Below are 72,089 nucleotides of genomic sequence, written 5' to 3'. Positions count from 1 at the left end.
TGACTTTGACTTAGATTTCTGCCTTTAAACAGGCCACACTGAGTCAAATCAACTGTAAATCATCTAATCCATACGATTGACAAGATTTAGCCATTAGATTCCGAGTTTTGAAGCTTTCATTCTTTTATTGCTTTAAAGTGCTTTTCAGTTCCTGAATAGCGTTTCCAATGCATTTACAATGTTTGACATCGTACTAGTTCACATTACATGACTTTGACTTAGATTTCATCTTAAAACAGGCCACACTGACTCAAATCAACTGTAAATCATGAAATCTATATGACTGACAAGATTTAGCCATTAGGTTCTGTTTTTGAGACTTTCATTCTTTTATTTAAAGTGCTTTTCAGCTCCTGAATAGCGTTTGCAATGCATTTACAATGTTTGGCATTGTACTAGTTAACATCACATGACTTCATGACTTCATGATTTCAGCTTAAAACAGGCCACACTGACTCAAATCAACTGTAAATCATGAAATCTATATGACTGACAAGATTTAGCCATTAGATTCCGAGTTTTGAAGCTTTCATTCTTTTATTGCTTTAAAGTGCTTTTCAGCCCCTGAATAGCGTTTCCAATGCATTTACAATGTTTGGCAATGTACCAGTTCACATTATAGACTTTGACTTAGATTTCAGCCTAAAACAGGCCACACTGACTCAATGAGCCATTAGATTCCGAGTTTCGAGACTTTCATTCTTTTATTGCTTTAAAATGCTTTTCAGCTCCTGAATAGCGTTTCCAATGCATTTACAATGTTTGGCATTGTACTAGTTCACATTATATGACTTTGACTTAGATTTCATCCTAAAACAGGCCACGCTGACTCAAGTCAACTGTAAATCATCTACTCCATACTACTGACAAGATTTAGTCATTAGGTTCTGTTTTTGAGACTTTCATTCTTTTATTGCTTTAAAGTGCTTTTCAGGTCTTGAATAGCGTTTTCAATGCATTTACAATGTTTGGCATTGTACCAGTTCACATTACATGACTTTGACTCAGATTTCAGCTTAAAACAGGCCACACTGACACAAATCAACTGTAAATCATGAAATCTATATGACTGACAAGATTTAGCCATTAGATTCCGAGTTTTGAGACTTTCAATCTTTTATTGCTTTAAAGTGCTTTTCAGCTCCTGAATAGCGTTTGCAATGCATTTACAATGTTTGGCATTGTACTAGTTAACATCACATGACTTTGACTTAGATTTCAGCTTAAAACAGGCCACACTGACTCAAATCAACTGTAAATCATGAAATCTATATGACTGACAAGATTTAGCCATTAGATTCCGAGTTTTGAGACTTTCATTCTTTTATTCCTTTAAAGTGCTTTTCAGCTCCTGAATAGCGTTTCCAATGCATTTACAATGTTTGGCATTGTACTCGTTCACATTACATGACTTTGACTTAAATTTCAGCCTAAAACAGGCCACGCTGACTCAAAACAACTGTAAATCATCTACTCCATACTACTGACAAGATTTAGTCATTAGGTTCTGTTTTTGAGACTTTCATTCTTTTATTGCTTTAAAGTGCTTTTCAGGTCTTGAATAGCGTTTTCAATGCATTTACAATGTTTGGCATTGTACCAGTTCACATTACATGACTTTGACTCAAATTTCATCCTAAAACAGGCCACATTGACTCAATGAGCCATTAGATTCAGAATTTTGAGACTTTCATACTTTTATTGCTTTAAAGTGCTTTTCAGGTCCTGAATAGTGTTTGCAATGCATTTACAATGTTTGGCATTGTACCAGTTCACATTACATGACTTTGACTTAGATTTCTGCCTAAAACAGGCCACACTGACTCAAATCAACTGTAAATCATGAAATCTATATGACTGACAAGATTTAGCCTTTATATTCCGAGTTTTGAGACTTTCAATCTTTTATTGCTTTAAAGTGCTTTTCAGCTCCTGAATAGCGTTTGCAATGCATTTACAATGTTTGGCATTGTACTAGTTAACATCATATGACTTTCACTTAGATTTCATTCTAAAACAGGCCACACTGACTCAAATCAACTGTAAATCATCGAGTCCATACGACTGACAATGCATTTACAATGTTTGGCATTGTACCAGTTCACATTATAGACTTTGACTTAGATTTCAGCCTAAAACAGGCCACACTGACTCAATGAGCCATTAGATTCCGAGTTTCGAGACTCTCATTCTTTTATTGCTTTAAAATGCTTTTCAGCTCCTGAATAGCGTTTGCAATGCATTTACCATGTTTGGCATTGTACTCGTTCACATTACATGACTTTGACTTAAATTTCAGCCTAAAACAGGCCACGCTGACTCAAATCAACTGTAAATCATCTACTCCATACTACTGACAAGATTTAGTCATTAGGTTCTGTTTTTGAGACTTTCATTCTTTTATTTAAAGTGCTTTTCAGATCTTGAATAGCGTTTTCAATGCTTTACAATGTTTGGCATTGTACCAGTTCACATTACATGACTTTGACTCAGATTTCATCCTAAAACAGGCCACATTGATTCAATGAGCCATTAGATTCCGAGTTTTGAGACTTTCATTCTGTTATTGCTTTAAAGTGCTTTTCAGCTCCTGAATAGCGTTTGCAATGCATTTACAATGTTTGGCATTGTACCAGTTCACATTACATGACTTTGACTTAGATTTCTGCCTTTAAACAGGCCACACTGACTCAAATCAACTGTAAATCATCTAATCCATACGATTGACAAGATTTAGCCATTAGATTCCGAGTTTTGAAGCTTTCATTCTTTTATTGCTTTAAAGTGCTTTTCAGCTCCTGAATAGCGTTTCCAATGCATTTACAATGTTTGGCATCGTACTAGTTCACATTACATGACTTTGACTTAGATTTCAGCTTAAAACAGGCCACGCTGACTCAAATCAACTGTAAATCATGAAATCTATATGACTGACAAGATTTAGCCATTATATTCCGAGTTTTGAGACTTTCAATCTTTTATTGCTTTAAAGTGATTTTCAGCTCCTGAATAGCGTTTGCAATGCATTTACAATGTTTGGCATTGTACTAGTTAACATCACATGACTTTCACTTAGATTTCATTCTAAAACAGGCCATGCTGACTCAAGTCAACTGTAAATCATCTACTCCATACTACTGACAGGATTTAGTCATTAGGTTCTGTTTTTGAGACTTTCATTCTTTTATTGCTTTAAAGTGCTTTTCAGGTCTTGAATAGCGTTTTCAATGCATTTACAATGTTTGGCATTGTCCAGTTCACATTACATGACTTTGACTTATATTTCAGCCTAAAACAGGCCACACTGACTCAATGAGTCATTAGATTCCGAGTTTCGAGACTTTCATTCTTTTATTGCTTTAAAATGCTTTTCAGCTCCTGAATAGCGTTTTCAATGCATTTACAATGTTTGGCATTGTACTAGTTCACATTATATGACTTTGACTTAGGTTTCTGCCTAAAACAGGCCACGCTGACTCAAGTCAACTGTAAATCATCTACTCCATACTACTGACAAGATTTAGTCATTAGGTTCTGTTTTTGAGACTTTCAATCTTTTATTGCTTTAAAGTGCTTTTCAGGTCTTGGATAGCGTTTGCAATGCATTTACAATGTTTGGCATTGTACCAGTTCACATTACATGACTTTGACTTAGATTTCTGCCTTTAAACAGGCCACACTGACTCAAATCAACTGTAAATCATCTAATCCATACGATTGACAAGATTTAGCCATTAGATTCCGAGTTTTGAAGCTTTCAATCTTTTATTGCTTTAAAGTGCTTTTCAGCTCCTGAATAGCGTTTGCAATGCATTTACAATGTTTGGCATTGTACTAGTTAACATCACATGACTTTGACTTAGATTTCAGCTTAAAACAGGCCACACTGACTCAAATCAACTGTAAATCATGAAATCTATATGACTGACAAGATTTAGCCATTAGATTCCGAGTTTTGAGACTTTCATTCTTTTATTGCTTTAAAGTGCTTTTCAGCTCCTGAATAGCGTTTCCAATGCATTTACAATGTTTGGCATCGTACTAGTTCACATTACATGACTTTGACTTAGATTTCATCTTAAAACAGGCCACACTGACTCAAATCAACTCTAAATCATGAAATATATATGACTGACAAGATTTAGCCATTAGGTTCCGAGTTTTGAGACTTTCATTCTTTTATTGCTTTAAAGTCCTTTTCAGCTCCTGAATAGCGTTTGCAATGCATTTACAATGTTTGGCATTGTACTCGTTCACATTACATGACTTTGACTTAAATTTCAGCCTAAAACAGGCCACGCTGACTCAAAACAACTGTAAATCATCTACTCCATACTACTGACAAGATTTAGTCATTAGGTTCTGTTTTTGAGACTTTCATTCTTTTATTGCTTTAAAGTGCTTTTCAGCTCCTGAATAGCGTTTGCAATGCATTTACAATGTTTGGCATTGTACTAGTTAACATCACATGACTTTGACTTAGATTTCAGCTTAAAACAGGCCACACTGACTCAAATCAACTGTAAATCATGAAATCTATATGACTGACAAGATTTAGCCATTAGATTCCGAGTTTTGAGACTTTCATTCTTTTATTGCTTTAAAGTGCTTTTCAGCTCCTGAATAGCGTTTCCAATGCATTTACAATGTTTGGCATCGTACTAGTTCACATTACATGACTTTGACTTAGATTTCATCTTAAAACAGGCCACACTGACTCAAATCAACTCTAAATCATGAAATATATATGACTGACAAGATTTAGCCATTAGGTTCCGAGTTTTGAGACTTTCATTCTTTTATTGCTTTAAAGTCCTTTTCAGCTCCTGAATAGCGTTTGCAATGCATTTACAATGTTTGGCATTGTACTCGTTCACATTACATGACTTTGACTTAAATTTCAGCCTAAAACAGGCCACGCTGACTCAAAACAACTGTAAATCATCTACTCCATACTACTGACAAGATTTAGTCATTAGGTTCTGTTTTTGAGACTTTCATTCTTTTATTGCTTTAAAGTGCTTTTCAGGTCTTGAATAGCGTTTTCAATGCATTTACAATGTTTGGCATTGTACCAGTTCACATTACATGACTTTGACTCAAATTTCATCCTAAAACAGGCCACATTGACTCAATGAGCCATTAGATTCAGAATTTTGAGACTTTCATTCTTTTATTGCTTTAAAGTGCTTTTCAGCTCCTGAATAGTGTTTGCAATGCATTTACAATGTTTGGCATTGTACCAGTTCATATTACATGACTTTGACTTAGATTTCTGCCTAAAACAGGCCACACTGACTCAAATCAACTGTAAATCATGAAATCTATATGACTGACAAGATTTAGCCTTCATATTCCGAGTTTTGAGACTTTCAATCTTTTATTGCTTTAAAGTGGTTTCAGCTCCTGAATAGCGTTTGCAATGCATTTACAATGTTTGGCATTGTACTAGTTAACATCATATGACTTTCACTTAGATTTCATTCTAAAACAGGCCACACTGACTCAAATCAACTGTAAATCATCGAGTCCATACGACTGACAAAGCATTTACAATGTTTGGCATTGTACCAGTTCACATTATAGACTTTGACTTAGATTTCAGCCTAAAACAGGCCACACTGACTCAATGAGCCATTAGATTCCGAGTTTCGAGACTCTCATTCTTTTATTGCTTTAAAATGCTTTTCAGCTCCTGAATAGCGTTTGCAATGCATTTACCATGTTTGGCATTGTACTCGTTCACATTACATGACTTTGACTTAAATTTCAGCCTAAAACAGGCCACGCTGACTCAAATCAACTGTAAATCATCTACTCCATACTACTGACAAGATTTAGTCATTAGGTTCTGTTTTTGAGACTTTCATTCTTTTATTTAAAGTGTTTTTCAGATCTTGAATAGCGTTTTCAATGCTTTACAATGTTTGGCATTGTACCAGTTCACATTACATGACTTTGACTCAGATTTCATCCTAAAACAGGCCACATTGATTCAATGAGCCATTAGATTCCGAGTTTTGAGACTTTCATTCTGTTATTGCTTTAAAGTGCTTTTCAGCTCCTGAATAGCGTTTGCAATGCATTTACAATGTTTGGCATTGTACCAGTTCACATTACATGACTTTGACTTAGATTTCTGCCTTTAAACAGGCCACACTGAGTCAAATCAACTGTAAATCATCTAATCCATACGATTGACAAGATTTAGCCATTAGATTCCGAGTTTTGAAGCTTTCATTCTTTTATTGCTTTAAAGTGCTTTTCAGTTCCTGAATAGCGTTTCCAATGCATTTACAATGTTTGACATCGTACTAGTTCACATTACATGACTTTGACTTAGATTTCATCTTAAAACAGGCCACACTGACTCAAATCAACTGTAAATCATGACATCTATATGACTGACAAGATTTAGCCATTAGGTTCTGTTTTTGAGACTTTCATTCTTTTATTTAAAGTGCTTTTCAGCTCCTGAATAGCGTTTGCAATGCATTTACAATGTTTGGCATTGTACTAGTTAACATCACATGACTTCATGACTTCATGATTTCAGCTTAAAACAGGCCACACTGACTCAAATCAACTGTAAATCATGAAATCTATATGACTGACAAGATTTAGCCATTAGATTCCGAGTTTTGAAGCTTTCATTCTTTTATTGCTTTAAAGTGCTTTTCAGCCCCTGAATAGCGTTTCCAATGCATTTACAATGTTTGGCAATGTACCAGTTCACATTATAGACTTTGACTTAGATTTCAGCCTAAAACAGGCCACACTGACTCAATGAGCCATTAGATTCCGAGTTTCGAGACTTTCATTCTTTTATTGCTTTAAAATGCTTTTCAGCTCCTGAATAGCGTTTCCAATGCATTTACAATGTTTGGCATTGTACTAGTTCACATTATATGACTTTGACTTAGATTTCATCCTAAAACAGGCCACGCTGACTCAAGTCAACTGTAAATCATCTACTCCATACTACTGACAAGATTTAGTCATTAGGTTCTGTTTTTGAGACTTTCATTCTTTTATTGCTTTAAAGTGCTTTTCAGGTCTTGAATAGCGTTTTCAATGCATTTACAATGTTTGGCATTGTACCAGTTCACATTACATGACTTTGACTCAGATTTCAGCTTAAAACAGGCCACACTGACTCAAATCAACTGTAAATCATGAAATCTATATGACTGACAAGATTTAGCCATTAGATTCCGAGTTTTGAGACTTTCAATCTTTTATTGCTTTAAAGTGCTTTTCAGCTCCTGAATAGCGTTTGCAATGCATTTACAATGTTTGGCATCGTACTAGTTCACATTACATGACTTTGACTTAGATTTCATCTTAAAACAGGCCACACTGACTCAAATCAACTGTAAATCATGACATCTATATGACTGACAAGATTTAGCCATTAGGTTCTGTTTTTGAGACTTTCATTCTTTTATTTAAAGTGCTTTTCAGCTCCTGAATAGCGTTTGCAATGCATTTACAATGTTTGGCATTGTACTAGTTAACATCACATGACTTCATGACTTCATGATTTCAGCTTAAAACAGGCCACACTGACTCAAATCAACTGTAAATCATGAAATCTATATGACTGACAAGATTTAGCCATTAGATTCCGAGTTTTGAAGCTTTCATTCTTTTATTGCTTTAAAGTGCTTTTCAGCCCCTGAATAGCGTTTCCAATGCATTTACAATGTTTGGCAATGTACCAGTTCACATTATAGACTTTGACTTAGATTTCAGCCTAAAACAGGCCACACTGACTCAATGAGCCATTAGATTCCGAGTTTCGAGACTTTCATTCTTTTATTGCTTTAAAATGCTTTTCAGCTCCTGAATAGCGTTTCCAATGCATTTACAATGTTTGGCATTGTACTAGTTCACATTATATGACTTTGACTTAGATTTCATCCTAAAACAGGCCACGCTGACTCAAGTCAACTGTAAATCATCTACTCCATACTACTGACAAGATTTAGTCATTAGGTTCTGTTTTTGAGACTTTCATTCTTTTATTGCTTTAAAGTGCTTTTCAGGTCTTGAATAGCGTTTTCAATGCATTTACAATGTTTGGCATTGTACCAGTTCACATTACATGACTTTGACTCAGATTTCAGCTTAAAACAGGCCACACTGACTCAAATCAACTGTAAATCATGAAATCTATATGACTGACAAGATTTAGCCATTAGATTCCGAGTTTTGAGACTTTCAATCTTTTATTGCTTTAAAGTGCTTTTCAGCTCCTGAATAGCGTTTGCAATGCATTTACAATGTTTGGCATTGTACTAGTTAACATCACATGACTTTGACTTAGATTTCAGCTTAAAACAGGCCACACTGACTCAAATCAACTGTAAATCATGAAATCTATATGACTGACAAGATTTAGCCATTAGATTCCGAGTTTTGAGACTTTCATTCTTTTATTCCTTTAAAGTGCTTTTCAGCTCCTGAATAGCGTTTCCAATGCATTTACAATGTTTGGCATTGTACTCGTTCACATTACATGACTTTGACTTAAATTTCAGCCTAAAACAGGCCACGCTGACTCAAAACAACTGTAAATCATCTACTCCATACTACTGACAAGATTTAGTCATTAGGTTCTGTTTTTGAGACTTTCATTCTTTTATTGCTTTAAAGTGCTTTTCAGGTCTTGAATAGCGTTTTCAATGCATTTACAATGTTTGGCATTGTACCAGTTCACATTACATGACTTTGACTCAAATTTCATCCTAAAACAGGCCACATTGACTCAATGAGCCATTAGATTCAGAATTTTGAGACTTTCATACTTTTATTGCTTTAAAGTGCTTTTCAGGTCCTGAATAGTGTTTGCAATGCATTTACAATGTTTGGCATTGTACCAGTTCACATTACATGACTTTGACTTAGATTTCTGCCTAAAACAGGCCACACTGACTCAAATCAACTGTAAATCATGAAATCTATATGACTGACAAGATTTAGCCTTTATATTCCGAGTTTTGAGACTTTCAATCTTTTATTGCTTTAAAGTGCTTTTCAGCTCCTGAATAGCGTTTGCAATGCATTTACAATGTTTGGCATTGTACTAGTTAACATCATATGACTTTCACTTAGATTTCATTCTAAAACAGGCCACACTGACTCAAATCAACTGTAAATCATCGAGTCCATACGACTGACAATGCATTTACAATGTTTGGCATTGTACCAGTTCACATTATAGACTTTGACTTAGATTTCAGCCTAAAACAGGCCACACTGACTCAATGAGCCATTAGATTCCGAGTTTCGAGACTCTCATTCTTTTATTGCTTTAAAATGCTTTTCAGCTCCTGAATAGCGTTTGCAATGCATTTACCATGTTTGGCATTGTACTCGTTCACATTACATGACTTTGACTTAAATTTCAGCCTAAAACAGGCCACGCTGACTCAAATCAACTGTAAATCATCTACTCCATACTACTGACAAGATTTAGTCATTAGGTTCTGTTTTTGAGACTTTCATTCTTTTATTTAAAGTGCTTTTCAGATCTTGAATAGCGTTTTCAATGCTTTACAATGTTTGGCATTGTACCAGTTCACATTACATGACTTTGACTCAGATTTCATCCTAAAACAGGCCACATTGATTCAATGAGCCATTAGATTCCGAGTTTTGAGACTTTCATTCTGTTATTGCTTTAAAGTGCTTTTCAGCTCCTGAATAGCGTTTGCAATGCATTTACAATGTTTGGCATTGTACCAGTTCACATTACATGACTTTGACTTAGATTTCTGCCTTTAAACAGGCCACACTGACTCAAATCAACTGTAAATCATCTAATCCATACGATTGACAAGATTTAGCCATTAGATTCCGAGTTTTGAAGCTTTCATTCTTTTATTGCTTTAAAGTGCTTTTCAGCTCCTGAATAGTGTTTGCAATGCATTTACAATGTTTGGCATTGTACCAGTTCACATTACATGACTTTGACTTAGATTTCTGCCTAAAACAGGCCACACTGACTCAAATCAACTGTAAATAATCTAATCCATACGACTGACAAGATTTAGCCATTAGATTCAGAGTTTTGAGACTTTCATTCTTTTATTGCTTTAAAGTGCTTTTCAGCTCCTGAATAGCGTTTCCAATGCATTTACAATGTTTGGCATCGTACTAGTTCACATTACATGACTTTGACTTAGATTTCAGCTTAAAACAGGCCACGCTGACTCAAATCAACTGTAAATCATGAAATCTATATGACTGACAAGATTTAGCCATTATATTCCGAGTTTTGAGACTTTCAATCTTTTATTGCTTTAAAGTGATTTTCAGCTCCTGAATAGCGTTTGCAATGCATTTACAATGTTTGGCATTGTACTAGTTAACATCACATGACTTTCACTTAGATTTCATTCTAAAACAGGCCATGCTGACTCAAGTCAACTGTAAATCATCTACTCCATACTACTGACAGGATTTAGTCATTAGGTTCTGTTTTTGAGACTTTCATTCTTTTATTGCTTTAAAGTGCTTTTCAGGTCTTGAATAGCGTTTTCAATGCATTTACAATGTTTGGCATTGTACCAGTTCACATTACATGACTTTGACTTATATTTCAGCCTAAAACAGGCCACACTGACTCAATGAGTCATTAGATTCCGAGTTTCGAGACTTTCATTCTTTTATTGCTTTAAAATGCTTTTCAGCTCCTGAATAGCGTTTTCAATGCATTTACAATGTTTGGCATTGTACTAGTTCACATTATATGACTTTGACTTAGGTTTCTGCCTAAAACAGGCCACGCTGACTCAAGTCAACTGTAAATCATCTACTCCATACTACTGACAAGATTTAGTCATTAGGTTCTGTTTTTGAGACTTTCAATCTTTTATTGCTTTAAAGTGCTTTTCAGGTCTTGGATAGCGTTTGCAATGCATTTACAATGTTTGGCATTGTACCAGTTCACATTACATGACTTTGACTTAGATTTCTGCCTTTAAACAGGCCACACTGACTCAAATCAACTGTAAATCATCTAATCCATACGATTGACAAGATTTAGCCATTAGATTCCGAGTTTTGAAGCTTTCATTCTTTTATTGCTTTAAAGTGCTTTTCAGCTCCTGAATAGTGTTTGCAATGCATTTACAATGTTTGGCATTGTACCAGTTCACATTACATGACTTTGACTTAGATTTCTGCCTAAAACAGGCCACACTGACTCAAATCAACTGTAAATCATCTAATCCATACGACTGACAAGATTTAGCCATTAGATTCAGAGTTTTGAGACTTTCATTCTTTTATTGCTTTAAAGTGCTTTTCAGCTCCTGAATAGCGTTTCCAATGCATTTACAATGTTTGGCATCGTACTAGTTCACATTACATGACTTTGACTTAGATTTCAGCTTAAAACAGGCCACGCTGACTCAAATCAACTGTAAATCATGAAATCTATATGACTGACAAGATTTAGCCATTATATTCCGAGTTTTGAGACTTTCAATCTTTTATTGCTTTAAAGTGATTTTCAGCTCCTGAATAGCGTTTGCAATGCATTTACAATGTTTGGCATTGTACTAGTTAACATCACATGACTTTCACTTAGATTTCATTCTAAAACAGGCCATGCTGACTCAAGTCAACTGTAAATCATCTACTCCATACTACTGACAGGATTTAGTCATTAGGTTCTGTTTTTGAGACTTTCATTCTTTTATTGCTTTAAAGTGCTTTTCAGGTCTTGAATAGCGTTTTCAATGCATTTACAATGTTTGGCATTGTACCAGTTCACATTACATGACTTTGACTTATATTTCAGCCTAAAACAGGCCACACTGACTCAATGAGTCATTAGATTCCGAGTTTCGAGACTTTCATTCTTTTATTGCTTTAAAATGCTTTTCAGCTCCTGAATAGCGTTTTCAATGCATTTACAATGTTTGGCATTGTACTAGTTCACATTATATGACTTTGACTTAGGTTTCTGCCTAAAACAGGCCACGCTGACTCAAGTCAACTGTAAATCATCTACTCCATACTACTGACAAGATTTAGTCATTAGGTTCTGTTTTTGAGACTTTCATTCTTTTATTGCTTTAAAGTGCTTTTCAGGTCTTGGATAGCGTTTGCAATGCATTTACAATGTTTGGCATTGTACCAGTTCACATTACATGACTTTGACTTAGATTTCTGCCTTTAAACAGGCCACACTGACTCAAATCAACTGTAAATCATCTAATCCATACGATTGACAAGATTTAGCCATTAGATTCCGAGTTTTGAAGCTTTCATTCTTTTATTGCTTTAAAGTGCTTTTCAGCTCCTGAATAGTGTTTGCAATGCATTTACAATGTTTGGCATTGTACCAGTTCACATTACATGACTTTGACTTAGATTTCTGCCTAAAACAGGCCACACTGACTCAAATCAACTGTAAATAATCTAATCCATACGACTGACAAGATTTAGCCATTAGATTCAGAGTTTTGAGACTTTCATTCTTTTATTGCTTTAAAGTGCTTTTCAGCTCCTGAATAGCGTTTCCAATGCATTTACAATGTTTGGCATCGTACTAGTTCACATTACATGACTTTGACTTAGATTTCAGCTTAAAACAGGCCACGCTGACTCAAATCAACTGTAAATCATGAAATCTATATGACTGACAAGATTTAGCCATTATATTCCGAGTTTTGAGACTTTCAATCTTTTATTGCTTTAAAGTGATTTTCAGCTCCTGAATAGCGTTTGCAATGCATTTACAATGTTTGGCATTGTACTAGTTAACATCACATGACTTTCACTTAGATTTCATTCTAAAACAGGCCATGCTGACTCAAGTCAACTGTAAATCATCTACTCCATACTACTGACAGGATTTAGTCATTAGGTTCTGTTTTTGAGACTTTCATTCTTTTATTGCTTTAAAGTGCTTTTCAGGTCTTGAATAGCGTTTTCAATGCATTTACAATGTTTGGCATTGTACCAGTTCACATTACATGACTTTGACTTATATTTCAGCCTAAAACAGGCCACACTGACTCAATGAGTCATTAGATTCCGAGTTTCGAGACTTTCATTCTTTTATTGCTTTAAAATGCTTTTCAGCTCCTGAATAGCGTTTTCAATGCATTTACAATGTTTGGCATTGTACTAGTTCACATTATATGACTTTGACTTAGGTTTCTGCCTAAAACAGGCCACGCTGACTCAAGTCAACTGTAAATCATCTACTCCATACTACTGACAAGATTTAGTCATTAGGTTCTGTTTTTGAGACTTTCATTCTTTTATTGCTTTTAAGTGCTTTTCAGGTCTTGAATAGCGTTTTCAATGCATTTACAATGTTTGGCATTGTACTAGTTAACATCACATGACTTTCACTTAGATTTCATTCTAAAACAGGTCACACTGACTCAAATCAAATGTAAATGATCGAGTCCATACGACTGACAAGATTTAGCCATTAGGTTCCGAGTTTTGAGACTTTCATTCTTTTATTGCTTTAAAGTGCTTTTCAGCTCCTGAATAGCGTTTGCAATGCATTTACAATGTTTGGCATTGTACTAGTTAACATCACATGACTTCATGACTTCAGCTTAAAACAGGCCACACTGACTCAAATCAACTGTAAATCATGAAATCTATATGACTGACAAGATTTAGCCATTAGATTCCGAGTTTTGAAGCTTTCATTCTTTTATTGCTTTAAAGTGCTTTTCAGCTCCTGAATAGCGTTTCCAATGCATTTACAATGTTTGGCAATGTACCAGTTCACATTATAGACTTTGACTTAGATTTCAGCCTAAAACAGGCCACACTGACTCAATGAGCCATTAGATTCCGAGTTTCGAGACTTTCATTCTTTTATTGCTTTAAAATGCTTTTCAGCTCCTGAATAGCGTTTCCAATGCATTTACAATGTTTGGCATTGTACTAGTTCACATTATATGACTTTGACTTAGATTTCATCCTAAAACAGGCCACGCTGACTCAAGTCAACTGTAAATCATCTACTCCATACTACTGACAAGATTTAGTCATTAGGTTCTGTTTTTGAGACTTTCATTCTTTTATTGCTTTAAAGTGCTTTTCAGGTCTTGAATAGCGTTTTCAATGCATTTACAATGTTTGGCATTGTACCAGTTCACATTACATGACTTTGACTTAGATTTCTGCCTAAAACAGGCCACACTGACTCAAATCAACTGTAAATAATCTAATCCATACGACTGACAAGATTTAGCCATTAGATTCAGAGTTTTGAGACTTTCATTCTTTTATTGCTTTAAAGTGCTTTTCAGCTCCTGAATAGCGTTTCCAATGCATTTACAATGTTTGGCATCGTACTAGTTCACATTACATGACTTTGACTTAGATTTCAGCTTAAAACAGGCCACGCTGACTCAAATCAACTGTAAATCATGAAATCTATATGACTGACAAGATTTAGCCATTATATTCCGAGTTTTGAGACTTTCAATCTTTTATTGCTTTAAAGTGATTTTCAGCTCCTGAATAGCGTTTGCAATGCATTTACAATGTTTGGCATTGTACTAGTTAACATCACATGACTTTCACTTAGATTTCATTCTAAAACAGGCCATGCTGACTCAAGTCAACTGTAAATCATCTACTCCATACTACTGACAGGATTTAGTCATTAGGTTCTGTTTTTGAGACTTTCATTCTTTTATTGCTTTAAAGTGCTTTTCAGGTCTTGAATAGCGTTTTCAATGCATTTACAATGTTTGGCATTGTACCAGTTCACATTACATGACTTTGACTTATATTTCAGCCTAAAACAGGCCACACTGACTCAATGAGTCATTAGATTCCGAGTTTCGAGACTTTCATTCTTTTATTGCTTTAAAATGCTTTTCAGCTCCTGAATAGCGTTTTCAATGCATTTACAATGTTTGGCATTGTACTAGTTCACATTATATGACTTTGACTTAGGTTTCTGCCTAAAACAGGCCACGCTGACTCAAGTCAACTGTAAATCATCTACTCCATACTACTGACAAGATTTAGTCATTAGGTTCTGTTTTTGAGACTTTCATTCTTTTATTGCTTTTAAGTGCTTTTCAGGTCTTGAATAGCGTTTTCAATGCATTTACAATGTTTGGCATTGTACTAGTTAACATCACATGACTTTCACTTAGATTTCATTCTAAAACAGGTCACACTGACTCAAATCAAATGTAAATGATCGAGTCCATACGACTGACAAGATTTAGCCATTAGGTTCCGAGTTTTGAGACTTTCATTCTTTTATTGCTTTAAAGTGCTTTTCAGCTCCTGAATAGCGTTTGCAATGCATTTACAATGTTTGGCATTGTACTAGTTAACATCACATGACTTCATGACTTCAGCTTAAAACAGGCCACACTGACTCAAATCAACTGTAAATCATGAAATCTATATGACTGACAAGATTTAGCCATTAGATTCCGAGTTTTGAAGCTTTCATTCTTTTATTGCTTTAAAGTGCTTTTCAGCTCCTGAATAGCGTTTCCAATGCATTTACAATGTTTGGCAATGTACCAGTTCACATTATAGACTTTGACTTAGATTTCAGCCTAAAACAGGCCACACTGACTCAATGAGCCATTAGATTCCGAGTTTCGAGACTTTCATTCTTTTATTGCTTTAAAATGCTTTTCAGCTCCTGAATAGCGTTTCCAATGCATTTACAATGTTTGGCATTGTACTAGTTCACATTATATGACTTTGACTTAGATTTCATCCTAAAACAGGCCACGCTGACTCAAGTCAACTGTAAATCATCTACTCCATACTACTGACAAGATTTAGTCATTAGGTTCTGTTTTTGAGACTTTCATTCTTTTATTGCTTTAAAGTGCTTTTCAGGTCTTGAATAGCGTTTTCAATGCATTTACAATGTTTGGCATTGTACCAGTTCACATTACATGACTTTGACTTAGATTTCTGCCTAAAACAGGCCACACTGACTCAAATCAACTGTAAATAATCTAATCCATACGACTGACAAGATTTAGCCATTAGATTCCGAGTTTTGAGACTTTCAATCTTTTATTGCTTTAAAGTGCTTTTCAGCTCCTGAATAGCGTTTGCAATGCATTTACAATGTTTGGCATTGTACTAGTTAACATCACATGACTTTGACTTAGATTTCAGCTTAAAACAGGCCACACTGACTCAAATCAACTGTAAATCATGAAATCTATATGACTGACAAGATTTAGCCATTAGGTTCCGAGTTTTGAGACTTTCATTCTTTTATTGCTTTAAAGTCCTTTTCAGCTCCTGAATAGCGTTTGCAATGCATTTACAATGTTTGGCATTGTACTCGTTCACATTACATGACTTTGACTTAAATTTCAGCCTAAAACAGGCCACGCTGACTCAAAACAACTGTAAATCATCTACTCCATACTACTGACAAGATTTAGTCATTAGGTTCTGTTTTTGATACTTTCATTCTTTTATTGCTTTAAAGTGCTTTTCAGGTCTTGAATAGCGTTTTCAATGCATTTACAATGTTTGGCATTGTACCAGTTCACATTACATGACTTTGACTCAAATTTCATCCTAAAACAGGCCACATTGACTCAATGAGCCATTAGATTCAGAATTTTGAGACTTTCATTCTTTTATTGCTTTAAAGTGCTTTTCAGCTCCTGAATAGTGTTTGCAATGCATTTACAATGTTTGGCATTGTACCAGTTCACATTACATGACTTTGACTTAGATTTCTGCCTAAAACAGGCCACACTGACTCAAATCAACTGTAAATCATGAAATCTATATGACTGACAAGATTTAGCCTTCATATTCCGAGTTTTGAGACTTTCAATCTTTTATTGCTTTAAAGTGCTTTTCAGCTCCTGAATAGCGTTTGCAATGCATTTACAATGTTTGGCATTGTACTAGTTAACATCATATGACTTTCACTTAGATTTCATTCTAAAACAGGCCACACTGACTCAAATCAACTGTAAATCATCGAGTCCATACGACTGACAATGCATTTACAATGTTTGGCATTGTACCAGTTCACATTATAGACTTTGACTTAGATTTCAGCCTAAAACAGGCCACACTGACTCAATGAGCCATTAGATTCCGAGTTTCGAGACTCTCATTCTTTTATTGCTTTAAAATGCTTTTCAGCTCCTGAATAGCGTTTGCAATGCATTTACCATGTTTGGCATTGTACTCGTTCACATTACATGACTTTGACTCAGATTTCATCCTAAAACAGGCCACATTAATTCAATGAGCCATTAGATTCCGAGTTTTGAGACTTTCATTCTGTTATTGCTTTAAAGTGCTTTTCAGCTCCTGAATAGTGTTTGCAATGCATTTACAATGTTTGGCATTGTACCAGTTCACATTCCATGACTTTGACTTAGATTTCTGCCTAAAACAGGCCACACTGACTCAAATCAACTGTAAATCATCTAATCCATACGACTGACAAGATTTAGCCATTAGATTCAGAGTTTTGAAGCTTTCATTCTTTTATTGCTTTAAAGTGCTTTTCAGTTCCTGAATAGCGTTTCCAATGCATTTACAATGTTTGACATCGTACTAGTTCACATTACATGACTTTGACTTAGATTTCATCTTAAAACAGGCCACACTGACTCAAATCAACTGTAAATCATGAAATCTATATGACTGACAAGATTTAACCATTAGGTTCTGTTTTTGAGACTTTCATTCCTTTTTTTAAAGTGCTTTTCAGATCTTGAATAGCGTTTTCAATGCTTTACAATGTTTGGCATTGTACCAGTTCACATTACATGACTTTGACTCAGATTTCATCCTAAAACAGGCCACACCGACTCAAATCAACTGTAAATCATGAAATCTATATGACTGACAAGATTTAGCCATTAGATTCCGAGTTTGAGACTTTCAATCTTTTATTGCTTTAAAGTGCTTTTCAGGTCTTGAATAGCGTTTTCAATGCATTTACAATGTTTGGCATTGTACCAGTTCACATTACATGACTTTGACTTAGATTTCAGCCTAAAACAGGCTACACTGACTCAATGAGCCATTAGATTCCGAGTTTCGAGACTTTCATTCTTTTATTGCTTTAAAATGCTTTTCAGCTCCTGAATAGCGTTTTCAATGCATTTACAATGTTTGGCATTATACTAGTTCACATTATATGACTTTGACTTAGATTTCATTCTAAAACAGGCCACACTGACTCAAATCAACTGTAAATCATCTAATTTATACGACTGACAAGATTTAGCCATTAGGTTCTGTTTTTGAGGCTTTCATTCTTTTATTGCTTTAAAGTGCTTTTCAGGTCTTGAATAGCGTTTTCAATGCATTTACAATGTTTGGCATTGTACCAGTTCACATTACATGACTTTGACTCAGATTTCATCCTAAAACAGGCCACATTGACTCAATGATCCATTAGATTCCGAGTTTTGAGACTTTCATTCTTTTATTGCTTTAAAGTGCTTTTCAGCTCCTGAATAGCGTTTCCAATGCATTTACAATGTTTGGCATCGTACTAGTTCACATTACATGACTTTGACTTAGATTTCATCTTAAAACAGGCCACACTGACTCAAATCAACTGTAAATCATGAAATCTATATGACTGACAAGATTTAGCCAGTAGGTTCCGAGTTTTGAGACTTTCATTCTTTTATTGCTTTAAAGTGCTTTTCAGCTCCCTGAATAGCGTTTCCAATGCATTTACAATGTTTGGCATTGTACTAGTTAACATCACATGACTTTCACTTAGATTTCATTCTAAAACAGGCCACACTGACTCAAATCAACTGTAAATCATCGAGTCCATACGATTGACAATGCATTTACAATGTTTGGCATTGTACTAGTTCACATTATATGACTTTCACTTAGATTTCATCCTAAAACAGGCCACGCTGACTCAAGTCAACTGTAAATCATCTACTCCATACTACTGACAAGATTTAGTCATTAGGTTCTGTTTTTGAGACTTTCATTCTTTTATTGCTTTAAAGTGCTTTTCAGGTCTTGAATAGCGTTTTCAATGCATTTACAATGTTTGGCATTGTACCAGTTCACATTACATGACTTTGACTTAGATTTCAGCCTAAAACAGGCTACACTGACTCAATGAGCCATTAGATTCCGAGTTTCGAGACTTTCATTCTTTTATTGCTTTAAAATGCTTTTCAGCTCCTGAATAGCGTTTTCAATGCATTTACAATGTTTGGCATTATACTAGTTCACATTATATGACTTTGACTTAGATTTCATTCTAAAACAGGCCACACTGACTCAAATCAACTGTAAATCATCTAATTTATACGACTGACAAGATTTAGCCATTAGGTTCTGTTTTTGAGGCTTTCATTCTTTTATTGCTTTAAAGTGCTTTTCAGGTCTTGAATAGCGTTTTCAATGCATTTACAATGTTTGGCATTGTACCAGTTCACATTACATGACTTTGACTCAGATTTCATCCTAAAACAGGCCACATTGACTCAATGATCCATTAGATTCCGAGTTTTGAGACTTTCATTCTTTTATTGCTTTAAAGTGCTTTTCAGCTCCTGAATAGCGTTTCCAATGCATTTACAATGTTTGGCATCGTACTAGTTCACATTACATTACTTTGACTTAGATTTCATCTTAAAACAGGCCACACTGACTCAAATCAATTGTAAATCATGAAATCTATATGACTGACAAGATTTAGCCATTAGGTTCCGAGTTTTGAGACTTTCATTCTTTTATTGCTTTAAAGTGCTTTTCAGCTCCTGAATAGCGTTTGCAATGCATTTACAATGTTTGGCATTGTACTAGTTAACATCACATGACTTTGACTTAGATTTCAGCTTAAAACAGGCCACACTGACTCAAATCAACTGTAAATCATGAAATCTATATGACTGACAAGATTTAGCCATTAGATTCCGAGTTTTGAGACTTTCATTCTTTTATTGCTTTAAAGTGCTTTTCAGCTCCTGAATAGCGTTTCCAATGCATTTACAATGTTTGGCATCGTACTAGTTCACATTACATGACTTTGACTTAGATTTCATCTTAAAACAGGCCACACTGACTCAAATCAACTCTAAATCATGAAATATATATGACTGACAAGATTTAGCCATTAGGTTCCGAGTTTTGAGACTTTCATTCTTTTATTGCTTTAAAGTCCTTTTCAGCTCCTGAATAGCGTTTGCAATGCATTTACAATGTTTGGCATTGTACTCGTTCACATTACATGACTTTGACTTAAATTTCAGCCTAAAACAGGCCACGCTGACTCAAAACAACTGTAAATCATCTACTCCATACTACTGACAAGATTTAGTCATTAGGTTCTGTTTTTGAGACTTTCATTCTTTTATTGCTTTAAAGTGCTTTTCAGGTCTTGAATAGCGTTTTCAATGCATTTACAATGTTTGGCATTGTACCAGTTCACATTACATGACTTTGACTCAAATTTCATCCTAAAACAGGCCACATTGACTCAATGAGCCATTAGATTCAGAATTTTGAGACTTTCATTCTTTTATTGCTTTAAAGTGCTTTTCAGCTCCTGAATAGTGTTTGCAATGCATTTACAATGTTTGGCATTGTACCAGTTCACATTACATGACTTTGACTTAGATTTCTGCCTAAAACAGGCCACACTGACTCAAATCAACTGTAAATCATGAAATCTATATGACTGACAAGATTTAGCCTTCATATTCCGAGTTTTGAGACTTTCAATCTTTTATTGCTTTAAAGTGCTTTTCAGCTCCTGAATAGCGTTTGCAATGCATTTACAATGTTTGGCATTGTACTAGTTAACATCATATGACTTTCACTTAGATTTCATTCTAAAACAGGCCACACTGACTCAAATCAACTGTAAATCATCGAGTCCATACGACTGACAATGCATTTACAATGTTTGGCATTGTACCAGTTCACATTATAGACTTTGACTTAGATTTCAGCCTAAAACAGGCCACACTGACTCAATGAGCCATTAGATTCCGAGTTTCGAGACTCTCATTCTTTTATTGCTTTAAAATGCTTTTCAGCTCCTGAATAGCGTTTGCAATGCATTTACCATGTTTGGCATTGTACTCGTTCACATTACATGACTTTGACTTAAATTTCAGCCTAAAACAGGCCACACTGACTCAAATCAACTGTAAATCATCTAATCCATACGACTGACAAGATTTAGCCATTAGATTCAGAGTTTTGAAGCTTTCATTCTTTTATTGCTTTAAAGTGCTTTTCAGTTCCTGAATAGCGTTTCCAATGCATTTACAATGTTTGACATCGTACTAGTTCACATTACATGACTTTGACTTAGATTTCATCTTAAAACAGGCCACACTGACTCAAATCAACTGTAAATCATGAAATCTATATGACTGACAAGATTTAGCCATTAGGTTCTGTTTTTGAGACTTTCATTCCTTTTTTTAAAGTGCTTTTCAGATCTTGAATAGCGTTTTCAATGCTTTACAATGTTTGGCATTGTACCAGTTCACATTACATGACTTTGACTTAGATTTCAGCCTAAAACAGGCTACACTGACTCAATGAGCCATTAGATCCGAGTTTCGAGACTTTCATTCTTTTATTGCTTTAAAATGCTTTTCAGCTCCTGAATAGCGTTTTCAATGCATTTACAATGTTTGGCATTATACTAGTTCACATTATATGACTTTGACTTAGATTTCATTCTAAAACAGGCCACACTGACTCAAATCAACTGTAAATCATCTAATTTATACGACTGACAAGATTTAGCCATTAGGTTCTGTTTTTGAGGCTTTCATTCTTTTATTGCTTTAAAGTGCTTTTCAGGTCTATGAATAGCGTTTTCAATGCATTTACAATGTTTGGCATTGTACCAGTTCACATTACATGACTTTGACTCAGATTTCATCCTAAAACAGGCCACATTGACTCAATGATCCATTAGATTCCGAGTTTTGAGACTTTCATTCTTTTATTGCTTTAAAGTGCTTTTCAGCTCCTGAATAGCGTTTCCAATGCATTTACAATGTTTGGCATCGTACTAGTTCACATTACATGACTTTGACTTAGATTTCATCTTAAAACAGGCCACACTGACTCAAATCAACTGTAAATCATGAAATCTATATGACTGACAAGATTTAGCCAGTAGGTTCCGAGTTTTGAGACTTTCATTCTTTTATTGCTTTAAAGTGCTTTTCAGCTCCTGAATAGCGTTTCCAATGCATTTACAATGTTTGGCATTGTACTAGTTAACATCACATGACTTTCACTTAGATTTCATTCTAAAACAGGCCACACTGACTCAAATCAACTGTAAATCATCGAGTCCATACGATTGACAATGCATTTACAATGTTTGGCATTGTACTAGTTCACATTATATGACTTTCACTTAGATTTCATCCTAAAACAGGCCACGCTGACTCAAGTCAACTGTAAATCATCTACTCCATACTACTGACAAGATTTAGTCATTAGGTTCTGTTTTTGAGACTTTCATTCTTTTATTGCTTTAAAGTGCTTTTCAGGTCTTGAATAGCGTTTTCAATGCATTTACAATGTTTGGCATTGTACCAGTTCACATTACATGACTTTGACTTAGATTTCAGCCTAAAACAGGCTACACTGACTCAATGAGCCATTAGATTCCGAGTTTCGAGACTTTCATTCTTTTATTGCTTTAAAATGCTTTTCAGCTCCTGAATAGCGTTTTCAATGCATTTACAATGTTTGGCATTATACTAGTTCACATTATATGACTTTGACTTAGATTTCATTCTAAAACAGGCCACACTGACTCAAATCAACTGTAAATCATCTAATTTATACGACTGACAAGATTTAGCCATTAGGTTCTGTTTTTGAGGCTTTCATTCTTTTATTGCTTTAAAGTGCTTTTCAGGTCTTGAATAGCGTTTTCAATGCATTTACAATGTTTGGCATTGTACCAGTTCACATTACATGACTTTGACTCAGATTTCATCCTAAAACAGGCCACATTGACTCAATGATCCATTAGATTCCGAGTTTTGAGACTTTCATTCTTTTATTGCTTTAAAGTGCTTTTCAGCTCCTGAATAGCGTTTCCAATGCATTTACAATGTTTGGCATCGTACTAGTTCACATTACATTACTTTGACTTAGATTTCATCTTAAAACAGGCCACACTGACTCAAATCAATTGTAAATCATGAAATCTATATGACTGACAAGATTTAGCCATTAGGTTCCGAGTTTTGAGACTTTCATTCTTTTATTGCTTTAAAGTGCTTTTCAGCTCCTGAATAGCGTTTGCAATGCATTTACAATGTTTGGCATTGTACTAGTTAACATCACATGACTTTGACTTAGATTTCAGCTTAAAACAGGCCACACTGACTCAAATCAACTGTAAATCATGAAATCTATATGACTGACAAGATTTAGCCATTAGATTCCGAGTTTTGAGACTTTCATTCTTTTATTGCTTTAAAGTGCTTTTCAGCTCCTGAATAGCGTTTCCAATGCATTTACAATGTTTGGCATCGTACTAGTTCACATTACATGACTTTGACTTAGATTTCATCTTAAAACAGGCCACACTGACTCAAATCAACTCTAAATCATGAAATATATATGACTGACAAGATTTAGCCATTAGGTTCCGAGTTTTGAGACTTTCATTCTTTTATTGCTTTAAAGTCCTTTTCAGCTCCTGAATAGCGTTTGCAATGCATTTACAATGTTTGGCATTGTACTCGTTCACATTACATGACTTTGACTTAAATTTCAGCCTAAAACAGGCCACGCTGACTCAAAACAACTGTAAATCATCTACTCCATACTACTGACAAGATTTAGTCATTAGGTTCTGTTTTTGAGACTTTCATTCTTTTATTGCTTTAAAGTGCTTTTCAGGTCTTGAATAGCGTTTTCAATGCATTTACAATGTTTGGCATTGTACCAGTTCACATTACATGACTTTGACTCAAATTTCATCCTAAAACAGGCCACATTGACTCAATGAGCCATTAGATTCAGAATTTTGAGACTTTCATTCTTTTATTGCTTTAAAGTGCTTTTCAGCTCCTGAATAGTGTTTGCAATGCATTTACAATGTTTGGCATTGTACCAGTTCACATTACATGACTTTGACTTAGATTTCTGCCTAAAACAGGCCACACTGACTCAAATCAACTGTAAATCATGAAATCTATATGACTGACAAGATTTAGCCTTCATATTCCGAGTTTTGAGACTTTCAATCTTTTATTGCTTTAAAGTGCTTTTCAGCTCCTGAATAGCGTTTGCAATGCATTTACAATGTTTGGCATTGTACTAGTTAACATCATATGACTTTCACTTAGATTTCATTCTAAAACAGGCCACACTGACTCAAATCAACTGTAAATCATCGAGTCCATACGACTGACAATGCATTTACAATGTTTGGCATTGTACCAGTTCACATTATAGACTTTGACTTAGATTTCAGCCTAAAACAGGCCACACTGACTCAATGAGCCATTAGATTCCGAGTTTCGAGACTCTCATTCTTTTATTGCTTTAAAATGCTTTTCAGCTCCTGAATAGCGTTTGCAATGCATTTACCATGTTTGGCATTGTACTCGTTCACATTACATGACTTTGACTTAAATTTCAGCCTAAAACAGGCCACACTGACTCAAATCAACTGTAAATCATGAAATCTATATGACTGACAAGATTTAGCCTTCATATTCCGAGTTTTGAGACTTTCAATCTTTTATTGCTTTAAAGTGCTTTTCAGCTCCTGAATAGCGTTTGCAATGCATTTACAATGTTTGGCATTGTACTAGTTAACATCATATGACTTTCACTTAGATTTCATTCTAAAACAGGCCACACTGACTCAAATCAACTGTAAATCATCGAGTCCATACGACTGACAATGCATTTACAATGTTTGGCATTGTACCAGTTCACATTATAGACTTTGACTTAGATTTCAGCCTAAAACAGGCCACACTGACTCAATGAGCCATTAGATTCCGAGTTTCGAGACTCTCATTCTTTTATTGCTTTAAAATGCTTTTCAGCTCCTGAATAGCGTTTGCAATGCATTTACCATGTTTGGCATTGTACTCGTTCACATTACATGACTTTGACTTAAATTTCAGCCTAAAACAGGCCACACTGACTCAAATCAACTGTAAATCATCTAATCCATACGACTGACAAGATTTAGCCATTAGATTCAGAGTTTTGAAGCTTTCATTCTTTTATTGCTTTAAAGTGCTTTTCAGTTCCTGAATAGCGTTTCCAATGCATTTACAATGTTTGACATCGTACTAGTTCACATTACATGACTTTGACTTAGATTTCATCTTAAAACAGGCCACACTGACTCAAATCAACTGTAAATCATGAAATCTATATGACTGACAAGATTTAGCCATTAGGTTCTGTTTTTGAGACTTTCATTCCTTTTTTTAAAGTGCTTTTCAGATCTTGAATAGCGTTTTCAATGCTTTACAATGTTTGGCATTGTACCAGTTCACATTACATGACTTTGACTCAGATTTCATCCTAAAACAGGCCACACCGACTCAAATCAACTGTAAATCATGAAATCTATATGACTGACAAGATTTAGCCATTAGATTCCGAGTTTTGAGACTTTCAATCTTTTATTGCTTTAAAGTGCTTTTCAGGTCTTGAATAGCGTTTTCAATGCATTTACAATGTTTGGCATTGTACCAGTTCACATTACATGACTTTGACTTAGATTTCAGCCTAAAACAGGCTACACTGACTCAATGAGCCATTAGATTCCGAGTTTCGAGACTTTCATTCTTTTATTGCTTTAAAATGCTTTTCAGCTCCTGAATAGCGTTTTCAATGCATTTACAATGTTTGGCATTATACTAGTTCACATTATATGACTTTGACTTAGATTTCATTCTAAAACAGGCCACACTGACTCAAATCAACTGTAAATCATCTAATTTATACGACTGACAAGATTTAGCCATTAGGTTCTGTTTTTGAGGCTTTCATTCTTTTATTGCTTTAAAGTGCTTTTCAGGTCTTGAATAGCGTTTTCAATGCATTTACAATGTTTGGCATTGTACCAGTTCACATTACATGACTTTGACTCAGATTTCATCCTAAAACAGGCCACATTGACTCAATGATCCATTAGATTCCGAGTTTTGAGACTTTCATTCTTTTATTGCTTTAAAGTGCTTTTCAGCTCCTGAATAGCGTTTCCAATGCATTTACAATGTTTGGCATCGTACTAGTTCACATTACATGACTTTGACTTAGATTTCATCTTAAAACAGGCCACACTGACTCAAATCAACTGTAAATCATGAAATCTATATGACTGACAAGATTTAGCCAGTAGGTTCCGAGTTTTGAGACTTTCATTCTTTTATTGCTTTAAAGTGCTTTTCAGCTCCTGAATAGCGTTTCCAATGCATTTACAATGTTTGGCATTGTACTAGTTAACATCACATGACTTTCACTTAGATTTCATTCTAAAACAGGCCACACTGACTCAAATCAACTGTAAATCATCGAGTCCATACGATTGACAATGCATTTACAATGTTTGGCATTGTACTAGTTCACATTATATGACTTTCACTTAGATTTCATCCTAAAACAGGCCACGCTGACTCAAGTCAACTGTAAATCATCTACTCCATACTACTGACAAGATTTAGTCATTAGGTTCTGTTTTTGAGACTTTCATTCTTTTATTGCTTTAAAGTGCTTTTCAGGTCTTGAATAGCGTTTTCAATGCATTTACAATGTTTGGCATTGTACCAGTTCACATTACATGACTTTGACTTAGATTTCAGCCTAAAACAGGCTACACTGACTCAATGAGCCATTAGATTCCGAGTTTCGAGACTTTCATTCTTTTATTGCTTTAAAATGCTTTTCAGCTCCTGAATAGCGTTTTCAATGCATTTACAATGTTTGGCATTATACTAGTTCACATTATATGACTTTGACTTAGATTTCATTCTAAAACAGGCCACACTGACTCAAATCAACTGTAAATCGTCTAATTTATACGACTGACAAGATTTAGCCATTAGGTTCTGTTTTTGAGGCTTTCATTCTTTTATTGCTTTAAAGTGCTTTTCAGGTCTTGAATAGCGTTTTCAATGCATTTACAATGTTTGGCATTGTACCAGTTCACATTACATGACTTTGACTCAGATTTCATCCTAAAACAGGCCACATTGACTCAATGATCCATTAGATTCCGAGTTTTGAGACTTTCATTCTTTTATTGCTTTAAAGTGCTTTTCAGCTCCTGAATAGCGTTTCCAATGCATTTACAATGTTTGGCATCGTACTAGTTCACATTACATTACTTTGACTTAGATTTCATCTTAAAACAGGCCACACTGACTCAAATCAATTGTAAATCATGAAATCTATATGACTGACAAGATTTAGCCATTAGGTTCCGAGTTTTGAGACTTTCATTCTTTTATTGCTTTAAAGTGCTTTTCAGCTCCTGAATAGCGTTTGCAATGCATTTACAATGTTTGGCATTGTACTAGTTAACATCACATGACTTTGACTTAGATTTCAGCTTAAAACAGGCCACACTGACTCAAATCAACTGTAAATCATGAAATCTATATGACTGACAAGATTTAGCCATTAGATTCCGAGTTTTGAGACTTTCATTCTTTTATTGCTTTAAAGTGCTTTTCAGCTCCTGAATAGCGTTTCCAATGCATTTACAATGTTTGGCATCGTACTAGTTCACATTACATGACTTTGACTTAGATTTCATCTTAAAACAGGCCACACTGACTCAAATCAACTCTAAATCATGAAATATATATGACTGACAAGATTTAGCCATTAGGTTCCGAGTTTTGAGACTTTCATTCTTTTATTGCTTTAAAGTCCTTTTCAGCTCCTGAATAGCGTTTGCAATGCATTTACAATGTTTGGCATTGTACTCGTTCACATTACATGACTTTGACTTAAATTTCAGCCTAAAACAGGCCACGCTGACTCAAAACAACTGTAAATCATCTACTCCATACTACTGACAAGATTTAGTCATTAGGTTCTGTTTTTGATACTTTCATTCTTTTATTGCTTTAAAGTGCTTTTCAGGTCTTGAATAGCGTTTTCAATGCATTTACAATGTTTGGCATTGTACCAGTTCACATTACATGACTTTGACTCAAATTTCATCCTAAAACAGGCCACATTGACTCAATGAGCCATTAGATTCAGAATTTTGAGACTTTCATTCTTTTATTGCTTTAAAGTGCTTTTCAGCTCCTGAATAGTGTTTGCAATGCATTTACAATGTTTGGCATTGTACCAGTTCACATTACATGACTTTGACTTAGATTTCTGCCTAAAACAGGCCACACTGACTCAAATCAACTGTAAATCATGAAATCTATATGACTGACAAGATTTAGCCTTCATATTCCGAGTTTTGAGACTTTCAATCTTTTATTGCTTTAAAGTGCTTTTCAGCTCCTGAATAGCGTTTGCAATGCATTTACAATGTTTGGCATTGTACTAGTTAACATCATATGACTTTCACTTAGATTTCATTCTAAAACAGGCCACACTGACTCAAATCAACTGTAAATCATCGAGTCCATACGACTGACAATGCATTTACAATGTTTGGCATTGTACCAGTTCACATTATAGACTTTGACTTAGATTTCAGCCTAAAACAGGCCACACTGACTCAATGAGCCATTAGATTCCGAGTTTCGAGACTCTCATTCTTTTATTGCTTTAAAGTGCTTTTCAGCTCCTGAATAGCGTTTCCAATGCATTTACAATGTTTGGCATTGTACTCGTTCACATTACATGACTTTGACTTAAATTTCAGCCTAAAACAGGCCACACTGACTCAAATCAACTGTAAATCATCTAATCCATACGACTGACAAGATTTAGCCATTAGATTCAGAGTTTTGAAGCTTTCATTCTTTTATTGCTTTAAAGTGCTTTTCAGTTCCTGAATAGCGTTTCCAATGCATTTACAATGTTTGACATCGTACTAGTTCACATTACATGACTTTGACTTAGATTTCATCTTAAAACAGGCCACACTGACTCAAATCAACTGTAAATCATGAAATCTATATGACTGACAAGATTTAGCCATTAGGTTACGTTTTTGAGACTTTCATTCCTTTTTTTAAAGTGCTTTTCAGATCTTGAATAGCGTTTTCAATGCTTTACAATGTTTGGCATTGTACCAGTTCACATTACATGACTTTGACTCAGATTTCATCCTAAAACAGGCCACACCGACTCAAATCAACTGTAAATCATGAAATCTATATGACTGACAAGATTTAGCAATTAGATTCCGAGTTTTGAGACTTTCAATCTTTTATTGCTTTAAAGTGCTTTTCAGGTCTTGAATAGCGTTTTCAATGCATTTACAATGTTTGGCATTGTACCAGTTCACATTACATGACTTTGACTTAGATTTCAGCCTAAAACAGGCTACACTGACTCAATGAGCCATTAGATTCCGAGTTTCGAGACTTTCATTCTTTTATTGCTTTAAAATGCTTTTCAGCTCCTGAATAGCGTTTTCAATGCATTTACAATGTTTGGCATTATACTAGTTCACATTATATGACTTTGACTTAGATTTCATTCTAAAACAGGCCACACTGACTCAAATCAACTGTAAATCATCTAATTTATACGACTGACAAGATTTAGCCATTAGGTTCTGTTTTTGAGGCTTTCATTCTTTTATTGCTTTAAAGTGCTTTTCAGGTCTTGAATAGCGTTTTCAATGCATTTACAATGTTTGGCATTGTACCAGTTCACATTACATGACTTTGACTCAGATTTCATCCTAAAACAGGCCACATTGACTCAATGATCCATTAGATTCCGAGTTTTGAGACTTTCATTCTTTTATTGCTTTAAAGTGCTTTTCAGCTCCTGAATAGCGTTTCCAATGCATTTACAATGTTTGGCATCGTACTAGTTCACATTACATGACTTTGACTTAGATTTCATCTTAAAACAGGCCACACTGACTCAAATCAACTGTAAATCATGAAATCTATATGACTGACAAGATTTAGCCATTAGGTTCCGAGTTTAAGACTTTCATTCTTTTATTGCTTTAAAGTGCTTTTCAGCTCCTGAATAGCGTTTGCAATGCATTTACAATGTTTGGCATTGTACTAGTTAACATCACATGACTTTCACTTAGATTTCATTCTAAAACAGGCCACACTGACTCAAATCAACTGTAAATCATCGAGTCCATACGACTGACAAGATTTAGCCAGTAGGTTCCGAGTTTTGAGACTTTCATTCTTTTATTGCTTTAAAGTGCTTTTTAGCTCCTGAATAGCGTTTCCAATGCATTTACAATGTTTGGCATTGTACTAGTTAACATCACATGACTTTCACTTAGATTTCATTCTAAAACAGGCCACACTGACTCAAATCAACTGTAAATCATCGAGTCCATACGACTGACAATGCATTTACAATGTTTGGCATTGTACTAGTTCACATTATATGACTTTCACTTAGATTTCATCCTAAAACAGGCCACGCTGACTCAAGTCAACTGTAAATCATCTACTCCATACTACTGACAAGATTTAGTCATTAGGTTCTGTTTTTGAGACTTTCATTCTTTTATTGCTTTAATGTGCTTTTCAGGTCTTGAATAGCGTTTTCAATGCATTTACAATGTTTGGCATTGTACCAGTTCACATTACATGACTTTGACTTAGATTTCAGCCTAAAACAGGCTACACTGACTCAATGAGCCATTAGATTCCGAGTTTCGAGACTTTCATTCTTTTATTGCTTTAAAATGCTTTTCAGCTCCTGAATAGCGTTTTCAATGCATTTACAATGTTTGGCATTATACTAGTTCACATTATATGACTTTGACTTAGATTTCATTCTAAAACAGGCCACACTGACTCAAATCAACTGTAAATCATCTAATTTATACGACTGACAAGATTTAGCCATTAGGTTCTGTTTTTGAGGCTTTCATTCTTTTATTGCTTTAAAGTGCTTTTCAGGTCTTGAATAGCGTTTTCAATGCATTTACAATGTTTGGCATTGTACCAGTTCACATTACATGACTTTGACTCAGATTTCATCCTAAAACAGGCCACATTGACTCAATGATCCATTAGATTCCGAGTTTTGAGACTTTCATTCTTTTATTGCTTTAAAGTGCTTTTCAGCTCCTGAATAGCGTTTCCAATGCATTTACAATGTTTGGCATCGTACTAGTTCACATTACATTACTTTGACTTAGATTTAATCTTAAAACAGGCCACACTGACTCAAATCAATTGTAAATCATGAAATCTATATGACTGACAAGATTTAGCCATTAGGTTCCGAGTTTTGAGACTTTCATTCTTTTATTGCTTTAAAGTGCTTTTCAGCTCCTGAATAGCATTTGCAATGCATTTACAATGTTTGGCATTGTACTAGTTCACATTATATGACTTTGACTTAGATTTCATTCTAAAACAGGTCACACTGACTCAAATCAACTGTAAATCATCGAGTCCATACGACTGACAAGATTTAGCCATTAGGTTCCGAGTTTTGAGACTTTCATTCTTTTATTGCTTTAAAGTGCTTTTCAGCTCCTGAATAGCGTTTTCAATGCATTTACAATGTTTGGCATTGTACTTGTTCACATTACATGACTTTGACTTAGATTTCATCTTAAAACAGGCCACACTGACTCAAATCAACTGTAAATCATGAAATCTATATGACTGACAAGATTTAGCCATTAGGTTCTGTTTTTGAGACTTTCATTCCTTTTTTTAAAGTGCTTTTCAGATCTTGAATAGCGTTTTCAATGCTTTACAATGTTTGGCATTGTACCAGTTCACATTACATGACTTTGACTCAGATTTCATCCTAAAACAGGCCACACCGACTCAAATCAACTGTAAATCATGAAATCTATATGACTGACAAGATTTAGCCATTAGATTCCGAGTTTTGAGACTTTCAATCTTTTATTGCTTTAAAGTGCTTTTCAGGTCTTGAATAGCGTTTTCAATGCATTTACAATGTTTGGCATTATACTAGTTCACATTATATGACTTTGACTTAGATTTCATTCTAAAACAGGCCACACTGACTCAAATCAATTGTAAATCATCTAATTTATACGACTGACAAGATTTAGCCATTAGGTTCTGTTTTTGAGGCTTTCATTCTTTTATTGCTTTAAAGTGCTTTTCAGGTCTTGAATAGCGTTTTCAATGCATTTACAATGTTTGGCATTGTACCAGTTCACATTACATGACTTTGACTCAGATTTCATCCTAAAACAGGCCACATTGACTCAATGATCCATTAGATTCCGAGTTTTGAGACTTTCATTATTTTATTGCTTTAAAGTGCTTTTCAGCTCCTGAATAGCGTTTCCAATGCATTTACAATGTTTGGCATCGTACTAGTTCACATTACATGACTTTGACTTAGATTTCATCTTAAAACAGGCCACACTGACTCAAATCAACTGTAAATCATGAAATCTATATGACTGACAAGATTTAGCCATTAGGTTCCGAGTTTAAGACTTTCATTCTTTTATTGCTTTAAAGTGCTTTTCAGCTCCTGAATAGCGTTTGCAATGCATTTACAATGTTTGGCATTGTACTAGTTAACATCACATGACTTTCACTTAGATTTCATTCTAAAACAGGCCACACTGACTCAAATCAACTGTAAATCATCGAGTCCATACGACTGACAAGATTTAGCCAGTAGGTTCCGAGTTTTGAGACTTTCATTCTTTTATTGCTTTAAAGTGCTTTTCAGCTCCTGAATAGCGTTTGCAATGCATTTACAATGTTTGGCATTGTACTAGTTAACATCACATGACTTTCACTTAGATTTCATTCTAAAACAGGCCATGCTGACTCAAGTCAACTGTAAATCATCTACTCCATACTACTGACAGGATTTAGTCATTAGGTTCTGTTTTTGAGACTTTCATTCTTTTATTGCTTTAAAGTGCTTTTCAGGTCTTGAATAGCGTTTTCAATGCATTTACAATGTTTGGCATTGTACCAGTTCACATTACATGACTTTGACTTAGATTTCAGCCTAAAACAGGCTACACTGACTCAATGAGCCATTAGATTCCGAGTTTCGAGACTTTCATTCTTTTATTGCTTTAAAATGCTTTTCAGCTCCTGAATAGCGTTTTCAATGCATTTACAATGTTTGGCATTGTACCAGTTCACATTACATGACTTTGACTCAGATTTCATCCTAAAACAGGCCACATTGACTCAATGATCCATTAGATTCCGAGTTTTGAGACTTTCATTCTTTTATTGCTTTAAAGTGCTTTTCAGCTCCTGAATAGCGTTTCCAATGCATTTACAATGTTTGGCATCGTACTAGTTCACATTACATTACTTTGACTTAGATTTCATCTTAAAACAGGCCACACTGACTCAAATCAATTGTAAATCATGAAATCTATATGACTGACAAGATTTAGCCATTAGGTTCCGAGTTTTGAGACTTTCATTCTTTTATTGCTTTAAAGTGCTTTTCAGCTCCTGAATACGTTTGCAATGCATTTACAATGTTTGGCATTGTACCAGTTCACATTATATGACTTTGACTTAGATTTCATTCTAAAACAGGTCACACTGACTCAAATCAACTGTAAATCATCGAGTCCATACGACTGACAAGATTTAGCCATTAGGTTCCGAGTTTTGAGACTTTCATTCTTTTATTGCTTTAAAGTGCTTTTCAGCTCGTGAATAGCGTTTTCAATGCATTTACAATGTTTGGCATTGTACTTGTTCACATTACATGACTTTGACTTGACTTTGACTTAAATTTCAGCCTAAAACAGGCCCCGCTGACTCAAATCAACTGTAAATCACCTAATCCATACGACTGACAAGATTTAGCCATTAGATTCCGAGTTTTGAGACTTTCATTCTTTTATTGCTTTAAAGTGCTTTTCAGGTCTTGAATAGCATTTTCAATGCATTTACAATGTTTGGCATTGTACATGTTAACATTACATGACTTTGACTTAGATTTCAGCCTAAAACAGGCCACACTGGCTCAAATCAACTGTAAATCATCTACTCCATACTACTGACAAGATTTAGTCATTAGGTTCTGTTTTTGAGACTTTCATTCTTTTATTTAAAGTGCTTTTCAGATCTTGAATAGCGTTTTCAATGCTTTACAATGTTTGGCATTGTACCAGTTCACATTACATGACTTTGACTCAGATTTCATCCTAAAACAGGCCACATTGATTCAATGAGCCATTAGATTCCGAGTTTTGAGACTTTCATTCTGTTATTGCTTTAAAGTGCTTTTCAGCTCCTGAATAGTGTTTGCAATGCATTTACAATGTTTGGCATTGTACCAGTTCACATTACATGACTTTGACTTAGATTTCTGCCTAAAACAGGCCACACTGACTCAAATCAACTGTAAATCATCTAATCCATACGACTGACAAGATTTAGCCATTAGATTCAGAGTTTTGAAGCTTTCATTCTTTTATTGCTTTAAAGTGCTTTTCAGTTCCTGAATAGCGTTTCCAATGCATTTACAATGTTTGACATCGTACTAGTTCACATTACATGACTTTGACTTAGATTTCATCTTAAAACAGGCCACACTGACTCAAATCAACTGTAAATCATGAAATCTATATGACTGACAAGATTTAGCCATTAGGTTCTGTTTTTGAGACTTTCATTCCTTTTTTTAAAGTGCTTTTCAGATCTTGAATAGCGTTTTCAATGCTTTACAATGTTTGGCATTATACTAGTTCACATTATATGACTTTGACTTAGATTTCATTCTAAAACAGGCCACACTGACTCAAATCAACTGTAAATCATCTAATTTATACGACTGACAAGATTTAGCCATTAGGTTCTGTTTTTGAGGCTTTCATTCTTTTATTGCTTTAAAGTGCTTTTCAGGTCTTGAATAGCGTTTCCAATGCATTTACAATGTTTGGCATTGTACCAGTTCACATTACATGACTTTGACTTAGATTTCAGCTTAAAACAGGCCACACTGACTCAAATCAACTGTAAATCATGAAATCTATATGACTGACAAGATTTAGCCATTAGATTCCGAGTTTTGAGACTTTCAATCTTTTATTGCTTTAAAGTGCTTTTCAGCTCCTGAATAGCGTTTGCAATGCATTTACAATGTTTGGCATTGTACCAGTTCACATTACATGACTTTGACTTAGATTTCTGCCTTCAAACAGGCCACACTGACTCAAATCAACTGTAAATCATCTAATCCATACAACTGACAAGATTTAGCCATTAGATTCCGAGTTTTGAAGCTTTCATTCTTTTATTGCTTTAAAGTGCTTTTCAGCTCCTGAATAGCGTTTCCAATGCATTTACAATGTTTGGCATTGTACCAGTTCACATTACATGACTTTGACTTAGATTTCTGCCTAAAACAGGCCACACTGACTCAAATCAACTGTAAATCATCTAATCCATACGACTGACAAGATTTAGCCATTAGATTCAGAGTTTTGAGACTTTCATTCTTTTATTGCTTTAAAGTGCTTTTCAGCTCCTGAATAGCGTTTGCAATGCATTTACAATGTTTGGCATTGTACTAGTTAACATCACATGACTTTCACTTAGATTTCATTCTAAAACAGGCCACACTGACTCAAATCAACTGTAAATCATCGAGTCCATACGACTGACAATGCATTTACAATGTTTGGCATTGTACTAGTTCACATTATATGACTTTGACTTAGATTTCATCCTAAAACAGGCCACGCTGACTCAAGTCAACTGTAAATCATCTACTCCATACTACTGACAAGATTTAGTCATTAGGTTCTGTTTTTGAGACTTTCATTCTTTTATTGCTTTAAAGTGCTTTTCAGCTCCTGAATAGCGTTTCCAATGCATTTACAATGTTTGGCATCGTACTAGTTCACATTACATGACTTTGACTTAGATTTCATCTTAAAACAGGCCACACTGACTCAAATCAACTGTAAATCATGAAATCTATATGACTGACAAGATTTAGCCATTAGGTTCCGAGTTTTGAGACTTTCATTCTTTTATTGCTTTAAAGTGCTTTTCAGCTCCTGAATAGCGTTTGCAATGCATTTACAATGTTTGGCATTGTACTCGTTCACATTACATGACCTTGACTTAAATTTCAGCCTAAAACAGGCCACGCTGACTCAAAACAACTGTAAATCATCTACTCCATACTACTGACAAGATTTAGTCATTAGGTTCTGTTTTTGAGACTTTCATTCTTTTATTGCTTTAAAGTGCTTTTCAGGTCTTGAATAGCGTTTTCAATGCATTTACAATGTTTGGCATTGTACCAGTTCACATTACATGACTTTGACTCAAATTTCATCCTAAAACAGGCCACATTGACTCAATGAGCCATTAGATTCAGAATTTTGAGACTTTCATTCTTTTATTGCTTTAAAGTGCTTTTCAGCTCCTGAATAGTGTTTGCAATGCATTTACAATGTTTGGCATTGTACCAGTTCACATTACATGACTTTGACTTATATTTCTGCCTAAAACAGGCCACACTGACTCAAATCAACTGTAAATCATCTAATCCATACGACTGACAAGATTTAGCCATTAGATTCAGAGTTTTGAGACATTCATTCTTTTATTGCTTTAAAGTGCTTTTCAGCTCCTGAATAGCGTTTCCAATGCATTTACAATGTTTGGCATCGTACTAGTTCACATTACATGACTTTGACTTAGATTTCAGCTTAAAACAGGCCACGCTGACTCAAATCAACTGTAAATCATGAAATCTATATGACTGACAAGATTTAGCCATTATATTCCGAGTTTTGAGACTTTCAATCTTTTATTGCTTTAAAGTGATTTTCAGCTCCTGAATAGCGTTTGCAATGCATTTACAATGTTTGGCATTGTACTAGTCACATGACTTTCACTTAGATTTCATTCTAAAACAGGCCATGCTGACTCAAGTCAACTGTAAATCATCTACTCCATACTACTGACAGGATTTAGTCATTAGGTTCTGTTTTTGAGACTTTCATTCTTTTATTGCTTTAAAGTGCTTTTCAGGTCTTGAATAGCGTTTTCAATGCATTTACAATGTTTGGCATTGTACCAGTTCACATTACATGACTTTGACTTAGATTTCAGCCTAAAACAGGCCACACTGACTCAATGAGTCATTAGATTCCGAGTTTCGAGACTTTCATTCTTTTATTGCTTTAAAATGCTTTTCAGCTCCTGAATAGCGTTTTCAATGCATTTACAATGTTTGGCATTGTACTAGTTCACATTATATGACTTTGACTTAGATTTCTGCCTAAAACAGGCCACGCTGACTCAAGTCAACTGTAAATCATCTACTCCATACTACTGACAAGATTTAGTCATTAGGTTCTGTTTTTGAGACTTTCATTCTTTTATTGCTTTAAAGTACTTTTCATGTCTTGAATAGCGTTTTCAATGCATTTACAATGTTTGGCATTGTACCAGTTCACATTACATGACTTTGACTTAGATTTCAGCTTAAAACAGGCCACACTGACTCAAATCAACTGTAAATCATGAAATCTATATGACTGACAAGATTTAGCCATTAGATTCCGAGTTTTGAGACTTTCAATCTTTTATTGCTTTAAAGTGCTTTTCAGCTCCTGAATAGCGTTTGCAATGCATTTACAATGTTTGGCATTGTACCAGTTCACATTACATGACTTTGACTTAGATTTCTGCCTTTAAACAGGCCACACTGACTCAAATCAACTGTAAATCATCTAATCCATACAACTGACAAGATTTAGCCATTAGATTCCGAGTTTTGAAGCTTTCATTCTTTTATTGCTTTAAAGTGCTTTTCAGCTCCTGAATAGCGTTTCCAATGCATTTACAATGTTTGGCATTGTACCAGTTCACATTATAGACTTTGACTTAGATTTCAGCCTAAAACAGGCCACACTAACTCAAATCAACTGTAAATCATCTACTCCATACTACTGACAAGATTTAGTCATTAGGTTCTGTTTTTGAGACTTTCATTCTTTTATTGCTTTAAAGTGCTTTTCAGGTCTTGAATAGCGTTTTCAATGCATTTACAATGTTTGGCATTGTACCAGTTCACATTACATGACTTTGACTCAAATTTCATCCTAAAACAGGCCACATTGACTCAATGAGCCATTAGATTCAGAATTTTGAGACTTTCATTCTTTTATTGCTTTAAAGTGCTTTTCAGCTCCTGAATAGTGTTTGCAATGCATTTACAATGTTTGGCATTGTACCAGTTCACATTACATGACTTTGACTTATATTTCTGCCTAAAACAGGCCACACTGACTCAAATCAACTGTAAATCATCTAATCCATACGACTGACAAGATTTAGCCATTAGATTCAGAGTTTTGAGACTTTCATTCTTTTATTGCTTTAAAGTGCTTTTCAGGTCCTGAATAGCGTTTCCAATGCATTTACAATGTTTGGCATCGTACTAGTTCACATTACATGACTTTGACTTAGATTTCAGCTTAAAACAGGCCACGCTGACTCAAATCAACTGTAAATCATGAAATCTATATGACTGACAAGATTTAGCCATTATATTCCGAGTTTTGAGACTTTCAATCTTTTATTGCTTTAAAGTGATTTTCAGCTCCTGAATAGCGTTTGCAATGCATTTACAATGTTTGGCATTGTACTAGTCACATGACTTTCACTTAGATTTCATTCTAAAACAGGCCATGCTGACTCAAGTCAACTGTAAATCATCTACTCCATACTACTGACAGGATTTAGTCATTAGGTTCTGTTTTTGAGACTTTCATTCTTTTATTGCTTTAAAGTGCTTTTCAGGTCTTGAATAGCGTTTTCAATGCATTTACAATGTTTGGCATTGTACCAGTTCACATTACATGACTTTGACTTAGATTTCAGCCTAAAACAGGCCACACTGACTCAATGAGTCATTAGATTCCGAGTTTCGAGACTTTCATTCTTTTATTGCTTTAAAATGCTTTTCAGCTCCTGAATAGCGTTTTCAATGCATTTACAATGTTTGGCATTGTACTAGTTCACATTATATGACTTTGACTTAGATTTCTGCCTAAAACAGGCCACGCTGACTCAAGTCAACTGTAAATCATCTACTCCATACTACTGACAAGATTTAGTCATTAGGTTCTGTTTTTGAGACTTTCATTCTTTTATTGCTTTAAAGTACTTTTCATGTCTTGAATAGCGTTTTCAATGCATTTACAATGTTTGGCATTGTACCAGTTCACATTACATGACTTTGACTTAGATTTCAGCTTAAAACAGGCCACACTGACTCAAATCAACTGTAAATCATGAAATCTATATGACTGACAAGATTTAGCCATTAGATTCCGAGTTTTGAGACTTTCAATCTTTTATTGCTTTAAAGTGCTTTTCAGCTCCTGAATAGCGTTTGCAATGCATTTACAATGTTTGGCATTGTACCAGTTCACATTACATGACTTTGACTTAGATTTCTGCCTTTAAACAGGCCACACTGACTCAAATCAACTGTAAATCATCTAATCCATACAACTGACAAGATTTAGCCATTAGATTCCGAGTTTTGAAGCTTTCATTCTTTTATTGCTTTAAAGTGCTTTTCAGCTCCTGAATAGCGTTTCCAATGCATTTACAATGTTTGGCATTGTACCAGTTCACATTATAGACTTTGACTTAGATTTCAGCCTAAAACAGGCCACACTAACTCAAATCAACTGTAAATCATCTAATCCATACGACTGACAAGATTTAGCCATTAGATTCAGAGTTTTGAGACTTTCATTCTTTTATTGCTTTAAAGTGCTTTTCAGCTCCTGAATAGCGTTTGCAATGCATTTACAATGTTTGGCATTGTACTAGTTAACATCACATGACTTTCACTTAGATTTCATTCTAAAACAGGCCACACTGACTCAAATCAACTGTAAATCATCGAGTCCATACGACTGACAATGCATTTACAATGTTTGGCATTGTACTAGTTCACATTATATGACTTTGACTTAGATTTCATCCTAAAACAGGCCACGCTAACTCAAGTCAACTGTAAATCATCTACTCCATACTACTGACAAGATTTAGTCATTAGGTTCTGTTTTTGAGACTTTCATTCTTTTATTGCTTTAAAGTGCTTTTCAGCTCCTGAATAGCGTTTCCAATGCATTTACAATGTTTGGCATCGTACTAGTTCACATTACATGACTTTGACTTAGATTTCATCTTAAAACAGGCCACACTGACTCAAATCAACTGTAAATCATGAAATCTATATGACTGACAAGATTTAGCCATTAGGTTCCGAGTTTTGAGACTTTCATTCTTTTATTGCTTTAAAGTGCTTTTCAGCTCCTGAATAGCGTTTGCAATGCATTTACAATGTTTGGCATTGTACTCGTTCACATTACATGACCTTGACTTAAATTTCAGCCTAAAACAGGCCACGCTGACTCAAAACAACTGTAAATCATCTACTCCATACTACTGACAAGATTTAGTCATTAGGTTCTGTTTTTGAGACTTTCATTCTTTTATTGCTTTAAAGTGCTTTTCAGGTCTTGAATAGCGTTTTCAATGCATTTACAATGTTTGGCATTGTACCAGTTCACATTACATGACTTTGACTCAAATTTCATCCTAAAACAGGCCACATTGACTCAATGAGCCATTAGATTCAGAATTTTGAGACTTTCATTCTTTTATTGCTTTAAAGTGCTTTTCAGCTCCTGAATAGTGTTTGCAATGCATTTACAATGTTTGGCATTGTACCAGTTCACATTACATGACTTTGACTTAGATTTCAGCTTAAAACAGGCCACACTGACTCAAATCAACTGTAAATCATGAAATCTATATGACTGACAAGATTTAGCCATTAGATTCCGAGTTTTGAGACTTTCAATCTTTTATTGCTTTAAAGTGCTTTTCAGCTCCTGAATAGCGTTTGCAATGCATTTACAATGTTTGGCATTGTACCAGTTCACATTACATGACTTTGACTTAGATTTCTGCCTTTAAACAGGCCACACTGACTCAAATCAACTGTAAATCATCTAATCCATACGACTGACAAGATTTAGCCATTAGATTCCGAGTTTTGAAGCTTTCATTCTTTTATTGCTTTAAAGTGCTTTTCAGCTCCTGAATAGTGTTTGCAATGCATTTACAATGTTTGGCATTGTACCAGTTCACATTACATGACTTTGACTTAGATTTCTGCCTAAAACAGGCCACACTGACTCAAATCAACTGTAAATAATCTAATCCATACGACTGACAAGATTTAGCCATTAGATTCCGAGTTTTGAGACTTTCAATCTTTTATTGCTTTAAAGTGATTTTCAGCTCCTGAATAGCGTTTGCAATGCATTTACAATGTTTGGCATTGTACTAGTTAACATCACATGACTTTCACTTAGATTTCATTCTAAAACAGGCCATGCTGACTCAAGTCAACTGTAAATCATCTACTCCATACTACTGACAGGATTTAGTCATTAGGTTCTGTTTTTGAGACTTTCATTCTTTTATTGCTTTAAAGTGCTTTTCAGCTCCTGAATAGCGTTTGCAATGCATTTACCATGTTTGGCATTGTACCAGTTCACATTACATGACTTAGATTTCTGCCTTTAAACAGGCCACACTGACTCAAATCAACTGTAAATCATCTAATCCATACGACTGACAAGATTTAGCCATTAGATTCCGAGTTTTGAAGCTTTCATTCTTTTATTGCTTTAAAGTGCTTTTCAGCTCCTGAATAGCGTTTCCAATGCATTTACAATGTTTGGCATTGTACCAGTTCACATTATAGACTTTGACTTAGATTTCAGCCTAAAACAGGCCACACTAACTCAAATCAACTGTAAATCATCTAATCCATACGACTGACAAGATTTAGCCATTAGATTCAGAGTTTTGAGACTTTCATTCTTTTATTGCATTAAAGTGCTTTTCAGCTCCTGAATAGCGTTTGCAATGCATTTACAATGTTTGGCATTGTACTAGTTAACAACACATGACTTTCACTTAGATTTCATTCTAAAACAGGCCACACTGACTCAAATCAACTGTAAATCATCGAGTCCATACGACTGACAATGCATTTACAATGTTTGGCATTGTACTAGTTCACATTATATGACTTTGACTTAGATTTCATCCTAAAACAGGCCACGCTGACTCAAGTCAACTGTAAATCATCTACTCCATACTACTGACAAGATTTAGTCATTAGGTTCTGTTTTTGAGACTTTCATTCTTTTATTGCTTTAAAGTGCTTTTCAGGTCTTGAATAGCGTTTTCAATGCATTTACAATGTTTGGCATTGTACCAGTTCACATTACATGACTTTGACTCAGATTTCATCCTAAAACAGGCCACATAAACTCAATGATCCATTAGATTCCGAGTTTTGAGACTTTCATTCTTTTATTGCTTTAAAGTGCTTTTCAGCTCCTGAATAGCGTTTCCAATGCATTTACAATGTTTGGCATCGTACTAGTTCACATTACATGACTTTGACTTAGATTTCATCTTAAAACAGGCCACACTGACTCAAATCAACTGTAAATCATGAAATCTATATGACTGACAAGATTTAGCCATTAGGTTCCGAGTTTTGAGACTTTCATTCTTTTATTGCTTTAAAGTGCTTTTCAGCTCCTGAATAGCGTTTGCAATGCATTTACAATGTTTGGCATTGTACTAGTTCACATTATATGACTTTGACTTAGATTTCATTCTAAAACAGGTCACACTGACTCAAATCAACTGTAAATCATCGAGTCCATACGACTGACAAGATTTAGCCATTAGGTTCCGAGTTTTGAGACTTTCATTCTTTTATTGCTTTAAAGTGCTTTTCAGCTCCTGAATAGCGTTTGCAATGCATTTACAATGTTTGGCATTGTACTCGTTCACATTACATGACCTTGACTTAAATTTCAGCCTAAAACAGGCCACGCTGACTCAAAACAACTGTAAATCATCTACTCCATACTACTGACAAGATTTAGTCATTAGGTTCTGTTTTTGAGACTTTCATTCTTTTATTGCTTTAAAGTGCTTTTCAGGTCTTGAATAGCGTTTTCAATGCATTTACAATGTTTGGCATTGTACCAGTTCACATTACATGACTTTGACTCAAATTTCATCCTAAAACAGGCCACATTGACTCAATGAGCCATTAGATTCAGAATTTTGAGACTTTCATTCTTTTATTGCTTTAAAGTGCTTTTCAGCTCCTGAATAGTGTTTGCAATGCATTTACAATGTTTGGCATTGTACCAGTTCACATTACATGACTTTGACTTATATTTCTGCCTAAAACAGGCCACACTGACTCAAATCAACTGTAAATCATCTAATCCATACGACTGACAAGATTTAGCCATTAGATTCAGAGTTTTGAGACTTTCATTCTTTTATTGCTATAAAGTGCTTTTCAGCTCCTGAATAGCGTTTCCAATGCATTTACAATGTTTGGCATCGTACTAGTTCACATTACATGACTTTGACTTAGATTTCAGCTTAAAACAGGCCACGCTGACTCAAATCAACTGTAAATCATGAAATCTATATGACTGACAAGATTTAGCCATTATATTCCGAGTTTTGAGACTTTCAATCTTTTATTGCTTTAAAGTGCTTTTCAGCTCCTGAATAGCGTTTGCAATGCATTTACAATGTTTGGCATTGTACTCGTTCACATTACATGACCTTGACTTAAATTTCAGCCTAAAACAGGCCACGCTGACTCAAAACAACTGTAAATCATCTACTCCATACTACTGACAAGATTTAGTCATTAGGTTCTGTTTTTGAGACTTTCATTCTTTTATTGCTTTAAAGTGCTTTTCAGGTCTTGAATAGCGTTTTCAATGCATTTACAATGTTTGGCATTGTACCAGTTCACATTACATGACTTTGACTCAAATTTCATCCTAAAACAGGCCACATTGACTCAATGAGCCATTAGATTCAGAATTTTGAGACTTTCATTCTTTTATTGCTTTAAAGTGCTTTTCAGCTCCTGAATAGTGTTTGCAATGCATTTACAATGTTTGGCATTGTACCAGTTCACATTACATGACTTTGACTTATATTTCTGCCTAAAACAGGCCACACTGACTCAAATCAACTGTAAATCATCTAATCCATACGACTGACAAGATTTAGCCATTAGATTCAGAGTTTTGAGACTTTCATTCTTTTATTGCTTTAAAGTGCTTTTCAGCTCCTGAATAGCGTTTTCAATGCATTTACAATGTTTGGCATCGTACTAGTTCACATTACATGACTTTGACTTAGATTTCAGCTTAAAACAGGCCACGCTGACTCAAATCAACTGTAAATCATGAAATCTATATGACTGACAAGATTTAGCCATTATATTCCGAGTTTTGAGACTTTCAATCTTTTATTGCTTTAAAGTGATTTTCAGCTCCTGAATAGCGTTTGCAATGCATTTACAATGTTTGGCATTGTACTAGTCACATGACTTTCACTTAGATTTAATTCTAAAACAGGCCATGCTGACTCAAGTCAACTGTAAATCATCTACTCCATACTACTGACAGGATTTAGTCATTAGGTTCTGTTTTTGAGACTTTCATTCTTTTATTGCTTTAAAGTGCTTTTCAGGTCTTGAATAGCGTTTTCAATGCATTTACAATGTTTGGCATTGTACCAGTTCACATTACATGACTTTGACTTAGATTTCAGCCTAAAACAGGCCACACTGACTCAATGAGTCATTAGATTCCGAGTTTCGAGACTTTCATTCTTTTATTGCTTTAAAATGCTTTTCAGCTCCTGAATAGCGTTTTCAATGCATTTACAATGTTTGGCATTGTACTAGTTCACATTATATGACTTTGACTTAGATTTCTGCCTAAAACAGGCCACGCTGACTCAAGTCAACTGTAAATCATCTACTCCATACTACTGACAAGATTTAGTCATTAGGTTCTGTTTTTGAGACTTTCATTCTTTTATTGCTTTAAAGTGCTTTTCAGGTCTTGAATAGCGTTTTCAATGCATTTACAATGTTTGGCATTGTACCAGTTCACATTACATGACTTTGACTTAGATTTCAGCTTAAAACAGGCCACACTGACTCAAATCAACTGTAAATCATGAAATCTATATGACTGACAAGATTTAGCCATTAGATTCCGAGTTTTGAGACTTTCAATCTTTTATTGCTTTAAAGTGCTTTTCAGCTCCTGAATAGCGTTTGCAATGCATTTACAATGTTTGGCATTGTACCAGTTCACATTACATGACTTTGACTTAGATTTCTGCCTTTAAACAGGCCACACTGACTCAAATCAACTGTAAATCATCTAATCCATACGACTGACAAGATTTAGCCATTAGATTCCGAGTTTTGAAGCTTTCATTCTTTTATTGCTTTAAAGTGCTTTTCAGCTCCTGAATAGTGTTTGCAATGCATTTACAATGTTTGGCATTGTACCAGTTCACATTACATGACTTTGACTTAGATTTCTGCCTAAAACAGGCCACACTGACTCAAATCAACTGTAAATAATCTAATCCATACGACTGACAAGATTTAGCCATTAGATTCCGAGTTTTGAGACTTTCAATCTTTTATTGCTTTAAAGTGATTTTCAGCTCCTGAATAGCGTTTGCAATGCATTTACAATGTTTGGCATTGTACTAGTTAACATCACATGACTTTCACTTAGATTTCATTCTAAAACAGGCCATGCTGACTCAAGTCAACTGTAAATCATCTACTCCATACTACTGACAGGATTTAGTCATTAGGTTCTGTTTTTGAGACTTTCATTCTTTTATTGCTTTAAAGTGCTTTTCAGGTCTTGAATAGCGTTTTCAATGCATTTACAATGTTTGGCATTGTACCAGTTCACATTACATGACTTTGACTTAGATTTCAGCCTAAAACAGGCCACACTGACTCAATGAGTCATTAGATTCCGAGTTTCGAGACTTTCATTCTTTTATTGCTTTAAAATGCTTTTCAGCTCCTGAATAGCGTTTTCAATGCATTTACAATGTTTGGCATTGTACTAGTTCACATTATATGACTTTGACTTAGATTTCTGCCTAAAACAGGCCACGCTGACTCAAGTCAACTGTAAATCATCTACTCCATACTACTGACAAGATTTAGTCATTAGGTTCTGTTTTTGAGACTTTCATTCTTTTATTGCTTTAAAGTACTTTTCATGTCTTGAATAGCGTTTTCAATGCATTTACAATGTTTGGCATTGTACCAGTTCACATTACATGACTTTGACTTAGATTTCAGCTTAAAACAGGCCACACTGACTCAAATCAACTGTAAATCATGAAATCTATATGACTGACAAGATTTAGCCATTAGATTCCGAGTTTTGAGACTTTCAATCTTTTATTGCTTTAAAGTGCTTTTCAGCTCCTGAATAGCGTTTGCAATGCATTTACAATGTTTGGCATTGTACCAGTTCACATTACATGACTTTGACTTAGATTTCTGCCTTTAAACAGGCCACACTGACTCAAATCAACTGTAAATCATCTAATCCATACGACTGACAAGATTTAGCCATTAGATTCCGAGTTTTGAAGCTTTCATTCTTTTATTGCTTTAAAGTGCTTTTCACCTCCTGAATAGCGTTTCCAATGCATTTACAATGTTTGGCATTGTACCAGTTCACATTATAGACTTTGACTTAGATTTCAGCCTAAAACAGGCCACACTAACTCAAATCAACTGTAAATCATCTAATCCATACGACTGACAAGATTTAGCCATTAGATTCAGAGTTTTGAGACTTTCATTCTTTTATTGCATTAAAGTGCTTTTCAGCTCCTGAATAGCGTTTGCAATGCATTTACAATGTTTGGCATTGTACTAGTTAACATCACATGACTTTCACTTAGATTTCATTCTAAAACAGGCCACACTGACTCAAATCAACTGTAAATCATCGAGTCCATACGACTGACAAGATTTAGCCATTAGGTTCCGAGTTTTGAGACTTTCATTCTTTTATTGCTTTAAAGTGCTTTTCAGCTCCTGAATAGCGTTTGCAATGCATTTACAATGTTTGGCATTGTACTCGTTCACATTACATGACCTTGACTTAAATTTCAGCCTAAAACAGGCCACGCTGACTCAAAACAACTGTAAATCATCTACTCCATACTACTGACAAGATTTAGTCATTAGGTTCTGTTTTTGAGACTTTCATTCTTTTATTGCTTTAAAGTGCTTTTCAGGTCTTGAATAGCGTTTTCAATGCATTTACAATGTTTGGCATTGTACCAGTTCACATTACATGACTTTGACTCAAATTTCATCCTAAAACAGGCCACATTGACTCAATGAGCCATTAGATTCAGAATTTTGAGACTTTCATTCTTTTATTGCTTTAAAGTGCTTTTCAGCTCCTGAATAGTGTTTGCAATGCATTTACAATGTTTGGCATTGTACCAGTTCACATTACATGACTTTGACTTATATTTCTGCCTAAAACAGGCCACACTGACTCAAATCAACTGTAAATCATCTAATCCATACGACTGACAAGATTTAGCCATTAGATTCAGAGTTTTGAGACTTTCATTCTTTTATTGCTATAAAGTGCTTTTCAGCTCCTGAATAGCGTTTCCAATGCATTTACAATGTTTGGCATTGTACTAGTTAACATCACATGACTTTCACTTAGATTTCATTCTAAAACAGGCCATGCTGACTCAAGTCAACTGTAAATCATCTACTCCATACTACTGACAGGATTTAGTCATTAGGTTCTGTTTTTGAGACTTTCATTCTTTTATTGCTTTAAAGTGCTTTTCAGGTCTTGAATAGCGTTTTCAATGCATTTACAATGTTTGGCATTGTACCAGTTCACATTACATGACTTTGACTTAGATTTCAGCCTAAAACAGGCCACACTGACTCAATGAGTCATTAGATTCCGAGTTTCGAGACTTTCATTCTTTTATTGCTTTAAAATGCTTTTCAGCTCCTGAATAGCGTTTTCAATGCATTTACAATGTTTGGCATTGTACTAGTTCACATTATATGACTTTGACTTAGATTTCTGCCTAAAACAGGCCACGCTGACTCAAGTCAACTGTAAATCATCTACTCCATACTACTGACAAGATTTAGTCATTAGGTTCTGTTTTTGAGACTTTCATTCTTTTATTGCTTTAAAGTACTTTTCATGTCTTGAATAGCGTTTTCAATGCATTTACAATGTTTGGCATTGTACCAGTTCACATTACATGACTTTGACTTAGATTTCAGCTTAAAACAGGCCACACTGACTCAAATCAACTGTAAATCATGAAATCTATATGACTGACAAGATTTAGCCATTAGATTCCGAGTTTTGAGACTTTCAATCTTTTATTGCTTTAAAGTGCTTTTCAGCTCCTGAATAGCGTTTGCAATGCATTTACAATGTTTGGCATTGTACCAGTTCACATTACATGACTTTGACTTAGATTTCTGCCTTTAAACAGGCCACACTGACTCAAATCAACTGTAAATCATCTAATCCATACGACTGACAAGATTTAGCCATTAGATTCCGAGTTTTGAAGCTTTCATTCTTTTATTGCTTTAAAGTGCTTTTCAGCTCCTGAATAGCGTTTCCAATGCATTTACAATGTTTGGCATTGTACCAGTTCACATTATAGACTTTGACTTAGATTTCAGCCTAAAACAGGCCACACTAACTCAAATCAACTGTAAATCATCTAATCCATACGACTGACAAGATTTAGCCATTAGATTCAGAGTTTTGAGACTTTCATTCTTTTATTGCATTAAAGTGCTTTTCAGCTCCTGAATAGCGTTTGCAATGCATTTACAATGTTTGGCATTGTACTAGTTAACATCACATGACTTTCACTTAGATTTCATTCTAAAACAGGCCACACTGACTCAAATCAACTGTAAATCATCGAGTCCATACGACTGACAATGCATTTACAATGTTTGGCATTGTACTAGTTCACATTATATGACTTTGACTTAGATTTCATCCTAAAACAGGCCACGCTGACTCAAGTCAACTGTAAATCATCTACTCCATACTACTGACAAGATTTAGTCATTAGGTTCTGTTTTTGAGACTTTCATTCTTTTATTGCTTTAAAGTGCTTTTCAGGTCTTGAATAGCGTTTTCAATGCATTTACAATGTTTGGCATTGTACCAGTTCACATTACATGACTTTGACTCAGATTTCATCCTAAAACAGGCCACATAAACTCAATGATCCATTAGATTCCGAGTTTTGAGACTTTCATTCTTTTATTGCTTTAAAGTGCTTTTCAGCTCCTGAATAGCGTTTCCAATGCATTTACAATGTTTGGCATCGTACTAGTTCACATTACATGACTTTGACTTAGATTTCATCTTAAAACAGGCCACACTGACTCAAATCAACTGTAAATCATGAAATCTATATGACTGACAAGATTTAGCCATTAGGTTCCGAGTTTTGAGACTTTCATTCTTTTATTGCTTTAAAGTGCTTTTCAGCTCCTGAATAGCGTTTGCAATGCATTTACAATGTTTGGCATTGTACTAGTTCACATTATATGACTTTGACTTAGATTTCATTCTAAAACAGGTCACACTGACTCAAATCAACTGTAAATCATCGAGTCCATACGACTGACAAGATTTAGCCATTAGGTTCCGAGTTTTGAGACTTTCATTCTTTTATTGCTTTAAAGTGCTTTTCAGCTCCTGAATAGCGTTTGCAATGCATTTACAATGTTTGGCATTGTACTCGTTCACATTACATGACCTTGACTTAAATTTCAGCCTAAAACAGGCCACGCTGACTCAAAACAACTGTAAATCATCTACTCCATACTACTGACAAGATTTAGTCATTAGGTTCTGTTTTTGAGACTTTCATTCTTTTATTGCTTTAAAGTGCTTTTCAGGTCTTGAATAGCGTTTTCAATGCATTTACAATGTTTGGCATTGTACCAGTTCACATTACATGACTTTGACTCAAATTTCATCCTAAAACAGGCCACATAAACTCAATGATCCATTAGATTCCGAGTTTTGAGACTTTCATTCTTTTATTGCTTTAAAGTGCTTTTCAGCTCCTGAATAGCGTTTCCAATGCATTTACAATGTTTGGCATCGTACTAGTTCACATTACATGACTTTGACTTAGATTTCATCTTAAAACAGGCCACACTGACTCAAATCAACTGTAAATCATGAAATCTATATGACTGACAAGATTTAGCCATTAGGTTCCGAGTTTTGAGACTTTCATTCTTTTATTGCTTTAAAGTGCTTTTCAGCTCCTGAATAGCGTTTGCAATGCATTTACAATGTTTGGCATTGTACTAGTTCACATTATATGACTTTGACTTAGATTTCATTCTAAAACAGTTCACACTGACTCAAATCAACTGTAAATCATCGAGTCCATACGACTGACAAGATTTAGCCATTAGGTTCCGAGTTTTGAGACTTTCATTCTTTTATTGCTTTAAAGTGCTTTTCAGCTCCTGAATAGCGTTTGCAATGCATTTACAATGTTTGGCATTGTACTCGTTCACATTACATGACCTTGACTTAAATTTCAGCCTAAAACAGGCCACGCTGACTCAAAACAACTGTAAATCATCTACTCCATACTACTGACAAGATTTAGTCATTAGGTTCTGTTTTTGAGACTTTCATTCTTTTATTGCTTTAAAGTGCTTTTCAGGTCTTGAATAGCGTTTTCAATGCATTTACAATGTTTGGCATTGTACCAGTTCACATTACATGACTTTGACTCAAATTTCATCCTAAAACAGGCCACATTGACTCAATGAGCCATTAGATTCAGAATTTTGAGACTTTCATTCTTTTATTGCTTTAAAGTGCTTTTCAGCTCCTGAATAGTGTTTGCAATGCATTTACAATGTTTGGCATTGTACCAGTTCACATTACATGACTTTGACTTATATTTCTGCCTAAAACAGGCCACACTGACTCAAATCAACTGTAAATCATCTAATCCATACGACTGACAAGATTTAGCCATTAGATTCAGAGTTTTGAGACTTTCATTCTTTTATTGCTATAAAGTGCTTTTCAGCTCCTGAATAGCGTTTCCAATGCATTTACAATGTTTGGCATCGTACTAGTTCACATTACATGACTTTGACTTAGATTTCAGCTTAAAACAGGCCACGCTGACTCAAATCAACTGTAAATCATGAAATCTATATGACTGACAAGATTTAGCCATTATATTCCGAGTTTTGAGACTTTCAATCTTTTATTGCTTTAAAGTGCTTTTCAGCTCCTGAATAGCGTTTGCAATGCATTTACAATGTTTGGCATTGTACTCGTTCACATTACATGACCTTGACTTAAATTTCAGCCTAAAACAGGCCACGCTGACTCAAAACAACTGTAAATCATCTACTCCATACTACTGACAAGATTTAGTCATTAGGTTCTGTTTTTGAGACTTTCATTCTTTTATTGCTTTAAAGTGCTTTTCAGGTCTTGAATAGCGTTTTCAATGCATTTACAATGTTTGGCATTGTACCAGTTCACATTACATGACTTTGACTCAAATTTCATCCTAAAACAGGCCACATTGACTCAATGAGCCATTAGATTCAGAATTTTGAGACTTTCATTCTTTTATTGCTTTAAAGTGCTTTTCAGCTCCTGAATAGTGTTTGCAATGCATTTACAATGTTTGGCATTGTACCAGTTCACATTACATGACTTTGACTTATATTTCTGCCTAAAACAGGCCACACTGACTCAAATCAACTGTAAATCATCTAATCCATACGACTGACAAGATTTAGCCATTAGATTCAGAGTTTTGAGACTTTCATTCTTTTATTGCTTTAAAGTGCTTTTCAGCTCCTGAATAGCGTTTCCAATGCATTTACAATGTTTGGCATCGTACTAGTTCACATTACATGACTTTGACTTAGATTTCAGCTTAAAACAGGCCACGCTGACTCAAATCAACTGTAAATCATGAAATCTATATGACTGACAAGATTTAGCCATTATATTCCGAGTTTTGAGACTTTCAATCTTTTATTGCTTTAAAGTGATTTTCAGCTCCTGAATAGCGTTTGCAATGCATTTACAATGTTTGGCATTGTACTAGTCACATGACTTTCACTTAGATTTCATTCTAAAACAGGCCATGCTGACTCAAGTCAACTGTAAATCATCTACTCCATACTACTGACAGGATTTAGTCATTAGGTTCTGTTTTTGAGACTTTCATTCTTTTATTGCTTTAAAGTGCTTTTCAGGTCTTGAATAGCGTTTTCAATGCATTTACAATGTTTGGCATTGTACCAGTTCACATTACATGACTTTGACTTAGATTTCAGCCTAAAACAGGCCACACTGACTCAATGAGTCATTAGATTCCGAGTTTCGAGACTTTCATTCTTTTATTGCTTTAAAATGCTTTTCAGCTCCTGAATAGCGTTTTCAATGCATTTACAATGTTTGGCATTGTACTAGTTCACATTATATGACTTTGACTTAGATTTCTGCCTAAAACAGGCCACGCTGACTCAAGTCAACTGTAAATCATCTACTCCATACTACTGACAAGATTTAGTCATTAGGTTCTGTTTTTGAGACTTTCATTCTTTTATTGCTTTAAAGTGCTTTTCAGGTCTTGAATAGCGTTTTCAATGCATTTACAATGTTTGGCATTGTACCAGTTCACATTACATGACTTTGACTTAGATTTCAGCTTAAAACAGGCCACACTGACTCAAATCAACTGTAAATCATGAAATCTATATGACTGACAAGATTTAGCCATTAGATTCCGAGTTTTGAGACTTTCAATCTTTTATTGCTTTAAAGTGCTTTTCAGCTCCTGAATAGCGTTTGCAATGCATTTACAATGTTTGGCATTGTACCAGTTCACATTACATGACTTTGACTTAGATTTCTGCCTTTAAACAGGCCACACTGACTCAAATCAACTGTAAATCATCTAATCCATACGACTGACAAGATTTAGCCATTAGATTCCGAGTTTTGAAGCTTTCATTCTTTTATTGCTTTAAAGTGCTTTTCAGCTCCTGAATAGTGTTTGCAATGCATTTACAATGTTTGGCATTGTACCAGTTCACATTACATGACTTTGACTTAGATTTCTGCCTAAAACAGGCCACACTGACTCAAATCAACTGTAAATAATCTAATCCATACGACTGACAAGATTTAGCCATTAGATTCAGAGTTTTGAGACTTTCAATCTTTTATTGCTTTAAAGTGATTTTCAGCTCCTGAATAGCGTTTGCAATGCATTTACAATGTTTGGCATTGTACTAGTTAACATCACATGACTTTCACTTAGATTTCATTCTAAAACAGGCCATGCTGACTCAAGTCAACTGTAAATCATCTACTCCATACTACTGACAGGATTTAGTCATTAGGTTCTGTTTTTGAGACTTTCATTCTTTTATTGCTTTAAAGTGCTTTTCAGGTCTTGAATAGCGTTTTCAATGCATTTACAATGTTTGGCATTGTACCAGTTCACATTACATGACTTTGACTTAGATTTCAGCCTAAAACAGGCCACACTGACTCAATTAGTCATTAGATTCCGAGTTTCGAGACTTTCATTCTTTTATTGCTTTAAAATGCTTTTCAGCTCCTGAATAGCGTTTTCAATGCATTTACAATGTTTGGCATTGTACTAGTTAACATCACATGACTTTCACTTAGATTTCATTCTAAAACAGGCCACACTGACTCAAATCAACTGTAAATCATCGAGTCCATACGACTGACAATGCATTTACAATGTTTGGCATTGTACTAGTTCACATTATATGACTTTGACTTAGATTTCATCCTAAAACTGGCCACGCTGACTCAAGTCAACTGTAAATCATCCACTCCATACTACTGACAAGATTTAGTCATTAGGTTCTGTTTTTGAGACTTTCATTCTTTTATTGCTTTAAAGTGCTTTTCAGGTCTTGAATAGCGTTTTCAATGCATTTACAATGTTTGGCATTGTACCAGTTCACATTACATGACTTTGACTCAGATTTCATCCTAAAACAGGCCACATAAACTCAATGATCCATTAGATTCCGAGTTTTGAGACTTTCATTCTTTTATTGCTTTAAAGTGCTTTTCAGCTCCTGAATAGCGTTTCCAATGCATTTACAATGTTTGGCATCGTACTAGTTCACATTACATGACTTTGACTTAGATTTCATCTTAAAACAGGCCACACTGACTCAAATCAACTGTAAATCATGAAATCTATATGACTGACAAGATTTAGCCATTAGGTTCCGAGTTTTGAGACTTTCATTCTTTTATTGCTTTAAAGTGCTTTTCAGCTCCTGAATAGCGTTTGCAATGCATTTACAATGTTTGGCATTGTACTAGTTCACATTATATGACTTTAACTTAGATTTCATTCTAAAACAGGTCACACTGACTCAAATCAACTGTAAATCATCGAGTCCATACGACTGACAAGATTTAGCCATTAGGTTCCGAGTTTTGAGACTTTCATTCTTTTATTGCTTTAAAGTGCTTTTCAGCTCCTGAATAGCGTTTGCAATGCATTTACAATGTTTGGCATTGTACCAGTTCACATTACATGACTTTGACTCAAATTTCATCCTAAAACAGGCCACATTGACTCAATGAGCCATTAGATTCAGAATTTTGAGACTTTCATTCTTTTATTGCTTTAAAGTGCTTTTCAGCTCCTGAATAGTGTTTGCAATGCATTTACAATGTTTGGCATTGTACCAGTTCACATTACATGACTTTGACTTATATTTCTGCCTAAAACAGGCCACACTGACTCAAATCAACTGTAAATCATCTAATCCATACGACTGACAAGATTTAGCCATTAGATTCAGAGTTTTGAGACTTTCATTCTTTTATTGCTATAAAGTGCTTTTCAGCTCCTGAATAGCGTTTCCAATGCATTTACAATGTTTGGCATCGTACTAGTTCACATTACATGACTTTGACTTAGATTTCAGCTTTAAACAGGCCACGCTGACTCAAATCAACTGTAAATCATGAAATCTATATGACTGACAAGATTTAGCCATTATATTCCGAGTTTTGAGACTTTCAATCTTTTATTGCTTTAAAGTGCTTTTCAGCTCCTGAATAGCGTTTGCAATGCATTTACAATGTTTGGCATTGTACTCGTTCACATTACATGACCTTGACTTAAATTTCAGCCTAAAACAGGCCACGCTGACTCAAAACAACTGTAAATCATCTACTCCATACTACTGACAAGATTTAGTCATTAGGTTCTGTTTTTGAGACTTTCATTCTTTTATTGCTTTAAAGTGCTTTTCAGGTCTTGAATAGCGTTTTCAATGCATTTACAATGTTTGGCATTGTACCAGTTCACATTACATGACTTTGACTCAAATTTCATCCTAAAACAGGCCACATTGACTCAATGAGCCATTAGATTCAGAATTTTGAGACTTTCATTCTTTTATTTCTTTAAAGTGCTTTTCAGCTCCTGAATAGCGTTTGCAATGCATTTACAATCTTTGGCATTGTACTAGTTAACATCACATGACTTTCACTTAGATTTCATTCTAAAACAGGCCATGCTGACTCAAGTCAACTGTAAATCATCTACTCCATACTACTGACAAGATTTAGCCATTAGGTTCTGTTTTTGAGACTTTCATTCCTTTTTTTAAAGTGCTTTTCAGATCTTGAATAGTGTTTTCAATGCTTTACAATGTTTGGCATTGTACCAGTTCACATTACATGACTTTGACTCAGATTTCATCCTAAAACAGGCCACACCGACTCAAATCAACTGTAAATCATGAAATCTATATGACTGACAAGATTTAGCCATTAGATTCCGAGTTTTGAGACTTTCAATCTTTTATTGCTTTAAAGTGCTTTTCAGGTCTTGAATAGCGTTTTCAATGCATTTACAATGTTTGGCATTGTACCAGTTCACATTACATGACTTTGACTTAGATTTCATTCTAAAACAGGCCATGCTGACTCAAGTCAACCTTAAATCATCTACTACATACTACTGACAGGATTTAGTCATTAGGTTCTGTTTTTGAGACTTTCATTCTTTTATTGCTTTAAAGTGCTTTTCAGGTCTTGAATAGCGTTTTCAATGCATTTACAATGTTTGGCATTGTACCAGTTCACATTACATGACTTTGACTTAGATTTCAGCCTAAAACAGGCCACACTGACTCAATGAGTCATTAGATTCCGAGTTTCGAGACTTTCATTCTTTTATTGCTTTAAAATGCTTTTCAGCTCCTGAATAGCGTTTTCAATGCATTTACAATGTTTGGCATTGTACTAGTTCACATTATATGACTTTGACTTAGATTTCTGCCTAAAACAGGCCACGCTGACTCAAGTCAACTGTAAATCATCTACTCCATACTACTGACAAGATTTAGTCATTAGGTTCTGTTTTTGAGACTTTCATTCTTTTATTGCTTTAAAGTACTTTTCATGTCTTGAATAGCGTTTTCAATGCATTTACAATGTTTGGCATTGTACCAGTTCACATTACATGACTTTGACTTAGATTTCAGCTTAAAACAGGCCACACTGACTCAAATCAACTGTAAATCATGAAATCTATATGACTGACAAGATTTAGCCATTAGATTCCGAGTTTTGAGACTTTCAATCTTTTATTGCTTTAAAGTGCTTTTCAGCTCCTGAATAGCGTTTGCAATGCATTTACAATGTTTGGCATTGTACCAGTTCACATTACATGACTTTGACTTAGATTTCTGCCTTTAAACAGGCCACACTGACTCAAATCAACTGTAAATCATCTAATCCATACAACTGACAAGATTTAGCCATTAGATTCCGAGTTTTTAAGCTTTCATTCTTTTATTGCTTTAAAGTGCTTTTCAGCTCCTGAATAGCGTTTCCAATGCATTTACAATGTTTGGCATTGTACCAGTTCACATTATAGACTTTGACTTAGATTTCAGCCTAAAACAGGCCACACTGACTCAATGAGTCATTAGATTCCGAGTTTCGAGACTTTCATTCTTTTATTGCTTTAAAATGCTTTTCAGCTCCTGAATAGCGTTTTCAATGCATTTACAATGTTTGGCATTGTACTAGTTCACATTATATGACTTTGACTTAGATTTCATCCTAAAACAGGCCACGCTGACTCAAGTCAACTGTAAATCATCTACTCCATACTACTGACAAGATTTAGTCATTAGGTTCTGTTTTTGAGACTTTCATTCTTTTATTGCTTTAAAGTACTTTTCATGTCTTGAATAGCGTTTTCAATGCATTTACAATGTTTGGCATTGTACCAGTTCACATTACATGACTTTGACTTAGATTTCAGCTTAAAACAGGCCACACTGACTCAAATCAACTGTAAATCATGAAATCTATATGACTGACAAGATTTAGCCATTAGATTCCGAGTTTTGAGACTTTCAATCTTTTATTGCTTTAAAGTGCTTTTCAGCTCCTGAATAGCGTTTGCAATGCATTTACAATGTTTGGCATTGTACCAGTTCACATTACATGACTTTGACTTAGATTTCTGCCTTTAAACAGGCCACACTGACTCAAATCAACTGTAAATCATCTAATCCATACAACTGACAAGATTTAGCCATTAGATTCCGAGTTTTGAAGCTTTCATTCTTTTATTGCTTTAAAGTGCTTTTCAGCTCCTGAATAGCGTTTCCAATGCATTTACAATGTTTGGCATTGTACCAGTTCACATTATAGACTTTGACTTAGATTTCAGCCTAAAACAGGCCACACTAACTCAAATCAACTGTAAATCATCTAATCCATACGACTGACAAGATTTAGCCATTAGATTCAGAGTTTTGAGACTTTCATTCTTTTATTGCTTTAAAGTGCTTTTCAGCTCCTGAATAGCGTTTGCAATGCATTTACAATGTTTGGCATTGTACTAGTTAACATCACATGACTTTCACTTAGATTTCATTCTAAAACAGGCCACACTGACTCAAATCAACTGTAAATCATCGAGTCCATACGACTGACAATGCATTTACAATGTTTGGCATTGTACTAGTTCACATTATATGACTTTGACTTAGATTTCATCCTAAAACAGGCCACGCTGACTCAAGTCAACTGTAAATCATCTACTCCATACTACTGACAAGATTTAGTCATTAGGTTCTGTTTTTGAGACTTTCATTCTTTTATTGCTTTAAAGTGCTTTTCAGCTCCTGAATAGCGTTTCCAATGCATTTACAATGTTTGGCATCGTACTAGTTCACATTACATGACTTTGACTTAGATTTCATCTTAAAACAGGCCACACTGACTCAAATCAACTGTAAATCATGAAATCTATATGACTGACAAGATTTAGCCATTAGGTTCCGAGTTTTGAGACTTTCATTCTTTTATTGCTTTAAAGTGCTTTTCAGCTCCTGAATAGCGTTTGCAATGCATTTACAATGTTTGGCATTGTACTCGTTCACATTACATGACCTTGACTTAAATTTCAGCCTAAAACAGGCCACGCTGACTCAAAACAACTGTAAATCATCTACTCCATACTACTGACAAGATTTAGTCATTAGGTTCTGTTTTTGAGACTTTCATTCTTTTATTGCTTTAAAGTGCTTTTCAGGTGTTGAATAGCGTTTTCAATGCATTTACAATGTTTGGCATTGTACCAGTTCACATTACATGACTTTGACTCAAATTTCATCCTAAAACAGGCCACATTGACTCAATGAGCCATTAGATTCAGAATTTTGAGACTTTCATTCTTTTATTGCTTTAAAGTGCTTTTCAGCTCCTGAATAGTGTTTGCAATGCATTTACAATGTTTGGCATCGTACTACTTCACATTACATGACTTTGACTTAGATTTCAGCTTAAAACAGGCCACGCTGACTCAAATCAACTGTAAATCATGAAATCTATATGACTGACAAGATTTAGCCATTATATTCCGAGTTTTGAGACTTTCAATCTTTTATTGCTTTAAAGTGATTTTCAGCTCCTGAATAGCGTTTGCAATGCATTTACAATGTTTGGCATTGTACTAGTCACATGACTTTCACTTAGATTTCATTCTAAAACAGGCCATGCTGACTCAAGTCAACTGTAAATCATCTACTCCATACTACTGACAGGATTTAGTCATTAGGTTCTGTTTTTGAGACTTTCATTCTTTTATTGCTTTAAAGTGCTTTTCAGGTCTTGAATAGCGTTTTCAATGCATTTACAATGTTTGGCATTGTACCAGTTCACATTACATGACTTTGACTTAGATTTCAGCCTAAAACAGGCCACACTGACTCAATGAGTCATTAGATTCCGAGTTTCGAGACTTTCATTCTTTTATTGCTTTAAAATGCTTTTCAGCTCCTGAATAGCGTTTTCAATGCATTTAAAATGTTTGGCATTGTACTAGTTCACATTATATGACTTTGACTTAGATTTCTGCCTAAAACAGGCCACGCTGACTCAAGTCAACTGTAAATCATCTACTCCATACTACTGACAAGATTTAGTCATTAGGTTCTGTTTTTGAGACTTTCATTCTTTTATTGCTTTAAAGTGCTTTTCAGGTCTTGAATAGCGTTTTCAATGCATTTACAATGTTTGGCATTGTACCAGTTCACATTACATGACTTTGACTTAGATTTCAGCTTAAAACAGGCCACACTGACTCAAATCAACTGTAAATCATGAAATCTATATGACTGACAAGATTTAGCCATTAGATTCCGAGTTTTGAGACTTTCAATCTTTTATTGCTTTAAAGTGCTTTTCAGCTCCTGAATGGCGTTTGCAATGCATTTACAATGTTTGGCATTGTACCAGTTCACATTACATGACTTTGACTTAGATTTCTGCCTTTAAACAGGCCACACTGACTCAAATCAACTGTAAATCATCTAATCCATACGACTGACAAGATTTAGCCATTAGATTCCGAGTTTTGAAGCTTTCATTCTTTTATTGCTTTAAAGTGCTTTTCAGCTCCTGAATAGTGTTTGCAATGCATTTACAATGTTTGGCATTGTACCAGTTCACATTACATGACTTTGACTTAGATTTCTGCCTAAAACAGGCCACACTGACTCAAATCAACTGTAAATAATCTAATCCATACGACTGACAAGATTTAGCCATTAGATTCAGAGTTTTGAGACTTTCATTCTTTTATTGCTTTAAAGTGCTTTTCAGCTCCTGAATAGCGTTTCCAATGCATTTACAATGTTTGGCATTGTACCAGTTCACATTACATGACTTTGACTCAGATTTCATCCTAAAACAGGCCACATTGACTCAATGATCCATTAGATTCCGAGTTTTGAGACTTTCATTCTTTTATTGCTTTAAAGTGCTTTTCAGCTCCTGAATAGCGTTTCCAATGCATTTACAATGTTTGGCATCGTACTAGTTCACATTACATTACTTTGACTTAGATTTCATCTTAAAACAGGCCACACTGACTCAAATCAATTGTAAATCATGAAATCTATATGACTGACAAGATTTAGCCATTAGGTTCCGAGTTTTGAGACTTTCATTCTTTTATTGCTTTAAAGTGCTTTTCAGCTCCTGAATAGCGTTTGCAATGCATTTACAATGTTTGGCATTGTACTAGTTCACATTATATGACTTTGACTTAGATTTCATTCTAAAACAGGTCACACTGACTCAAATCAACTGTAAATCATCGAGTCCATACGACTGACAAGATTTAGCCATTAGGTTCCGAGTTTTGAGACTTTCATTCTTTTATTGCTTTAAAGTGCTTTTCAGCTCCTGAATAGCGTTTGCAATGCATTTACAATGTTTGGCATTGTACTCGTTCACATTACATGACCTTGACTTAAATTTCAGCCTAAAACAGGCCACGCTGACTCAAAACAACTGTAAATCATCTACTCCATACTACTGACAAGATTTAGTCATTAGGTTCTGTTTTTGAGACTTTCATTCTTTTATTGCTTTAAAGTGCTTTTCAGGTCTTGAATAGCGTTTTCAATGCATTTACAATGTTTGGCATTGTACCAGTTCACATTTCATGACTTTGACTCAAATTTCATCCTAAAACAGGCCACATTGACTCAATGAGCCATTAGATTCAGAATTTTGAGACTTTCATTCTTTTATTGCTTTAAAGTGCTTTTCAGCTCCTGAATAGCGTTTCCAATGCATTTACAATGTTTGGCATCGTACTAGTTCACATTACATGACTTTGACTTAGATTTCAGCTTAAAACAGGCCACGCTGACTCAAATCAACTGTAAATCATGAAATCTATATGACTGACAAGATTTAGCCATTATATTCCGAGTTTTGAGACTTTCAATCTTTTATTGCTTTAAAGTGATTTTCAGCTCCTGAATAGCGTTTGCAATGCATTTACAATGTTTGGCATTGTACTAGTTAACATCACATGACTTTCACTTAGATTTCATTCTAAAACAGGCCATGCTGACTCAAGTCAACTGTAAATCATCTACTCCATACTACTGACAGGATTTAGTCATTAGGTTCTGTTTTTGAGACTTTCATTCTTTTATTGCTTTAAAGTGCTTTTCAGGTCTTGAATAGCGTTTTCAATGCATTTACAATGTTTGGCATTGTACCAGTTCACATTACATGACTTTGACTTAGATTTCAGCCTAAAACAGGCCACACTGACTCAATGAGTCATTAGATTCCGAGTTTCGAGACTTTCATTCTTTTATTGCTTTAAAATGCTTTTCAGCTCCTGAATAGCGTTTTCAATGCATTTACAATGTTTGGCATTGTACTAGTTCACATTATATGACTTTGACTTAGATTTCTGCCTAAAACAGGCCACGCTGACTCAAGTCAACTGTAAATCATCTACTCCATACTACTGACAAGATTTAGTCATTAGGTTCTGTTTTTGAGACTTTCATTCTTTTATTGCTTTAAAGTGCTTTTCAGGTCTTGAATAGCGTTTTCAATGCATTTACAATGTTTGGCATTGTACCAGTTCACATTACATGACTTTGACTTAGATTTCAGCTTAAAACAGGCCACACTGACTCAAATCAACTGTAAATCATGAAATCTATATGACTGACAAGATTTAGCCATTAGATTCCGAGTTTTGAGACTTTCAATCTTTTATTGCTTTAAAGTGCTTTTCAGCTCCTGAATGGCGTTTGCAATGCATTTACAATGTTTGGCATTGTACCAGTTCACATTACATGACTTTGACTTAGATTTCTGCCTTTAAACAGGCCACACTGACTCAAATCAACTGTAAATCATCTAATCCATACGACTGACAAGATTTAGCCATTAGATTCCGAGTTTTGAAGCTTTCATTCTTTTATTGCTTTAAAGTGCTTTTCAGCTCCTGAATAGTGTTTGCAATGCATTTACAATGTTTGGCATTGTACCAGTTCACATTACATGACTTTGACTTAGATTTCTGCCTAAAACAGGCCACACTGACTCAAATCAACTGTAAATAATCTAATCCATACGACTGACAAGATTTAGCCATTAGATTCAGAGTTTTGAGACTTTCATTCTTTTATTGCTTTAAAGTGCTTTTCAGCTCCTGAATAGCGTTTCCAATGCATTTACAATGTTTGGCATTGTACCAGTTCACATTACATGACTTTGACTCAGATTTCATCCTAAAACAGGCCACATTGACTCAATGATCCATTAGATTCCGAGTTTTGAGACTTTCATTCTTTTATTGCTTTAAAGTGCTTTTCAGCTCCTGAATAGCGTTTCCAATGCATTTACAATGTTTGGCATCGTACTAGTTCACATTACATTACTTTGACTTAGATTTCATCTTAAAACAGGCCACACTGACTCAAATCAATTGTAAATCATGAAATCTATATGACTGACAAGATTTAGCCATTAGGTTCCGAGTTTTGAGACTTTCATTCTTTTATTGCTTTAAAGTGCTTTTCAGCTCCTGAATAGCGTTTGCAATGCATTTACAATGTTTGGCATTGTACTAGTTCACATTATATGACTTTGACTTAGATTTCATTCTAAAACAGGTCACACTGACTCAAATCAACTGTAAATCATCGAGTCCATACGACTGACAAGATTTAGCCATTAGGTTCCGAGTTTTGAGACTTTCATTCTTTTATTGCTTTAAAGTGCTTTTCAGCTCCTGAATAGCGTTTGCAATGCATTTACAATGTTTGGCATTGTACTCGTTCACATTACATGACCTTGACTTAAATTTCAGCCTAAAACAGGCCACGCTGACTCAAAACAACTGTAAATCATCTACTCCATACTACTGACAAGATTTAGTCATTAGGTTCTGTTTTTGAGACTTTCATTCTTTTATTGCTTTAAAGTGCTTTTCAGGTCTTGAATAGCGTTTTCAATGCATTTACAATGTTTGGCATTGTACCAGTTCACATTTCATGACTTTGACTCAAATTTCATCCTAAAACAGGCCACATTGACTCAATGAGCCATTAGATTCAGAATTTTGAGACTTTCATTCTTTTATTGCTTTAAAGTGCTTTTCAGCTCCTGAATAGCGTTTCCAATGCATTTACAATGTTTGGCATCGTACTAGTTCACATTACATGACTTTGACTTAGATTTCAGCTTAAAACAGGCCACGCTGACTCAAATCAACTGTAAATCATGAAATCTATATGACTGACAAGATTTAGCCATTATATTCCGAGTTTTGAGACTTTCAATCTTTTATTGCTTTAAAGTGATTTTCAGCTCCTGAATAGCGTTTGCAATGCATTTACAATGTTTGGCATTGTACTAGTTAACATCACATGACTTTCACTTAGATTTCATTCTAAAACAGGCCATGCTGACTCAAGTCAACTGTAAATCATCTACTCCATACTACTGACAGGATTTAGTCATTAGGTTCTGTTTTTGAGACTTTCATTCTTTTATTGCTTTAAAGTGCTTTTCAGGTCTTGAATAGCGTTTTCAATGCATTTACAATGTTTGGCATTGTACCAGTTCACATTACATGACTTTGACTTAGATTTCAGCCTAAAACAGGCCACACTGACTCAATGAGTCATTAGATTCCGAGTTTCGAGACTTTCATTCTTTTATTGCTTTAAAATGCTTTTCAGCTCCTGAATAGCGTTTTCAATGCATTTACAATGTTTGGCATTGTACTAGTTCACATTATATGACTTTGACTTAGATTTCTGCCTAAAACAGGCCACGCTGACTCAAGTCAACTGTAAATCATCTACTCCATACTACTGACAAGATTTAGTCATTAGGTTCTGTTTTTGAGACTTTCATTCTTTTATTGCTTTAAAGTACTTTTCATGTCTTGAATAGCGTTTTCAATGCATTTACAATGTTTGGCATTGTACCAGTTCACATTACATGACTTTGACTTAGATTTCAGCTTAAAACAGGCCACACTGACTCAAATCAACTGTAAATCATGAAATCTATATGACTGACAAGATTTAGCCATTAGATTCCGAGTTTTGAGACTTTCAATCTTTTATTGCTTTAAAGTGCTTTTCAGCTCCTGAATAGCGTTTGCAATGCATTTACAATGTTTGGCATTGTGCTAGTTCACATTATATGACTTTGACTTAGATTTCATTCTAAAACAGGTCACACTGACTCAAATCAACTGTAAATCATCGAGTCCATACGACTGACAAGATTTAGCCATTATATTCCGAGTTTTGAGACTTTCAATCTTTTATTGCTTTAAAGTGATTTTCAGCTCCTGAATAGCGTTTGCAATGCATTTACAATGTTTGGCATTGTACTAGTTAACATCACATGACTTTCACTTAGATTTCATTCTAAAACAGGCCATGCTGACTCAAGTCAACTGTAAATCATCTACTCCATACTACTGACAGGATTTAGTCATTAGGTTCTGTTTTTGAGACTTTCATTCTTTTATTGCTTTAAAGTGCTTTTCAGGTCTTGAATAGCGTTTTCAATGCATTTACAATGTTTGGCATTGTACCAGTTCACATTACATGACTTTGACTTAGATTTCAGCCTAAAACAGGCCACACTGACTCAATGAGTCATTAGATTCCGAGTTTCGAGACTTTCATTCTTTTATTGCTTTAAAATGCTTTTCAGCTCCTGAATAGCGTTTTCAATGCATTTACAATGTTTGGCATTGTACTAGTTCACATTATATGACTTTGACTTAGATTTCTGCCTAAAACAGGCCACGCTGACTCAAGTCAACTGTAAATCATCTACTCCATACTACTGACAAGATTTAGTCATTAGGTTCTGTTTTTGAGACTTTCATTCTTTTATTGCTTTAAAGTACTTTTCATGTCTTGAATAGCGTTTTCAATGCATTTACAATGTTTGGCATTGTACCAGTTCACATTACATGACTTTGACTTAGATTTCAGCTTAAAACAGGCCACACTGACTCAAATCAACTGTAAATCATGAAATCTATATGACTGACAAGATTTAGCCATTAGATTCCGAGTTTTGAGACTTTCAATCTTTTATTGCTTTAAAGTGCTTTTCAGCTCCTGAATAGCGTTTGCAATGCATTTACAATGTTTGGCATTGTGCTAGTTCACATTATATGACTTTGACTTAGATTTCATTCTAAAACAGGTCACACTGACTCAAATCAACTGTAAATCATCGAGTCCATACGACTGACAAGATTTAGCCATTAGGTTCCGAGTTTTGAGACTTTCATTCTTTTATTGCTTTAAAGTGCTTTTCAGCTCCTGAATAGCGTTTGCAATGCATTTACAATGTTTGGCATTGTACTCGTTCACATTACATGACCTTGACTTAAATTTCAGCCTAAAACAGGCCACGCTGACTCAAAACAACTGTAAATCATCTACTCCATACTACTGACAAGATTTAGTCATTAGGTTCTGTTTTTGAGACTTTCATTCTTTTATTGCTTTAAAGTGCTTTTCAGGTCTTGAATAGCGTTTTCAATGCATTTACAATGTTTGGCATTGTACCAGTTCACATTACATGACTTTGACTCAAATTTCATCCTAAAACAGGCCACATTGACTCAATGAGCCATTAGATTCAGAATTTTGAGACTTTCATTCTTTTATTGCTTTAAAGTGCTTTTCAGCTCCTGAATAGCGTTTCCAATGCATTTACAATGTTTGGCATCGTACTAGTTCACATTACATGACTTTGACTTAGATTTCAGCTTTAAACAGGCCACACTGACTCAAATCAACTGTAAATCATGAAATCTATATGACTGACAAGATTTAGCCATTATATTCCGAGTTTTGAGACTTTCAATCTTTTATTGCTTTAAAGTGCTTTTCAGCTCCTGAATAGCGTTTGCAATGCATTTACAATGTTTGGCATTGTACTCGTTCACATTACATGACCTTGACTTAAATTTCAGCCTAAAACAGGCCACGCTGACTCAAAACAACTGTAAATCATCTACTCCATACTACTGACAAGATTTAGTCATTAGGTTCTGTTTTTGAGACTTTCATTCTTTTATTGCTTTAAAGTGCTTTTCAGGTCTTGAATAGCGTTTTCAATGCATTTACAATGTTTGGCATTGTACCAGTTCACATTTCATGACTTTGACTCAAATTTCATCCTAAAACAGGCCACATTGACTCAATGAGCCATTAGATTCAGAATTTTGAGACTTTCATTCTTTTATTGCTTTAAAGTGCTTTTCAGCTCCTGAATAGCGTTTCCAATGCATTTACAATGTTTGGCATCGTACTAGTTCACATTACATGACTTTGACTTAGATTTCAGCTTAAAACAGGCCACGCTGACTCAAATCAACTGTAAATCATGAAATCTATATGACTGACAAGATTTAGCCATTATATTCCGAGTTTTGAGACTTTCAATCTTTTATTGCTTTAAAGTGATTTTCAGCTCCTGAATAGCGTTTGCAATGCATTTACAATGTTTGGCATTGTACTAGTTAACATCACATGACTTTCACTTAGATTTCATTCTAAAACAGGCCATGCTGACTCAAGTCAACTGTAAATCATCTACTCCATACTACTGACAGGATTTAGTCATTAGGTTCTGTTTTTGAGACTTTCATTCTTTTATTGCTTTAAAGTGCTTTTCAGGTCTTGAATAGCGTTTTCAATGCATTTACAATGTTTGGCATTGTACCAGTTCACATTACATGACTTTGACTTAGATTTCAGCCTAAAACAGGCCACACTGACTCAATGAGTCATTAGATTCCGAGTTTCGAGACTTTCATTCTTTTATTGCTTTAAAATGCTTTTCAGCTCCTGAATAGCGTTTTCAATGCATTTACAATGTTTGGCATTGTACTAGTTCACATTATATGACTTTGACTTAGATTTCTGCCTAAAACAGGCCACGCTGACTCAAGTCAACTGTAAATCATCTACTCCATACTACTGACAAGATTTAGTCATTAGGTTCTGTTTTTGAGACTTTCATTCTTTTATTGGTTTAAAGTACTTTTCATGTCTTGAATAGCGTTTTCAATGCATTTACAATGTTTGGCATTGTACCAGTTCACATTACATGACTTTGACTTAGATTTCAGCTTAAAACAGGCCACACTGACTCAAATCAACTGTAAATCATGAAATCTATATGACTGACAAGATTTAGCCATTAGATTCCGAGTTTTGAGACTTTCAATCTTTTATTGCTTTAAAGTGCTTTTCAGCTCCTGAATAGCGTTTGCAATGCATTTACAATGTTTGGCATTGTGCTAGTTCACATTATATGACTTTGACTTAGATTTCATTCTAAAACAGGTCACACTGACTCAAATCAACTGTAAATCATCGAGTCCATACGACTGACAAGATTTAGCCATTAGGTTCCGAGTTTTGAGACTTTCATTCTTTTATTGCTTTAAAGTGCTTTTCAGCTCCTGAATAGCGTTTGCAATGCATTTACAATGTTTGGCATTGTACTCGTTCACATTACATGACCTTGACTTAAATTTCAGCCTAAAACAGGCCACGCTGACTCAAAACAACTGTAAATCATCTACTCCATACTACTGACAAGATTTAGTCATTAGGTTCTGTTTTTGAGACTTTCATTCTTTTATTGCTTTAAAGTGCTTTTCAGGTCTTGAATAGCGTTTTCAATGCATTTACAATGTTTGGCATTGTACCAGTTCACATTACATGACTTTGACTCAAATTTCATCCTAAAACAGGCCACATTGACTCAATGAGCCATTAGATTCAGAATTTTGAGACTTTCATTCTTTTATTGCTTTAAAGTGCTTTTCAGCTCCTGAATAGTGTTTGCAATGCATTTACAATGTTTGGCATTGTACCAGTTCACATTACATGACTTTGACTTATATTTCTGCCTAAAACAGGCCACACTGACTCAAATCAACTGTAAATCATCTAATCCATACGACTGACAAGATTTAGCCATTAGATTCAGAGTTTTGAGACTTTCATTCTTTTATTGCTATAAAGTGCTTTTCAGCTCCTGAATAGCGTTTCCAATGCATTTACAATGTTTGGCATCGTACTAGTTCACATTACATGACTTTGACTTAGATTTCAGCTTTAAACAGGCCACGCTGACTCAAATCAACTGTAAATCATGAAATCTATATGACTGACAAGATTTAGCCATTATATTCCGAGTTTTGAGACTTTCAATCTTTTATTGCTTTAAAGTGCTTTTCAGCTCCTGAATAGCGTTTGCAATGCATTTACAATGTTTGGCATTGTACTCGTTCACATTACATGACCTTGACTTAAATTTCAGCCTAAAACAGGCCACGCTGACTCAAAACAACTGTAAATCATCTACTCCATACTACTGACAAGATTTAGTCATTAGGTTCTGTTTTTGAGACTTTCATTCTTTTATTGCTTTAAAGTGCTTTTCAGGTCTTGAATAGCGTTTTCAATGCATTTACAATGTTTGGCATTGTACCAGTTCACATTACATGACTTTGACTCAAATTTCATCCTAAAACAGGCCACATTGACTCAATGAGCCATTAGATTCAGAATTTTGAGACTTTCATTCTTTTATTTCTTTAAAGTGCTTTTCAGCTCCTGAATAGCGTTTGCAATGCATTTACAATGTTTGGCATTGTACTAGTTAACATCACATGACTTTCACTTAGATTTCATTCTAAAACAGGCCATGCTGACTCAATTCAACTGTAAATCATCTACTCCATACTACTGACAAGATTTAGCCATTAGGTTCTGTTTTTGAGACTTTCATTCCTTTTTTTAAAGTGCTTTTCAGATCTTGAATAGCGTTTTCAATGCTTTACAATGTTTGGCATTGTACCAGTTCACATTACATGACTTTGACTCAGATTTCATCCTAAAACAGGCCACACCGACTCAAATCAACTGTAAATCATGAAATCTATATGACTGACAAGATTTAGCCATTAGATTCCGAGTTTTGAGACTTTCAATCTTTTATTGCTTTAAAGTGCTTTTCAGGTCTTGAATAGCGTTTTCAATGCATTTACAATGTTTGGCATTGTACCAGTTCACATTACATGACTTTGACTTAGATTTCAGCCTAAAACAGGCTACACTGACTCAATGAGCCATTAGATTCCGAGTTTCGAGACTTTCATTCTTTTATTTCTTTAAAATGCTTTTCAGCTCCTGAATAGCGTTTTCAATGCATTTACAATGTTTGGCATTATACTAGTTCACATTATATGACTTTGACTTAGATTTCATTCTAAAACAGGCCACACTGACTCAAATCAACTGTAAATCATCTAATTTATACGACTGACAAGATTTAGCCATTAGCTTCTGTTTTTGAGGCTTTCATCCTTTTATTGCTTTAAAGTGCTTTTCAGGTCTTGAATAGCGTTTTCAATGCATTTACAATGTTTGGCATTGTACCAGTTCACATTACATGACTTTGACTTATATTTCTGCCTAAAACAGGCCACACTGACTCAAATCAACTGTAAATCATCTAATCCATACGACTGACAAGATTTAGCCATTAGATTCAGAGTTTTGAGACTTTCATTCTTTTATTGCTATAAAGTGCTTTTCAGCTCCTGAATAGCGTTTCCAATGCATTTACAATGTTTGGCATCGTACTAGTTCACATTACATGACTTTGACTTAGATTTCAGCTTTAAACAGGCCACGCTGACTCAAATCAACTGTAAATCATGAAATCTATATGACTGACAAGATTTAGCCATTATATTCCGAGTTTTGAGACTTTCAATCTTTTATTGCTTTAAAGTGCTTTTCAGCTCCTGAATAGCGTTTGCAATGCATTTACAATGTTTGGCATTGTACTCGTTCACATTACATGACCTTGACTTAAATTTCAGCCTAAAACAGGCCACGCTGACTCAAAACAACTGTAAATCATCTACTCCATACTACTGACAAGATTTAGTCATTAGGTTCTGTTTTTGAGACTTTCATTCTTTTATTGCTTTAAAGTGCTTTTCAGGTCTTGAATAGCGTTTTCAATGCATTTACAATGTTTGGCATTGTACCAGTTCACATTACATGACTTTGACTCAAATTTCATCCTAAAACAGGCCACATTGACTCAATGAGCCATTAGATTCAGAATTTTGAGACTTTCATTCTTTTATTTCTTTAAAGTGCTTTTCAGCTCCTGAATAGCGTTTGCAATGCATTTACAATGTTTGGCATTGTACTAGTTAACATCACATGACTTTCACTTAGATTTCATTCTAAAACAGGCCATGCTGACTCAATTCAACTGTAAATCATCTACTCCATACTACTGACAAGATTTAGCCATTAGGTTCTGTTTTTGAGACTTTCATTCCTTTTTTTAAAGTGCTTTTCAGATCTTGAATAGCGTTTTCAATGCTTTACAATGTTTGGCATTGTACCAGTTCACATTACATGACTTTGACTCAGATTTCATCCTAAAACAGGCCACACCGACTCAAATCAACTGTAAATCATGAAATCTATATGACTGACAAGATTTAGCCATTAGATTCCGAGTTTTGAGACTTTCAATCTTTTATTGCTTTAAAGTGCTTTTCAGGTCTTGAATAGCGTTTTCAATGCATTTACAATGTTTGGCATTGTACCAGTTCACATTACATGACTTTGACTTAGATTTCAGCCTAAAACAGGCTACACTGACTCAATGAGCCATTAGATTCCGAGTTTCGAGACTTTCATTCTTTTATTTCTTTAAAATGCTTTTCAGCTCCTGAATAGCGTTTTCAATGCATTTACAATGTTTGGCATTATACTAGTTCACATTATATGACTTTGACTTAGATTTCATTCTAAAACAGGCCACACTGACTCAAATCAACTGTAAATCATCTAATTTATACGACTGACAAGATTTAGCCATTAGCTTCTGTTTTTGAGGCTTTCATCCTTTTATTGCTTTAAAGTGCTTTTCAGGTCTTGAATAGCGTTTTCAATGCATTTACAATGTTTGGCATTGTACCAGTTCACATTACATGACTTTGACTTAGATTTCATTCTAAAACAGGCCATGCTGACTCAAGTCAACTGTAAATCATCTACTCCATACTACTGACAGGATTTAGTCATTAGGTTCTGTTTTTGAGACTTTCATTCTTTTATTGCTTTAAAGTGCTTTTCAGCTCCTGAATAGCGTTTCCAATGCATTTACAATGTTTGGCATCGTACTAGTTCACATTACATGACTTTGACTTAGATTTCAGCTTTAAACAGGCCACGCTGACTCAAATCAACTGTAAATCATGAAATCTATATGACTGACAAGATTTAGCCATTATATTCCGAGTTTTGAGACTTTCAATCTTTTATTGCTTTAAAGTGCTTTTCAGCTCCTGAATAGCGTTTGCAATGCATTTACAATGTTTGGCATTGTACTCGTTCACATTACATGACCTTGACTTAAATTTCAGCCTAAAACAGGCCACGCTGACTCAAAACAACTGTAAATCATCTACTCCATACTACTGACAAGATTTAGT

Source organism: Osmerus eperlanus, chromosome 22, assembly GCF_963692335.1.
Source record: "Osmerus eperlanus chromosome 22, fOsmEpe2.1, whole genome shotgun sequence".
NCBI lineage: Eukaryota > Metazoa > Chordata > Actinopteri > Osmeriformes > Osmeridae > Osmerus > Osmerus eperlanus.
Note: the sequence above shows the minus strand (reverse complement) of the source record.